The sequence below is a fragment of the Quercus lobata genome, chromosome 5, assembly GCF_001633185.2.
Source record: "Quercus lobata isolate SW786 chromosome 5, ValleyOak3.0 Primary Assembly, whole genome shotgun sequence".
NCBI lineage: Eukaryota > Viridiplantae > Streptophyta > Magnoliopsida > Fagales > Fagaceae > Quercus > Quercus lobata.
The window spans coordinates 49,735,008-49,807,096 of NC_044908.1; the positions used below are offsets into that span (position 1 = coordinate 49,735,008).

At 33.2% G+C, this 72,089-nt stretch overlaps 5 protein-coding genes across 6 annotated transcripts; 4 read left to right on the top strand and 1 right to left on the bottom strand.

Annotated features, from left to right (window-relative positions):
- Positions 1-10,761: 10,761 nt before the first annotated feature.
- Positions 10,762-11,851, top strand: LOC115992672. Of its 2 annotated transcripts, none has more exons than XM_031116899.1 (3): positions 10,762-10,890; positions 11,057-11,194; positions 11,300-11,851. In XM_031116899.1, exons 1-3 carry the CDS (start codon positions 10,810-10,812, stop codon positions 11,564-11,566), a joined length of 486 nt encoding a protein of 161 aa, XP_030972759.1. In that variant the 5' UTR covers positions 10,762-10,809; the 3' UTR covers positions 11,567-11,851. The 2 variants fall into 2 exon arrangements, with proteins under 2 accessions (XP_030972759.1, XP_030972758.1); XM_031116898.1 differs by having other exon boundaries at positions 10,763-10,890; positions 11,057-11,203; positions 11,300-11,846.
- Positions 11,852-22,046: 10,195 nt separating this feature from the next.
- LOC115991895 (probable WRKY transcription factor 65) lies at positions 22,047-23,722 on the top strand. Its single transcript, XM_031115874.1, has 3 exons — positions 22,047-22,477; positions 22,679-22,828; positions 22,954-23,722. Exons 1-3 carry the CDS (start codon positions 22,317-22,319, stop codon positions 23,450-23,452), a joined length of 810 nt encoding a protein of 269 aa, XP_030971734.1. The 5' UTR covers positions 22,047-22,316; the 3' UTR covers positions 23,453-23,722.
- Positions 23,723-26,154: 2,432 nt separating this feature from the next.
- LOC115989764 (ras-related protein RABA1d) lies at positions 26,155-35,798 on the bottom strand. Its single transcript, XM_031113620.1, has 2 exons — positions 35,443-35,798; positions 26,155-26,942 (listed from the first exon to the last, which is right to left on the bottom strand). The coding sequence occupies exons 1-2, from the start codon at positions 35,661-35,663 to the stop codon at positions 26,507-26,509; spliced, it is 657 nt and encodes a 218-aa protein (XP_030969480.1). The 5' UTR covers positions 35,664-35,798; the 3' UTR covers positions 26,155-26,506.
- A 5,970-nt stretch (positions 35,799-41,768) lies between these two features.
- On the top strand, positions 41,769-47,432 carry LOC115991521 (protein transport protein Sec61 subunit alpha-like). Its single transcript, XM_031115271.1, has 7 exons — positions 41,769-41,877; positions 43,668-44,039; positions 45,328-45,555; positions 45,642-45,996; positions 46,097-46,224; positions 46,373-46,508; positions 46,929-47,432. The coding sequence occupies exons 2-7, from the start codon at positions 43,696-43,698 to the stop codon at positions 47,166-47,168; spliced, it is 1,431 nt and encodes a 476-aa protein (XP_030971131.1). The 5' UTR covers positions 41,769-41,877; positions 43,668-43,695; the 3' UTR covers positions 47,169-47,432.
- Positions 47,433-67,193: 19,761 nt separating this feature from the next.
- On the top strand, positions 67,194-69,053 carry LOC115993133 (protein GRAVITROPIC IN THE LIGHT 1). Its single transcript, XM_031117419.1, has one exon. The coding sequence runs from the start codon at positions 67,426-67,428 to the stop codon at positions 68,872-68,874; it is 1,449 nt and encodes a 482-aa protein (XP_030973279.1). The 5' UTR covers positions 67,194-67,425; the 3' UTR covers positions 68,875-69,053.
- The last annotated feature ends 3,036 nt before the right edge of the window (positions 69,054-72,089 follow it).

Here is a 72,089-nt window from a genome sequence, read left to right on the forward strand (position 1 = left end):
CTTGGTTTCCCCATAGGCTTGAGTCCGAGGACCATGCAAGGCCTTGGTTCTGTCCAAAACTTATAAGATTTCTTTTATGTACTTGGTTTCCCCATAGGCTTGAGTTCGAGGACCATGCAAGGCATTGGTTCTATCCAAAACTTATAAGATTTCTTTTATGTACTTGGTTTCCCCATAGGCTTGAGTCCGAGGACCATGCAAGGCCTTGGTTCTGTCCAAAACTTGTAATTTTTCTTTTACATTTATTTATGTTTCAAACGTAAGCCCCTAGACGAGGGCGGGGAGAGCTGGTTTGAGGCCAAAAGCCCCTAGAGCTGCCCGCACCATTGGCACTGCAAGGCGTAGCCCCTAGCAGAAGTTTATGTCGGAGCAACAGCTGCATGTCGCCAGAGATGGAGGAAACCCCGCGAATTTCTGCTTGCTAGAGAGTTGACTTCACCGCCACCTGGGCCAACGTGCAACCCTTCCCACAGACGGCGCCAATTGTAGAGACACGATTTTTAACGACCCGTGAATGACATTGGGCTCGTATATAAAGGGCCCGAACAATATGATTTGTAGAGAGTGGGTTTGGAAAGGCCGGATTTTGGTCGTTGGGCAACGGTTTAGTCAGGATTTTTATGGAAGCCCATACGAAGGTGGGTTTGGCCTGTAGGGCTAAGCCTTACACGGATGTGGTATGAAGATCTATCTCCTCGGACTTAGTCCGAGGAGCGTCTCATCCTCGCCATCCTCCCCCCTTTTCTCTAGTTCCTGGGAAGACCCCCCTTGTCAATGCAACGAACTTCCCTTTTATACTAGTATTTCCTTCCCATTCTTCACCTACGTGTCCGTTTCTCCTTGTTCGGGCTAGTTACTCGTCTTGTCAATCCTCACATCAGAGTGGTTGGGAAAAGCTGGACAGCATGGTATGAGTATGGGTTTGTCAGGCGATAGGCTCCACATTAAGGCGTTGGCAGCCTTCTCCCTTATGCTGCTCTTGTACTGAATTTTTCCTTTTCTTCAGGCTTTTTTGTGAGATATTGGGCGTAAAGTCGTCCTCGACCACATCCTTGGACCTTCAAGGAGCTTTCATTGTGCGTTCTTAACAGTAGGGCTCCTCGGCCTGGGCTTTGGGCTTTTAATACAAAGTGGGCTGGGACCTCAAATTTCGGGCCCCACATTGTGAATATAACACTTCTCAAAAAAATAAAAAAGAGAGCAATACAACCAAAAAAAAGTTCACAAAATTTTTCACAATAGTTAAGTTGGCAAATTTTTACTAGTTCTCACTTAGGTCCACCACTAACATCATTCTTTTACTTACCACTATTAATCTACAACATCAATAGGTATGAAAAGTTTTGTCAAATTTTTCATATCTATAGACTTTCTTAAAAATTTAAAAAAAAAATTATGTGATTCATGTTAATTAGTAATAATTTTGCATATAAAACAAAATAATAGAGTTTAAATAATATTTAATTTTTTAAGTCATATATATATATATATATATATAAAAGGCCTCAATGTTAGTTTTCGCCTTAGGTTCTCATATGCATTAAACCGCCCATGCCTATATGAAGAGTAATGAATTTTGTGGATGAATGGTTTAGATTTCAAATCATCTAATTATATGCAATTTATGTAATACACACACAAAATAAAAGAAAAATAACAATATGACAAAGTAAATAATAATAATAATAAATTAAATTAAACCTAATATATATCCCAACTAACATATTTTCCCCTCTAACCCTATATATACCTCAAAGGATACATATACCTTGTAATTGTTTCTTGCTAGCATAAAATCGTAGAACCCATCACCCTTCCAGCCGTATTGTTGCAGAGAATTGTTGAAAAACAACAAAGTTCCATTCAAAATATTTAGTAACATTCAAAATATCATAATTGGTTTCTATTTTTGCAATATGTTGTGTGATTGTTTAACTACAAACTGCATCATTAAGCATTTAATTAATCGAGTCGGTTTTAAAAGTGGTAAATTGGCAACAACCGAGATCTAAGTCTGTCCCAGCAAGATTAATTAATAAGTTATTCTTTCAATTTAAAGTTTACTGATTTCTTTTCCTTGGAAAAGAAGATTCTTGATATATGTATCCTCCCAAAAAAAAAAGGATTAACTTGATCCGACTTGAAAATAAAATTGCCTGTGCCATTTAAATATATATATTTTTCGTTATCAAGCTCAAACTCCAATAAATCCATTCCTACGGCATGGTCTTTTTAAAAGAGAAAATCTTTTTCTATATACCTCAGAGAGATTCTCTTCAGGTGCGAGTTTACTCATGTGAATACGGATTCCATGGACGAGCAAATGTTAAACAAAAAATCTTTAACAATCAGCCAAAACTTTAGATAGAAAGTTGAGCCACCACTAAGGCCCTCACCATTCGAGAGAGAGAGAGATGTCACGCACAAGTAGACAAAGAAAGCAGAATGAAGGACAATCCAGAAAAGTAACCCCTATATATGGCTCTCAAAAGACAGTCTAGCTATATATATACACAACAAAGAAAGCTGGTAAGAGTAATTTAAGGCATGCATGCAACTATTAAAATCCAAAATGTCTTTGCCTTTTTATGCTAGTGCTTGCCTGTGACGAATGATAAAGTATTGGAACTTGTCTGGTAATAACGCGTGCCACATTATTGGCATTTTCTAGATTTATATGGAATAGAATAACATGAAACGGATATGGTTGTATCCCTCACTTTTGTTTAGAAGTTTAAGATAAGGAAAAAGATTGAAAAGAAACTATTTTTCCATATCTTTGTCTCTTTTTTTTCTTTTCTTTTTTTTTTCTTTTTGTTCAAGTGAAAAAAGATGTTTCATGTTTGTTTTGGCGAAATAATTCCGTAATTTTTAGTGTTTGATATAATTTTCATAGTTAAAAAAATTAAGATCGAATTGAACAGAAAATGATTTTCATTTTTAACATACAAAAATATTTTTCTAAATATTGCATACTCTTGAACAGACTAACACAAATAAATTCCCCATTACAATCCTTTTTCCAATAAAAAAAATTCTCTCGCCTTCTCTCTTATGAGTTCTTCCAAAAATGCACATAGGAGAAATTTATGTCTTATGAGTTCTCTTTTCTTTTTTTTTTAATCTTGATAAAAAGGAATCCATATTTCACCTTAAATGAATTCATATTCCTTTAGCTTCATAATGAAATCCTAATTATGAACTAAAGCCCCGTGATATTGGATTCTATTATATTGTGTTTTCGGTTTTTAATATGTTTGTTTCAATTTGATATTTTTGTTTTTTCCGAGTTTTATGTAACTTATTCTATTATTGTGTTTTCAGTTTTTAATATGTTTGTTTCAATTTGATATTTTTGTTTTTTCCGAGTTTTATGTAACTTTATTTGGGGTTCAATTTAAAAAGACTCCTTTTCGTATGGGTCATTATCAAACACACCAATAGGTAAAAATATATTTATTCTCACTCATAACCGCTTTCATTAAAATAAATGTTGAAATCACTAGAAAACCCGTGAAATTTTAAGAGAGCAGATCACTTTGCAGCACAAGTAGTGGACTAAGCTGCGACCCTTTTTCTTTTGGTTTCGAATCTAATTTTGGACGAGCAGTCAAAGTTACATCGTAAATAGTAGTTGCCATGAAAATGTATTTATGCTTGCTCGTTACAACTTGCATTAAAATAAGCGTTGAAATCACAATAACCATAGAATTTACAATTAGATCTATTTTGAACTCGTCCTCAAAAAAAAAAAAAAAAAAAAAAAAAAAAAAAAAAGATCTATTTTGAACTGCTTTGATTGTAGTATAGGAGGGGTCCATCCACCAAATATAAGTTTTAGAACTCTATAATATTTAAAATAATGCAATTAATATTACTATTACACTTCCATCACTTTTTTTTTCTGATGGAAAATGATCACGTGAACATATGTGTTAGACGAAAATCTATTACTTTACACTTGTTTTGATTCATTTGAAGGCCACAGTCATTTTCAGTCCAATAAAAGTGAAGGGAAATGATCAATTGCATTATTTTAAACACCACAAGGTTTAAAAATACAATTTTGTAACAGAAGGATTTGTTTAATACTAACTCATACCAAGAGGTCTTTCTCAAAATAAAAAATAAAAAATAAAAAATAATAATAATAAAATAAAATAAAATAAAAACCTCATACCAAGATGTCTCTGTCGTTAATTAATGTTGAATTCAGTGAACAAACTATCTGCTTTTTATAAGTTCTAGTTAGATCAACTAATAAACTCTCATTTTGTTGAATAATTAGGTTAAAACTATCTCTAGGAAAAAAAAACTACATGCTTCCTCTTTGGTGTGTGTGTATATATATATATATATATATATATTCATTTTCTTTATTTTGGGTGAACTTAGCTTTTAAGATGAATATCTATAGAATTATCCCAAGGAAAGTGAACAAGGAATGAAAGAAAATGAGCTCTTATGGTATCAAAAGTCTATCCTGAATTTGGGTGGAAAAGGATTATCTGATATCTTCAATTGAGCTGTCCACAACAATAAGAATAGCCCCACTTTCCCTGAATTCGGACGCGTACATCGAGAATAATCATCAATGGATAGATTGTATTATTATTTTATCATTCCCTGGTACTGTTCTGCTTGTTGCATATTCCCTGATGCGGATCTCTCTTTTGCCTAAATATCAGCGTTTTTGGTAGGGTACAGAGAATGGAATGGAACAAAACAACGCGGATAGCAATGCTACGATATATAAATTTTATGTCACAATTTGCTATATGGTGAGTTGTGAGTAGCGGAAATGTGTTCCCACATGATCCACTATCACACATTCACCAATTACAACTCACCACATAACGAGTTGTGGTACAAAATTATGTATTTTTATGTGTTCATAGCATTACTCATTAGCATAACACAACATGTCAATTTTGCGCAGAGAGGGAGAGAGAGAGAGAAGAAAGTCATGTACTACACATTTTTCTTTTGATCATCGAATGTGAAGGCTAAAATTAAAGCAAACGGGTCGGGTTAATCAATATCGATCAGAACGTGTTGCAAACTCTATGATTCTTATTCGGTCTTTTAAGGGTATGTTCAATTTAATATAACTCATATTTTTTACACATCAAAAATAATTAAAAATATATATAAAAGGAACTTTATCATACATTCTTTGTCTTCCTTTCAATACAAATAAGGGAATGAATAGATAAAAACTCTTAAAAATAAATTTAAATAATATATACATTCTTAAATTTACATGGTACAAGGTTCATTAATCTTGTGGGTAAAGTGTCTTGTTGTCAAATAAGAATTTGGAGATTAGACTTATACCAAAAACTAATTGGTGTCTTAGCCTGATAATAAAAAACAATTATCATGGAGTAGACCCCATAGGTCTGCAAATCCAATTATATCTATAAATAGAATTTTTTTTTTTTTTTTAAAAGGTTCATTAATCTTATCATTGCCACACACACAAAAAGATGGCATGGATCATATCAAGTTATCAACCTCATAGGTGCATCTATAGCTAGCATATAAAATATGAAATAAATGTTAAATTGCCTACAATGATAAATAAATATATAGAAATTTAAGAACAAAAAATAACATGTAAATAATTAATTATGAATTGCACCTAAATGTTAGAACGTCGTAGATCGAACCTGGGAAATGTTCATACTTGAGAATTGTATTTCGTCAATAATATAGAATTTTAATATAACTTTAGTATACAATGAAAATTTGTCAATTAAGAATAATTTTTTTTGTAAATATGACTATTTTATAAATGGATTAAATATTACCTTCATATTCATATAAACAACTTCAAGTGCAAATCAAAACTTCCACATTCTCTAGAAAATGACAAGCTCGATAATAAGTAAGAATTTTACCTCCAACGCTTAAAGTTGATTAAGAAGCAAAACCATAGTTATACGAATGTTCAAGAGATTGGTTGTCATTAAAGAGAGCTTAGAAAATCGCTTGTAATTCTCTTTTCACTAGGAGAGAACATCAAATTTTGTATGTTGTTTTCGGCCAAGTCTAGGCTCTAATACATGTCCAACTGAGTTTTCTTTCTCTCTTTTTTGTGGCTTTATGTGAACTTTCATAATAGCCTATCTCCTAAGACAATTACACAAAAACAAAAGGCCAAAAAATAATAATAATAACAGTGAGTCAAATATGGGATGACCCCTTTTGTTCATGAGTCCAGAAATCCCCATCCATACCCATATTTTTCCTACTGAATTGAGACAAGTTAACGAGTTTAGGTCCAATTTTAATAGGTCTACATTAAAATTGATGTGGATTAAGCCTTAATATTTTTAACAATCTTCTCTTCTATATATGATAACTAAGTAATAATATTGTTGGTAAGGACACTCAAACTAGAAAAGTCTCAAATATTCCCTTTAGAGATAGAGAAGTTTAATAAACCAAAAAATAATTCCAAAGTTAGTGCATCTGTAGTGAAGTTTCAACTAAGTCCTAATAGATGCATGTTACATGGAAAAAAAATTATACCAAGAAGTCAAAATCAAAGTCTTCATCAAGGAAGGATATTAATCATGTTAGGTTCTAAAGATTTAGGATTAAATGTTTAGATTCCTATTTTGTCTATGTTGGCAAACCAAGAACAAAAACATGTCTAGTTTAAGTGTTAGACATTGCTCAAGATTATACAAATCAAGTTTCAAGAACATTCAAACTACAAAAAGGAGAGTTCAAATTCAATGAAGCTCGACCAATCGAAAATTAGATTCGACCGATCGAAAATCACAGTAAATCAAATTCTACAGAATTTAAATCAAGCCAAAACCTGGGAAAACATTTAGGGTTTCAGTCCAACACTCCTAAGTATAAAAGGAAAACATTTACTATGTTTTGAAGACTCTTGGAAGACTTGAGAGTTACTCATGTGAGATCTGAGAAGTTTTGTAACCTTCTAACTCTACAAGTGTCTACCAGAACAAGATCTATAATCAAGTGTTGATGGAATCTAGTTGCTACTACAAGATCAACAACTGGTGATCTAAACCTTTGAATGTGATCTTAAAATCATAGCGTGGGAGCTTGTGTGCTGCAACTCTAAGAAAGAAGAGTCCGTGGAGTCAAAGCTTGTACGTGATTGTGTCAGTAAGTTCTACTAGTGGTAGCAATAGATTTAGGGTTAAATATTTTGTAAACTTCAATTCTTTCTAGTAGATTTGTTTATCTTGAGGATAGTTATGTCAAATCATTCCCAAGTTTTTATCTTGAGATGGTTGGTTTCATTAGTTTTCCTAGGTGATCATAAATGTGTGTTATTTTCTTTTCCGTTGTGCATGATATGATATTTTGATATTTAACCTAGATCTCATAATTAATCTAAGTAAACACTTGGCTAATTCATTAAGTTAAACAATCTGTTTTAAGGGGTCTAAACAAACAAACAAATCATTAAGTTAAAAATTATGTTTTAAACCTATAAAAAAAATTATGTTTTAAAAAAAGTTTGATAATCAAAAGTCAGAGTTAGAGTAAGCCAGACATAGCAAGTGTTGTAACAAATAGCCAAATAGTAAGGCTAAATGATGGTGTTGATGTTCTTATTATTACAAAAGGTACGTATTTGAGATTAAAAAAAATTAAAAAATCATAGATAGTAGATTTTAAAAATTCCTCATTTGTGTTGAAATAGAGATTAGTTTAACAAATATAAAACTTGATATGAAGATTATGTTATGTTTTTTTATGAAAAAAAATGGCAAGAAGTGATCTGTGTTGGCATCTTCCATCTAAGCGTTAACATAGTAACACCCTACCTGCTGGGCGCTTATATTATGTTAGCTAATAATGTTGAGTGTAAAGATATAAAAATAGTACTAACTTGGATGTTTTGATAGATTTTTTAAAACATTTGGTAACTCATGAGGCAGGCAAAATAACTTGGAAGGAATTTATTTTTCAGACTGGCTAAATTCTTTGAAACTTGTAACAATTTTACAAAACAATGAGGTCGTTTTATAACCTCTTGGTAACCACTACTTTCTTAGCGTTCATTTAAATATCAACTTTACATCTAACTTAATTTCCAAACTTTCACACGGTGTGTAATTTTATACTATACTTACACTATACACATGAACTTTCTTAGATTTGTTTATGAAAATATCTCTTAATTAAGATACGTTTTCCACTGAACATATGTGAGGAGTACAGTTTTTGCGGGTAATAAGTGAGTTAAAAAGACAAAACTTTAATCCCTGTTAAGAGTACCTTTTGCTCTGTAGTGAGATTTTGGGTGAATGAATGATAATTTGAAGTTCATGATCCTTTCCATTGATCATGGATTTGATACGTAGATCAAAGACAAAATTACATTAAATTTTATATTTTGTAATGAATCCTATTTTATTTTATTGTTTTATGTTTACAATAAACAAATCTAGAGTGACTAGTAATGAATGGAAGTTTTCAAAATCATATCTAGAAAGAGAAGAAAGAAAGATAACGAATAAAACAATAGGTTTTAGTGTCAGCTGAGCATGTGACTCTGGGGGCCAGTAGCAAGCAGTAGCCAGCGGGGTTTGGTACAGGAGACAAAGGGAAACCAAACAAAAGGCCCGTGAAAGACTGCGAATGCCGTCTTGACTGCCTCACTTCACTGTTGTATATCTGACTGACAGTGATACCATGCCTCACTGATTCGTTTCCTACATCCCTTCCTATGTAAATTTTTTAAAGACTTGCGAATATATATATATATATATATATATATATATGTGAGACAAGTATATCATCCCCCCTTTTCATCTCAATTATATGCTCTTGTCTTTTGGCATGGCTTGTTTATCCCCACCTCCCTCGCTCGTACAATGTACAACCCTCCTTTCGACTCAATGAGAGACACCCTTGTCTATTCATGTCCTACTTTTGTTTCATTACCAATGTTCATCTTTGTAAAGAACCTACTACATTAAATCGTATTTTTTACTTTCAAGTAAAGTTAAGTATTGAACCGAGTGGCTTAGTCGGTAAGATATTGGGTCAACAAGTCTCAGAACTTGGGTTCAAGTCTCAACAATTAGCTGTGTGTTGGTTTTTCTTATATCTCATCTCCGTCCCAAATGGTCGACCTAAAAAATAAATGAGTTTCTCACACAGACTGGAAGTATGGGGTCAAACTCGGCAGCAGGTAGGGTACTACCATGGTCACATCCAAATAGAAAAGCCACACTGGTCGCCCTCCTCTACCCTTTTTTTTCTTTTAAAAAAATAAATAAAAAATAAAAAATAAAAAAAAGGTGTTTAGTGATCATAGCATCAAAATATTCACCATGATCATGAATCCAAATTAAGGAGAGATAGTCTTGAAGGAACGTTTATAATCCCCAAGTTTCATCGGAGCTCTAGATTTTAGAAAAATGTAAAAAACACTACAAATTTTATTATATAACCTCTACTAACTGATGTGATAATGAATATAAATAATAAGTTTCAAAATATTATAAATAAATGTCAGAATTATTTTTTATGATTAATGATACATCAGTTTTTAAAAGTAGTATAGTAAAATAGTAGTAACCCCACCGATCCTAATGCTTTAGCCATTATGAAAAAACGCATGTTGCAAAATATATAAGACGCCTACTCTTTTCGGCACGAGAGGACTTACCCAAGATCCTTATTGTTAATTTATCAATAATGTCACTCATTACATGCAAGATTCCTTTGAAATGCATTGATGCAAGAAAATCCACAGCATCCAGAGCAATTGCTAAATTTGAAAATTTCCCTCTACGTTCAATTTTCACCTCAATTGTGGTTGATGAAAATAGCTCCTATTTTCATGTAACATTCCCGTGGACTGCAGCTCTGCAGTGATGTTTTCTATCACTACATGAAAAAGAGTGATTATTGTACTTTTAATTGTACAGTTTTTACCAAGAATACTGAGCGAAACCATTCAATTTTAATAAGAGAAAATGTACACAAGAAGCATTAATTTTAAAATGAGCAAGGGGATCCCCAACTCTGAAAGGGTTAGGACTAGAGTTATTTTGGTTGCTTAGCTTTCAGGCAACTTTATAGAAATATTCATTTTTAAAAAATTAGCAAGAGTCATGGAATTGCTATTTAAAATTCTTACACTTTTTTTTTTCAAATTCCAAATATCTTATTAAGGGATTAAAAATCTATTGAGTTTTATTCCAATCATATTTGCTACATATCCTACTTAATTATCACCATTGTAATAGTAGATAATTAAGGGATATCTTAGAAATTATTTATCATGATAGCAGGCATTTTACCTAGGGCAACAGCGCTTCACTTTTCTTTTCTTTTTTATGTCATTTAAAAAAAAAAAAGTAATGCTACAAACATAAATTATTTTTATAAAAATATTGATGTAATCAACTTTTTATTGATTTTCATTTAAACTCACTATTAATATTACTTTTTTATTTACCAATGATTACTCACCATATTAGCTTTTATAAATTGTAAAATAATTTATATCTCTAACATTATTTAAAAAAAAAAATATATATATATATATATATAAATGAATAAGGAATGAAGTCGGTATATATGTTTACAAAAAAAGAGAAGTCGGTATTGACGGTACATATGATACATGTGGTTTTCCCAGTTTCCAATTTCAGAAAAGACAAATGGATAGTAGCTTGGCAATCTGAGATCCCAAGACAAATATACTTCATCAATACCCTCTCTTTTAACACTATAAAAGCCAGGACACAATAAAAGCCAGGACACAACAATCAATCTTTGCTTTAAACATTCGAGAGAGATATGGCTTCCATGCTGCAAAAGAGGATAGCTATGCGCAGAAAGATTCATATCCTTCGAGCCCAAACCAAGTGCTCCAAATCTGTAATGTGAAACTAGAGATTACGTTCTCTGCTTTTACTTTATTACTAGCAAAAAGGGATAGCATAGCACAGAACGATTCACATCTTTTAAAACTGTAACTCTTTTCTTTCACAAACTTTTCGAGCACACATGCTATTACTAACCATTTTCTCGTTTGTGTACTAAGGTTAAAAGGAGCTTCATCAACACGGCTACTCTTTTATACATTTACAAACTAATACTCAAGTTGGAGGCTATCAAAAGAGAGTACTTGAACCTAATGGCTACTAAAAAAGAATACCTAAAGCTAATGAAGAATATGCAGGTGCCTGAGGTCTCTCTCTCTCTCTCTCTCTCTCTCTCTCTGTGTGACACATAATTTGCTCAAAACAAGATTATTATATCAAACTATTGTGCGTGTAATGAACAGGATGTAGAAGTGCAGAAGCTGATGGAGGGATTTCTAGTAAAGGTGAACTGTGAGAAAGGAGAAGACAGGCTAGTTATAATCTTGGAGGCCTTTGATGAGATGGGTCTTAATGTTCAGCAAGCTAGAGTTTCAAGCAACAAACGTTTTGAAATGGAAGCCATTGTTGTGGCACAAGACCAGGCTCTGGATGTAAAAGAAGTAACTGAAGCTCTCTTAGGAGCATTGAAAAGAAAGTTGGAGATGCGACACTACACTCAAGAAGCTTGAAAGATCCTGTAGCTAATGAGTCAAAAGTAATCTAATAGTTGAACATGGTATTTTATCTAACAAGTTCCCAGCTCTAACTTTCTGTTTTGTGATGTTCTTCGGAGACATTGTCACATTCGTTTTAGATGTAGCAGAAATGGGTTTGGAATCGTTACAAGTAAATAAAATGAAATGTTTGTACGTGAGAATGTTGCCTAGCTAACTCGTATCTTTTATATCTGGAAAAGTCTGCCGAACACAGAAAGCTTTACCGATTTTTACATACCCTCTTTGTGTTTTTGTGCTGTGGTAAATCCAGTTGAGTGCTATCTTGAATACAATGGAAAAACTTGTTGAACATCAGTGTTTACGGACACATAGGGTGTGCAACAAACACTACCCTAAATACAACGTGAAAATATCAGTAAAAATTTTGATGTCTCTAACAAAGTGGTTTAAGTTTTCACAAACTTCCTTATAGGAAAATTTTATTTCCACTAGTTAAATTTACAACACTACAATTTATTTACCAAAAAAATACAGTTGATTTTGATTTAACATTAATAATATAATATTTGAATATGATATTATAGGCATGCCCTTTTTTCTTTTCTTTTTTTGGCTGAGTACTAATCGTGCCGATCAGAGAATAAGGAAAAGGATAAACACATAAGTTAATCAATTTATATATATATATATATATATATACACACACACTTAAAGCGTACCCAAAAAAAAAATTATACATAATAACTCTATCAAATTTAATTATATTGATTTGAAGAGTTTCAAGCTATAATCATATTATACCAAATGTGCCGGACCTCTCATGGATGGCCTCCTCCCCATTGATATTGTGACATTGGACTGACTCTTCAAAATCACTTACATCGATCGCCATAATAAAGATAAAGAAGAGGGCCATTACGTTAATAATATTGCCCCATGCAATCCAACAAATTGACGGACTTTCTGTAGTCAGTCCATAATACCCGTCTCCCGCTTTCAAAAACCAAAAAAATAAAACAAAACAATAAACAAAAATGTAAAGAGTTTCTCAACATGCTATATTTGTGGATGTCATATTCTTTGATTGAACCTTTTTGTGCACCACCATAGGTTAATTGAAAAATAACTGATGTTATTAGATTTGGGTTTGTTTCTGGGAGTCAAGCTCGAAACTCAATATGGGTCCAAAGAAAATTAATGACTTTTAAGGAATTTTTAGAAATTTAAAAAATAAAGCAAAGACTAAAATCTAAGATAAAGTATGAACAATAAAGTAAGAGCAAAATAATATAGACCTACATTGAAATGAAAACAGAATAATATATGCCCAACGGTAAGTTAAAACAGTATAATGCATGTTCAGCGATGAGATAAAATGGAATAATTATGTCCACTAGTGTAATAAAAGTGAAAAAAAAAAAAAAAAAGTTGCAGCGCAGTTAGCATAATTTTGTAGAAGATTAATAAAGTGATGAAGTATTAATGAAGCAATACACGTAGCAATAAAATACTACATAAAGAAACTTGCATCCAACAGTAAAATAATAGTAAATTAGTCGGCATTCATCGGTTAAGCATTTAAGGTAGAAGAATAATAACTCATCATGAATTCAAAGGTAGAACAGTTCCAAGTCTAGCATAAGATATCAATAAAATAATACAAATCCATCAATAACGAAAGCTATGGATAAAGCAGTAGAGAATCAATAAAGTAAAATAGTTTCTTCCAAGATGATTTTAAATTAATGGAAAAGCTTATATTTAGTATCCAGTTGCACTAGACACGTTACGATATGGACACATATTCAATTTAATTTAGACACATGTCCATATCCTAATGTGTCTAGTAAAATTGGACATTGCACATAAGCCGTATCAGTAACTTAAAGAACTAGTTGAGTGTGATTGGAAGGAGAAAGTGTGACCACTTGTGCAAGAGGATTAATTGACCAATTCTCGTTTGATGATCATTAGCTTGGAAAGAAATAGATTTCCTTACTAAGATCTATTTTTCTTCCTTGAAAAGGGTTTTTGATGAAGTGGAGTGTTTAAATTATTTCTTTGTGATGTGTTTAGGCTATAGGCAGCATATAGTGGCATCTATTTTTCTAAGTATAGTTGGTGATGATGATAAGAGTTGGTTCTTAGTGCTTAATTTGTTCTATTGCTTCTCGTGATCAACTTAATTAAATAGAACTAATTTTTTTTTGAAAGTGAAAGCAAGAAAGTAGGAAGGAAAGTCTAGAGTTTATGAGGGGTCTTTCTTCTCCTTGGGTAGTGGGTTTTGATATAGCCGACTTGGTCTATGCAAAAAAAGGCATGTGAGAAAGTTTAAACCATTTAGTCTAAGTTCCCAAAATGTGTATTTTATGGCAATTGAAAAGGCAAATGTGTATACTCTCAATTTTGAATAAAATGTTGATTAAACTAGAAAGAAAGATTGAAGATCTATATTTCTAAGATCTAGTTGAGTGATTGAGGTATATCGGCTAATGAAACCCTATTGTGCACTAATTGTTTCAAAGCCCAGAAAGCTGCTAGCTAGTTGCATGCCAAGTCTCATGCACAATCAATTTTTAGGACTACTAGAGCTTCTTTTCCCCCTAAAGCACAAATTCTCAAGTTTTTCCCATAGAAACTCATGGGCTAGGACTATGAATCAAAGAGTGGAGTGAGGAATTTTGTTTATTTGTTATGGGTTTCTTCAAAAATATACTACCATGGAGATGCTATTGTCTTTGATTGAAATTAAATTGCTCTTCCTTTAGTACAACCTTAATTACTTTCTCTTTCAGAAATATGTCATGGGTGATGAGAAGTCTTCTTCTTCCTTGAGTTTCAGTCATGATTTTCTGAGCTTTGGCCAAATATCAAAAGTTTTGGTCTTCGTTTGCTAAAAAAGTAAAGAGACATTGATGTGGCAAAGGGGAAAGTCGCACGTAGCTAGTTAGGTAATTAAATACGAGATTATGACAATGTTGGTCACTAGGTGTTCACTACACGTATATTTGGTGTCAATAACATTACATCAATGGCTGACTTAGTGAGTTAGCCGTGGAGTTGGAGTGAAAATGAGAGTTAGACATGCATGAACACGATGGTTTACGTTAAAAAAACCCCATAAAAAAAGGTGAAAAAACCACAATTGAAGCAAAGAAATCCTCTACTCCCAGATATTCTATATTTACTATTTAATTACAATCTTTTGGGAACTAAGAGTCCGTTTGGATAAAACTTATTTTACTGAAACTGAAAACTGAAAACTGAAAACACTGTAGCAAAATAATTTTTAAATATGTGAATAGTACCGTGAAACTCATTTTTAATGAAAAAGTTACTGAAAAGTGAAATTTGTGGATCCCATGCACTATTCACAGGACTCACAAGACTGATAAAAGGGCTGAGAAGTCAACACTACGACTACTAATCATGAACAATATCATAAACAGTAACAGTTGTCCCCCCTAAACGCGTCCAAACACATACTAAATGCTCACTTGCTTTGCTTCTCTCTCACTACCCACTTCCGGGCCCCTTTCTAGTGTCTTACCTCCGTACCCTTGGTAAAGGCTAGTCCTTTTATAGGCCAAGGGAGGTGTTGGTCCTAGCAAGGGTGCTAAATGCCTATTGGTTGCTTCTATATATATTACAAAAATTAGGTACAACATCCTGTATGTGTGTGTAGAAGAAGGGAGGATTATTTTTTCTCACCAAAATGGTGAATTATAACTAACCAGTACTTTTCAAAACACCGACATCAAGTTCCCTATTCTATACTCTATACATCAAAATACTATTTATTTTTATGGACAAAACTTAGTTACAATACTTTAGGTGTTATTCCTTAGGTTCTTCACTTAAGATTGAGCCATATGGCTACAAAACAAAAAAATACACTTTCATCCCATGAGGAAAAAATCACATGACAAAATCTTAAAAGGGGAGTCTAAGAAACAACACTTAAGTACTATATTTAAGTCTTGCCCTATTTTTATTATTTCTCTCACTTTTCAAAACAACAATTTCTCTTTATTCCAATTACCACTTACTAAGACACAAATAAATAAAAATTTGGGGGAATGAACATTGCTTCCCCAAATATAGGGAAGCACTATAATATTAATTGTCTTATTTTAAGGTATGGGATGGGAGCCCAATGTGGGGCTTTATTGGCAGTTCCTCCCTAAATTAGGGAGCAGGGCCAGCCCAAGATAGTTTGAGGCCTAAGGTAAAAATTTTAAAGGGGCATTTTTACATCTAAATATCACTTAAATAATATTTAGTTCATTTTTTATTATAATTTTTAATTTCAAATCTATTATAAATTCTTACTTATTAATATGACTAATTCACCCAAAGTGAGTTAATAATACTTACTATATAGGTTTTACAAATTGGCATATCACCAATAAAATAAAATAAGTTTTCGAACATTCATTTATTATATTGTTTAAGTGTCACAAATCATATTCCTGTCACACCAATTTATAAGTTTTTTTTTCTTAAAATTTGTATTAGCTTTAGCATGCTTCATTCACTTAATGGTGATTGGGTTGTATTTCTAGTCATTCTTTTCTTTTTTTTAGAAAATGTTAAACTTATTACAAATTTTTCTATAAAAAACTTACAAACTAATGTGGCAATGAGGTGACACTTCAACAAATTAAAAGAATAAATTAATATTGAATTACTTCTTGTGATTGGTGACATATCAATTTATAGAACTTATGTTATAAAACTTGTAATATAGTAACATAACTCTAATATTTTTCATCTAACTCACATTTTTTCTTTAATTATAAAATAAAAAAAATAAAAAAAACCCTTACCGCCTTATTTGGGGGCCTTAGGCCATGGACTAAATGGCCTAGGCCCCTGGCTCTCTTAGAGAGTCCAATGTGATTGCTCTTCACCAAGCAAACTATACCCACTATCAAAACTCCACACTCCCTCTAAACGGTCACTTTTAGGACTCGTTTTAAGGTCTTTGTTTAGGTTGTAACCTATTTTGCCAGGTGTATCAAAGGAACTACATTGGGGCACCTCATCCACTAGGCTTTATCTTCTTAATTAGCCCATTTCCCACATCCATTGGGCTCATGGGCCAAGAATGTTAAATAAATGCTTGGATTTTACTATGTTTTTTTGTGTCTATTTTGCATGTTTGCTGAGAAATAAATTGCATGGGTATTTATCACTAATTATTCCACTATGGAATTCCCGTCCAAATTAGTCTCATTAGTCTTGTTAAATTCATGTATTTGATTTGTTTATATATATCTGTATTTAAATTCTAGCACATGTCACTTTTAAATTTCTTATACATTATATTCCAGTGGTGTCGAGCATGCTTTAATCTCATAGTTTTAATTCGGTTCCCAAAAATAAATGGTTTCAACCTAATGGATCTCATATCTACTCATCAGTACTTATTATACCTAATATACAAAAAAGAATGAGAAAAAACAAAGATTTACTCATATAGTTTTAATTTGGTTCCCAAAAATAAAATTTTAAAATAACCATTAAACTCATTAACTAATGGATCTCTTATCTACTCTTCTATTTTGTCTATTTATTTTAGTAAGAATTACATTAGACATCGATATTATCTGACCGTCCACCACTAGTTTAACGCAGAGATGTCATATGTGATCATGATGTGACCCACCCGATGACGAAATGCTTGATTGTCTTTCTTTTCTTTCTTCTTTTATATATATAAATATATATTTATATATATTTTTGGAGTAAAATTTGAGGAGTTTTCTATGAGGAACAGAAACAGTACCATGTCAAGTTTTCATCGGCGTCATCATCATTCATTGTAAATCATTGGTTTTTTTCTTAAACTTCAAAAGAACCCCATATGTCACTTTCAACAAACGGTGGAAATAAGATAAATTCCATTTTTATTAGTTCTTTTTAACCAAACAATCACTGCCCAAAATCTGCTCCATATTCGTCCGACCCCTATCATTTACTAGCAAGTCGTTTATTATTTTAGCAGATAGATCCCAAAACATAATTACAAAAACATAATTATAATAAACCTATCATTACGTTTAATTAACTCTTTTTTTATTATTAATATTATTATAAGTGCCTTCATGGACATCCGGAGATGAATTGAATGGATTTGAAAGACGGAGAGTCTAGAAATCAAATGTTCATTAGCTATTAAGAAATTGTGAATTTAATAATTTATCTAACATGCATGTCTCATGAGTAAAGAATGAAAAAATCTGACCAAAAGAGTAAGACATTACTTCTTTATATAAATAGCAGGAGAAATTGAGAAGATGACTGATATAAAACACCAGAAAATATGTCATTTTGTTTTAATAAAAAGATTTATGTGAAAAAGGTTTTCCATATTTTCTTGTATTTTTAAGTATATAAAAAAATTATTCAAGTGAAAACTATCTCTTAACTTTCTATATTTAACATAGCAATAAAGCGTTTTTTCCACTAAATTTTTTTAAAACAACTCTATCTCATGCGAAACTAAATTAGAAAAATGACTCTATTTCATGCAAAACTAAATAAAGAAAATCAAAAAAAAAAATAGTATTTTAACTTATTTTTCAAGTCACTACTAAATATATAAAAAATGAGATAGTTTTTTTATAAAATAGTTTTTGAAATTCAATTCATTTTTCAAAAAATGTTAATGCAGAACAAACAAAGCGTAACCTACCAATTTGACCCCTTCCCACATCATAAATATTTGGTAATTATTTGGTAGTAACTAGTGAGTTTTTCTATTTCTGGAACATAGGTTAAAAGCTCAAAATTTCAACGGAAAAGTTGGAACGCTGGTTCCAGTTCGACCCCTCTAACCATTAATGTGATTGAGATTGTTTTTCACTATTCTAAATTAAAATTGGGATCAAGGATGTCCAAAAAATCAAAGATAATGAGAAGGGGGGACAAAATTCAAACCAATGGGACTAAATTTTGAGTATTGACAGCTACCTTCGTATTGCTCAACTTCTGACCCCATTCCATTTTAAATAATAATAATAATAATAATAATAATATTTATTTTTTAAAAATAAAAAATAAAAAGAAAAACCTTCTAACCCCATATAACACGGATCGGGACAACATGTGAATAACATTCCATTGGTTAATGGTGAGCGTTGGGATCATAAAGCTCTTAAATGTTGATGCATACTAACGTACCATTAGATAGTGTTTGATTTTGATATTTCAATTTTTATTTTAGGATAACTGCTATATTAAGATTTAAAGTTATTGTGGTTGCTCTATAATATTGTTTATTGTAGTATGTACTAAGATAACAATAGATTTCTTTTTTTATGAAGGTTATATTTGAATCCAAGTTCCTTACTTGATGAGATTTCACACCAATTGAATCAACTGAAATTCATTCATAATTTATGAAGTATATTTATTAAGATTAGGATTAAGTTATATCTGATATAATTTTTTGTGATCTTACTCTAGTTCATAATTTTTTATTGAAATATTGTAAAATTTTCACTGTTGGATTGTTTTATTATTATTATTCCTAACATGCACACCAAATTTTATTTTATCCAAATATTCTTTATTATTTGATCCATAAACTCATGTTATAATTTTAAAGTTCAAAACTATTGAAAATTAAATCTTTTATGATGAGATGGTTATTCTCTTATTTTATGTTCAAATTTTACAGGGTATAGAAAGATAATGTAATATAACGTTATGCATTTTAAAAAAAGAAAAATTAAAAGTATTAAGCATGTCGTATTGCAAAAGTATATATGATTTTTTTTTTTTTTTTTGAGAATGTGCAAAAGTATATGTTGGGAGTTCCAAGAGATATTAAAATGTATTCAGAAGAAATATATTTATATATATTAAATGTGAAAGGGGAAACCATCAAGAAGTTTCTGTTCCTTGAAAACGTAGTTGTGACTTTGTGAGAGTCTGAGAGAATTGACGAAACAAACACTAAAAAGAACAAAAATAAAAGATGTAAACAAAGAAGGATAGCGCACCAAAGATGCCGCGGGGTAAGGAAGTCAGAGATGGAAACAATAAAATAATTTAACATTAGAAGTTATTCAAAAATACTCAGAATAAAATATTTTCCTTGTAGGAAAAAAAAAATATTATGGTGACATTGCTTCACGCATTCGCCAAACTCTAGAGGCTTATTTGGTTGATAATTTTTAGGGTGAGCAAATTGTCCAATTGGCTCTTTCCATCCTTCTCCTACTAGAGAAGGACACAAAGAAATAACTGACCTAGTCAATGTTTCAAGTATTTCACTATCAATGGTTAGTATCACTCCAATTATTAAATTATGAAGTGTGGAATGGATTGAGATCAGGTGCACTTGATTCAATAGCTCTCAATGGTTGAGATGGAGATTTGAAAAAAAAAAAAAAAAACAATTTTTAATCTCAATTATTGAGTAAATAATATAATTAAAAGTTAAAAAATGAAAGTTATAAAAAATAAATATTTGTGGAATAAGGATGAGGGTAATTGCACTGGTGCATTAATACCTTAGGCAATTACACCCGATCCAAATCCTTGTGGAACCACACGCTGATTCTCAGTAATTTAATATCAACCCCTAGGGTTTACCTAATCATTTAGTTTCTTAGATACTAATGTTATCATAAATATACTAAGTCTAAATTACTGTTAGCGCAAATTTTTTTTTTTTAGTGATTATTTTCCTATCAATAAGGATAAGCAAAAAAGTGAAAGTTATAGGGAAAAAACTTAAATAGGCCATCCCTTATATGAGAACCCAGAACATTGCTCTAAGACTATGTAAAAATTGCCCTATATAAAAGCCTTGATTTCCTTAGACAGCATAGTAGACTAATTTTTAGGTGAACTTAGTGAAAGTTATATAAAGGGAAAATATTTAGATAGGTCATCCCTTATATAAGAGCTTAGAGCATTGTCCCAAGACTATGTAAAAATTGCCCTATATAAAGGCATAGATTTTCTTAGGTGGCATAGTGGACCGATATCAAGGTGAACTTAGCCACTTTTAAGGATACCTTTATCTATTTTTCATCCATTTATATATGCATCCCTCTCCTTCTTTAATTAATCAGTGAAACAAAAAGAGTAGCATATATCACCTAGTACAAACTTCATGTGCTAGTGTGACATATTGTTGGAAAAGTAACCGGCAGAGTAATAATATTGAACTGAAAAGAAAAAGGGCTAAAGTTGGTCATAGGTTTTAGGCAGTTTCGTGAGCGATATATACAATACAGCACTTTCGACCCGTAAAAACATATGAAGAATAGTAACTATCTTGGTGATTAAGTCACATAGTTGATAATTTAAATAACTCTAAACACTATTTGACTTTTCTTAATAATTAAGAATATGAATTTTAAAGATAAGATGAGTTGGGATGGCAATTGGCAAGTTCCATTGAATTATGGAAAGGAATAAGGCTGGAGTTGATGATATCATCAACTATAGAAAATTGCCATAAAACAAATAATTTAGTAGATTAATAACATTGTGATGTACCTTAATTAATTAATTGAAAGGACCATGTGATTGTGAACGAGATTAAAGTGGACTCAGCCCTTCATTGAAGTGAAGGGATAACATTTTAGTTTGGTTTGGCCTCCGAGGAACATATTGTTTTCCAACGCTCTTAATTGTAGCTTAATGGTTTGATTGGATGAAGAAAGAGAGAGAAAGCAAAAGGTTAGTTTTGCATAGAATTTCAAACAATTAAGACAAGTGAGATTTGAACCCAAATTAATACCAGTGATCCACAAAACTCTTAGAAAAAAGCATTTTGAAACTTAATTTTAGTTGAATTAAATGAATATAGGACATACCTTAACTCCAGTATTTGTGTATACTAGAGCCGACACGATATGGACACGTATTTCATTTTTGCCACATGTCTACATCGAGGTCCAACTCAATAATTCTCCAAACTAAACTTCATTATTATCGAATCATTTAAAGATAAAATGGCCCAAACTTCATAGAAATCCAAGATTCTCTTAATCAAACGATTCCTAAGGATTAAAGCCCCACTTAATCAAGTAGGATACATTAAAGCCATATTGTTTTTTCTTGACTTTCTCTTGCTCTATGTTAGGCCAATTGGATTTTGGGTCTATTTGGGACTACACAATATATTAAACAACTTTTCTCATCTTTTGAATCCTTCTCCCCTTCCAACAACTTCTCTTATATCCATAAGAAAGTGAGAGGAAAAAGCCCTCTTTATTTAAAATAAAAAGAAAACCATATAAATATACTTTTCTCCTAATAATTGTATGGGACAAATAAAATATACACATTCACACATATTATTTGTGCTTGCCTAAAGGAGTGCCCAAAGAAAAAAAAATCTGGGAGCATCAAAAATTCAAAATCAATGGGCTTCTAGGATAATAGAAAAATCAATAGTGTAGGACGTTGCTTTCAAACTGCAGATAGAAATATAAGTTTTGGGGGATTATATGTCACATTTGTTTGCACTTTCTATATTAAACTAATAGATTAATACCAAAGCCAACCATGACGGTTCATTTTTAAAGGACCACCCCTTCTCTCTTCACCTTCCCCAGTTTTCTTTTCTCCCCATCTCTCTCTCTCTCTCTCTCTCTCTCTCTCCGGCAGCCACTTTCTATGTCTTAAATTAAAACAACATCCTCAGCTTCAACGGTAAAATAACAAAAACCATATAGATAGATATAGATATAGTTTTTTTATCTAGCAAGCAAAGCGTCTCAAGGTTTTAGCCATGGAGGGTAGGTTCATCAACAACCCATTTATGAGTAGTGAGCAAGATGAGAATGACAGCATCCCAGAAAACGCTGCTGAATCCCCTCCTTCTACTTACTTTCACGACATGATGAAGATCACTACTTCCTCTTCTTCTTCTTCTTCGTCCCCAAGAAAAAGGTCAGTCTCTCTTATTCATTGTTAATTGTTGCTTTCTATAAACCTTCAATTCTCGTTCACTACTACAAATATATGTGTTCAAAGTTGAGCTTATCCAACCAAATAGGCATATACTAGAGCATATACTAAAGTTTCTTAGGTAGAAATGGGATCTTGTATTCTTAAGTCTAATTAAGAACAACGTAATGGGATTTGTTACAGTAAGCGGGCAATTCAGAAAAGAGTGGTGTCAGTGCCAATCAAAGACGTTGAAGGGTCCCGCCAGAAAAGTGAGAGCAATACTCCACCGTCTGATTCTTGGGCTTGGAGGAAGTACGGTCAGAAACCCATCAAAGGTTCCCCATATCCTAGGTAACTAAACACATTCCCCTTCAATTACACCAATGTTTCACGATTTTCAAGGTGGGACAGTGAAATTAGAGATTAATCAAACAGTGTATTATTGCGTGTGAATAATGAGCGTTTTGATTTTGCAGGGGTTACTATAGGTGCAGTAGTTCAAAGGGCTGCCCAGCTAGAAAACAAGTAGAGAAGAGTCGGATGGACCCCACTATGCTACTAGTCACATACTCTTCCGAACACAACCACCCTTGGCCAGCTTCTAGAAACCATCATAACAATCATAGCAATAGCAACAACCACCCAACGGTAGTCAAGACCGAAAAGCGCGAAACTGTGACGAGTCAGCCCGACCCGGAACCCGTACACGAAGAAAGATTCGCGGATCTAGGCAACGGCGACGCGTCGTCGTTAATCACGACGAGCGACGAGTTCAGGTGGTTCAGCGACATGGAAACGACGTCGTCTACAATACTCGAGAGCCCGATTTTCGCGGAGAGGAGCGCGGGAGACTCTGACGTGGCGATGTTTTTCCCGATGGGAGAGGAGGACGAGTCGCTATACGCTGACCTCGGCGAGTTGCCGGAGTGCTCCGTTGTTTTCCGCGGCGTGGGACCTAGAGTCGAGATTTTTTGACACGTGTCCTCTTCGGCGGTTCGGATAGTTTGTCACCTGTATGTGCATATCGTGCGCATCCAGATAACATTTTTTTTTTCTCTTTCCCTTTTTTTTTTTTTTTTCTTGTTTTAAAAAAATTAAAAAAAAAAATTGCCTTGGTTTCAGCGTAGTAAATGAATAAAGTCTAGTTTTGGTTCTGTCCTGATCTTGATGTATTTTAGCAATTAGCATCATTGCCGTCTGTTTCCAAACAAGTGGCTGAATAGATAATGGATATTTCATATTTTAGTAAGACCCACCAATTTGAATAGGACAATACGAAGTTATTGCATTTTGAAAGTTTAGGGAATTATTAAGGTCAAAATGCAACCAAAAAAAATAATAATTCCTTGGAGTTTTAGTCCGTTGCAAACTGATCCCTTGTATTATTGATTGATGATGTTTTTAGAATTGTCTAAATTATCTCTTTCATCTCCATTTTATTAAATATAATTGACATTATTGGTCATATATATTTTATGCACAAATTATTTTAAAATATATTAGTTAGAGAGAAGAGTCTTTTTGCATTTTTAGCCAATTATTAACCCAAAAAAAGACACTAAAGCTATGCTATTTAGGTTTTCCTTCACTAGATAAAATTTGATGCAATTGTTGCCAAATGCCAAGCTTCCGTTTTTGAATCAAAATTTAAAATTTTAGTAAAAGACAAGAGAACAAGTAACCTCATGATAACTATAAGAAATGTGGATTTGTATAGTTTTAATTTATAGGACCGCTTTTTGTTTTCTTTGACCATGATTGCTAAGGTTAAAAATCAATAGAATAGTACCAAAACACACACAAATAAAATTGAATATCAAAACTGATGCTTTTTGTTGTTTTTTGAATGATGAATACTATTTTGTGACGATTGTTGAATAGTTTTGATTGGCAAGAGTTCATATCTATAAAGCCTGTACCCTCTACAACTGTATACAGCCCACCAAGACAACTTGGGTATTCGGGAACCAGAGAAGATTTTGGTAGTTTGATTAGTTGTAAAAATTGAATTTGTGTAGCTGTCCAAACCTTAAAGTCTTAACATGTAAAAAGTTGACTTTTAGGTGCTATAATAGTAGGATATATAGCTGGATTGAATATTCCTTTGAGTTGCACCAACGACTGGGTTGTTTATCTATATACAGCCCTAAATTATGCCATAAGTCACACTCGCACATGTTAGATGAAACCTGTTTAGCAGGGTTAACTTGTTTGACCAGCAAAGAGAAACTCAACGAGAGAAAGAGAGAGATCCAAATTATATATATATATATATATAGAGAGAGAGAGAGAGAGAGAGAGAGAGAGAGAGAGAGAGAGAGAGAGAGAGAGAGAGAGAGAGAGATTGGATTCAAGTTACACAAGTTAAGTAATATTACACCATTCAATATTTTTTAATTAGATTTGAATTCTAATAGATCCACAGTTGGATTACATTATCTTTGTATATTTTCTATAATTACAAAATTTAAAGATAATCAAAGATTAATAGTCATGTCATCAAACAATTATTTAAATTCAAATTTTTATTGTTTAAAATAATACATAAAAAATGAATTTATAGATCGAATGGTAAAATATATATAATTGGCATGAAAATTGGCATGCATGTAAAGGACATATAGAACATATAAATCAACAATTGAATTTTCAAAATATGAATTCAATAATAAGTTATTAGGTGGTATAACATTACTTCGAGTTACACCAAGTGTAACTTAAATCCATATATATATATATATATGGGCGCAACTTTTGTCCAGTGCCTCCAGTGCATTGGATCCGCTACAATCATGACACGTGTCCAATTTCAAACACGTGTCATGATCGCAGGGGGTCCAATGTCACAAGACATTGAACAGAAGCCGTACCCTATATATATAAGAGAGAGAGAGATAGAGAGAGATCCAAATTAAGTATATATTTTTATTGTACGGGAGTGGTTGAGGAGGATAAGGGATTCATCACCTAATTGTATATTATAGTTCGATAACCCCAAAATTTATATAATCACAACCCTTGTCTTGTTCCATAATGACAACAAGAAGTCAGCCAAAGCAAGTTTTAATTAATGGAACCCTTTAAACCATATGTGATAGTTTAGTTTACATTTGCATAAATATCATATGGGGTTTTGCTGGACTTGATGGCAAAGTGTCATATGACAGAGTTGAGATAACGTCACCCAAGATTTTCTTGCTCTTTCTTATGATCTTCTTCCTTATCCATTTTGGCACAGAAATACATTAATTAACACATAATGACAGCTTAACCATTTGGGTTTACCGTTAATCAAAGCAAATAGTCGTCTGCCGCGTATAACACGGTTTAGTTTAATGGTTTTGTCTATATCCATAGACATTGGGTTCATAACTTAAAATTGCATGAGTTTAAAGAAAACATTAACAACAATTTAGCTTGAAATCTGTGAAGAGATTTTCATTTCACACTGTGTTTACACTTTAGATTTGATCGCACTCAAACAAAGCATAGTTTAATCGGATGTATTTGAAAGAAAGCAGCCAAATCCAATGAATCAGATGTAAAACAATCCCAAGGACATAAACAAACGTCTAGTAAATTTAATAACATGGTAACCTCCACAGTTGAGAGAAGGATGAAAAAGACACTAGCATTGAGTGAGCAAGTTAATTGAGTTGAAGCCATTTCCTATTCACTTCACAGGAACTGACCACGTGCATGGCTTGCCAGATAGAGAAATTTTGATTATGGGTCTTAACTCTTTAACTCTGAGCAAGAATGTCAACATACAAACATTGGGTGCAAATTTTGGGCAAATTGAGCACCTTTGAAAGCAATAAATCCCGATTCCTAAACAAGTTCTTAGCTAAAAATTTCAGACTTCACCAAAAAAAAGGAAAAAAAAAAAAAAAAAAATCGGAAGTAAAAACGAAACACATCTGGCCTATCTCCTACTGTAGGCATCTGAAAAAATTTTACACAAATTATAGTGTACATAAAAACAGATGCAGCAAAACAAACCAGCTGCATCCCACGCAGATTAAAACCCTAGGTGGAACAGCATCCAGCTCTCTTCACAGCAGAAACATCTTTACTGACATCTATTTTCTCTCCTTTGGAAGGAACAGCTGATGCAGCTGCATCATCTCCAGTCTCCATGGCCTTCTTGCTGACTATATGGTAGATCTGAGTAAGAACTTCTGCAAAAGCATTGTCCACATTAGTTGCTTCCAGAGCAGAAGTTTCCATGAAGAAAAGGGACTCCCTCTCGGCGAAGGATTTCCCATCCTCAGTTGAGACTGCCACAAGGTGACGAAGATCTGATTTGTTACCAATGAGCATGACCACAATGTTTGGATCTGTGTGATCCCTCAACTCCCTTAACCACCTTTCAACATTTTCAAATGTGGAATGCCGAGTGACATCATACACAAGCAGTGCACCAACGGCCCCACGGTAGTAAGCACTAGTTATGGCCCGGTACCTACAAACTCAACAAACAAGGTCAAATTATGAAAAAGTCTTGGGCAGACAAAAAGGCAATATCCAATAGGTGTAAAAACCTCAAAGCTTAGGAATATAACTTAATTGCATTAAAACAAAGAAATATCCAAAGAACGACGCTTAAAACACAAAGAGAATCATCATATATCTATTTAACTGGTAAATTAATTCACCATCCAACTTTCATTTTAATTTTTAAAGCATTCACTATCATCCTGATAGCAGTGCAGGAATTTAAATTTGCCAACACACTATCTAGAGTTGTGTAGTGAATTCAGACATAAAAACATCTAATTCCATAAAGAAAATAAATTGATTGGATCTATTTCATAATGCTACCATCCAAAACACAAGTCTAGGGACAACATTTTTCACAACTTTTTTCATACAATACATGGCCTGTTGTGATGCATGATAAAAGTGGTATCAGTGGTGGACCCAAGTAATAGTAATATTGCTTCCATCACAATAGGACATGTCAGCAGTTGTGGAAAAATGTTGTGTCCTTAGCATTATTCTATCCAAAATAATATCCCTTTGATACATGCGAGAAGCTTTCTTAACTGCCTCACTGTCACAAATATACATGGTACCTAGCCAGCAATATGTCAAACTGACCAGGGGCCTTTTTTTCCCTTTCGTCTTGCAATGCAGAACAGAAACCTAGTGTATTGCAGTGCAGAACACAACAGACACTGAACAGTTTTTGTTGTTTGTTTCGCTAAACATCAAATTCTTTGATTCAATTCTTTATTTTTGAGGTTTGTGTTCATCGGTTTTTTTTGTAGCACTTTTTGTTGAGGTAGTATTTGGAGCTAAGGAAATGTTAGCATACTATACTGTCTTTGTTAGTGCTAATTAGGTTTTAATTTGAGGTTTTCACATGTGAAATATATTTTTCTATCACTTCTTCCATTGTCCTGCTAGTATGCTGAAATATGCAAAAATTATGGGACTCTACTACATCACTCTGCCACAAATAAGGCAGAAACAATACAGAAGTCAATAGTACCATCCTTTGTGGCACTACGCATACAGGCTCAAATCCAAAAGCCCAACCCAGCGAGCTAACATTACCTCTATCAAGCACACAACCACTGATTTTCTATCAAATTTCATTCTCCGCAATGTAATAGTATACTACCTTTTCTTTTTTTGCTAGCTGTCAAAATTAACTTCTCCCTCCTCTCAGAGGACTGTGGGGGCAAAACAATTGAAATGAGACTCCGATCTGCCCACAGACACTTTCTTGGAACAAATTGACAGACACTTGATGTAATAACTAATAAATATATGGACAGATATAGCAAGCATGCAATATATATGAACATTTCAACCAAGAAATTTGCATGCATCCCAACAGGTACCAGCAAAAGTTAATGCTCTATTATATCTCATTCTTTCTCATGTAGGATTTATATGCAGGTGATACTCTTACCTATGTTATCAACATCTAATAGGCCTGATACCAACAAGCTACAACAAAGTAATCCAGAAAACACATTAGAGATTGTCCATCTAATATAAGACCTAGGTAGTTCTTATTGGTAATTTGCACACACCCAATGGGTTTTGAATCCACCAAGTAACCCTCCACCACTTCTTGTAGGAGGAAGAAGTGCCATTTGAACTAGAGATCATTGGCCATAGAAGGTATTTAAAGTACTGAAAACATTTGTTCAAATTTTTCCCAAATATAGATTTTTCTTCCTAGACTCCTAGTTTATCTATTACTTGAATTTTCAATAGTGTCTAAAGGAAGCATAACAAGGAGGAGAGAAAGAAGGATTGACACTTATTGAACTAAACTACAGAAGGCTTATGCCTAAAGACCAAGCTTGTCATACTTATCAAAAAAAAAACCCAAGCTTGTCATAAATGCATACTAATACATGAACCACGAGGGCAATGGAGTTCTCAAGATTGAACATTTTTCTCCGGGTCTATGAAAGCAAGAGTATAGAAGCATGGGTTAGGATCTACTTCCCACTTAAAGGTCCCTCCCAATGATTTTAAGGTAGCATGAGATGTAGCTAAAAACCTATACGTGTTTATATCAAACTGAGATCGCAACCTAATCACCAAGTGGAAAGTGCAAGTTTTCAGCAGAAAGTTGAAATCAAGAATTGAAGATTACCCCGCCGAGGACCTCATTTTGGACAGAGCATTCATGAAAGATACATAGCATAGATTCAGGTAGATACAAGTTATCGTAATTCATCAGAACCAAACAATCTTGGACCCCAATGATTTTGACTACATCAAAGAGAAACATAGGATGATGGTAAATTCTAATTCTACTAGTAAGGAAACTTTTTTTTTTCAAATAAGTTTGTTTTGGTCCCAAGGGGAAGGGGGGAGAGAGATTCGAACTAGTAACCTCCACTTCATGAGGCGCGGTCCCCAACTGATTGTACTACCTCTTGAAGTTGGCCACAAGAAGGAAAAGACAAGATTCGAACCAGTTACCTCCACTTCATAAAGGTGTGGTCCCCAAATGATTGCGCTACCTAGAGGTGTGCGTGGGTCGGGTTGGATCAAGTTGAGGGGATTTTTCAACCCAACCCGCCATAGTGGGTTAAAAAAAATTCAACCCAACCCAACCCATCACAGGGGTCCAACCCAACCCACATGAATCGGGTTGGGTCGGGTTGAACCCATGGGTTGGACAGTTTTTTATTTATTTTATTACTATTATTATTAAATTGAGCATAAAAAAATATATCCCACCTACCACCTGAGTTAATAAACAAAATATACATGAACTAATATCCCAACTTAGTTATAAACAAATAGGAGTGGAGTGGGAGAGTAGGAGAGAGAGAAATAGGATTGTTAGGGTTTATGAGGTAATTGAGTTTTATATAGGAAGAGCCGAATAGGAAAAAAAATTATTAAATATAATATATTTTTAAATATATATAATTTAAAATTTAAATATATAGGTGGGTCGGGTTGGGTTAGGCGAGTTTGTGATTGTTATGACCCAAACCCAAACCGACCCACTATTAAAAAAAAATTCATAAACCAACCCAACCCACCAACCCCTAAAAACCGACCCAACCCGGCGGGTTGGGTTGAGTCGGGTTGGGTCGATTTTGGTGGGTTGGCTACACACCACCGCTACCCCTTGAAGTTTACCAGTTAGGATACTTATTCTATCCTGTTAATTTTTACCCAAAAAAAATTGCAACATATTTGGTATGAAAATTGTTGTTTCTACCAATCAATTCTATTTGGAATAGAATGACAGAGAACAGGCCAGTTCCACACAATCTAGTTCAAATAACCAACACTGTATTGTTTTTTTTTTTTTTTAAATAAGTAATAACCAACACTATATTGTTTAAAAATAAATAAAATAAAAACACCTTAAACCTGATTTTGAAGACCAGAACAGTTATACAGTTCATTTGATTATACATCATAGTAGAATAAACATATCAAAGAGCCCAATTAAACAACCTGTGCTGACTGGATTTCCAAACAGCCCCTCATTAAATAATTGTGTGTTTATTCAAGAGCAAGCATGACAATAAAACTATACGCACATGCATAGTACATAAAATGCTTTGCCTACTGATACTTTTAGTGTACAAAGAACATACAATGAAAGGCCAGTAATGACAATGGCATTAAAGATGTGGATGTAGTAGGTAGTGGTGGTAATATTTATGCTGCATTCAAGATCGCTATAATGTTATGCTACAGTAATATTTTTAATTGATTTCTGTTACATTTTAAGCCACAAGAATTTACTGAAAACTCTCAAGTACTGATCTATAGAAGTTGATATCAATAATGACAAGGATCATAAGACCAATAATTATCAAAATTGCTGCCAACAGTGGTATGCAGGAAGTGAGGTATTTTTTTTTTTTTTTACCCGTAAGAGTGTCCTGTTGAAATAACTCGTGGGAACATCCATATCTCAGTCTTGAACAACTAGAAATGATGTACTTTTCAAGATCACAGACACCACCATATTTAAACAAAGATATATGCATATACAGAAACATGTATAACATATAATTCTAAAAGGAGGGAGCCTTGAATCTATAGTTCAGACTTTCTTTCCAACAGTGCCCATATCCGAAATTAGACCTTCAAAATTTCAAATGTGTTACAACAATGATGACATAATACCAATTCTAATAATTCTAACCAACATATGCAAGTTCACTCAAGAAATCAACAAAACCTAACTTATGCTAGTGTTACTAACCCTCAATCACCACCATTCCTTAAATGTACAACCACTACACCCCAAGTGAAGTAACCATTTCCATCACAATCTTTCTGTAAATAAAACCAAATAAGTATTACATGCACAATGCCACTGCATATACGCTGCTATAACCCCACCCTCAAATGTCACCACAACCACATCAAAATCACCTTCACTACTGCCATGTGTAACATATGGACTGCATGTCACTTCCCACAACTTAGTAATGGAATTATGCATGCTCAGAATCATAGTACATTGCAATGACAAGAAACAATACATTAGAACATAGTAGCAGTGACATAGCACTAAATCAGACAGTTTATAAAAACAAAAATCCAAATAAATTTAGGAACCTCTTCTAAGGTTCATACTTAGTTCAATTTCGTATACATATCATTGGTGAGATTTACAATATATAAAAACTAATAACAACAACAACAAAGCCTTAGCTCCAAATTTTTGGGGTCAGCTATAGATCCTTAACAAATTAGTTAAGGTCAGCCACATACATTCTTTTCTCTCATTCTATTCTATCTAAAATCATACTCTCTATTACCTAATTGACAATATATATAAAAAACTAGCATGATGTCTATATGACACAATGAGGTGACCACCAGGGACAGACCTACGTGTGGGCCGCGGGGGGGGGGGGGGTGTGGGTGTTGTGTGCCCAAGATTTTGAAAAAACTAAAGATTAGTATATACATCTACACAAGTTTAGAATTTTGTCCCTGAAATTTATATTTTGGCCCCCCTCCCTCAAAATAATTTTCAAATTGACCCATGAAATCAAAACATAAAATTTATCTGCTATTCTTGCATTCCATTTGCCCAAGAAAAACAAAAACCTTAAGACAATTCATTGGACAATTCACAAAACCGGATAACAAAAGAACCTTTAGAAGGTTTGGTCCCATGGATCTCTCTTCCTTCCTTGATCCGATCTTTTCTCCTCTCTCTCTCTCTGCATTGTGGCGTGTCACTTGCGAGGCTGGGCTGCTGCTTTGCCTTTCTAACTTTAAGTGATAAAGGTGGAAAGTGGAAACTTTTATTCCAAAACTATTAGTGAAAGTGATTACAAGTAGCCACAATATCATGGGGCTACTGACAGTCCAATAACAGGGGAACACCATACAATTATAGCTTCTTCTTTTTTTTATAAAGAGTACACCTATTGTTATTTGTTAGAACTTAGAACAAGGAGAAACGTTAACATGTACTGTAGTTATTAATATAGATTAATGGAAAACGTTGCTATAATTAGTATTAAAAAAAAGGGAAATGTTAACCTTTAGTTATTAATATATCATTATAAAGATATTAGGTATAGAATAATGTAAAAATATTAAATAAATTGATTTTTAAACAAAAATTGTAATGTGAAAAGATTAAAGAATCAGTCCAACTCAAATCAAACCAAAGAACCTAGAAGTTTAGAACCACTCATTTTTTTCAATTCTCTTTGCAATCGTATTACTATGATAAATTCCTATGATTTTTTATTTTTAATAATTCGATAATTACAACAAGAAGAGGGGGGATTTGAATCCTGCACGTCTTTGTTGGGCACACTAAGAAGTATCAATTGAGCTACAAAACTATTGATTATAAATCCCTATAATTAATATGACTTTTATTTTATTCAACTACAATGTTTGATTTTTTTTATAAGAAAAAATACAAATAATTCGAGAACCAATACTGATGATGCACCTTTGCCAACCTCTAGTATTGACATACCAATTTCTAAAAATTTTCAAATAAAGAATTGTGGCCCCCCTTAAGTTCAAATCTTGGTTCCGTCCCTAGTGACCACCCAGGGAACCCATATATCTAGACATCCTGAAGATAGTCCACTTAATTACAAGAGTGTGCCACTCACAAAAACAATCTTTATTGGGACAAGAACAGGTAGAAAAGACAACTAGTGTTTTTGTTTCATTCTTTCGTTTGATTGTTAGTAGTTTACTAAGCTTGATGGTATGCAAGCTCCTAAGAAGACTCAACCCCAGGTCTGGCATATCCACTAAACTTTACCAACAGACTAGGTGGCATCTTCGAAGGCAGATCAATAGGAAGGAACAACATTTTTTATGGAAATTTTTGACATAGTTAAGGATACATACTGGTGACAAACCATATTATAGATGGGGCCTACATCGTATTTGAAGCAACAAGAATTTCAGGAAGCTTATACCTTTTCGCTTATAGGTCTTCATACAGGAATTTAAAACACTCAAATATATAATTAAATCAAACAAATTAAAAAAGACCAGATATAAATAATAATAATCTTTTTCTCCTGTAAAAAAATAATAATAACAAGGGATATTTATCTACCAAATCCCAATGCTGCAACTAAAAAACTGCATAATAATTGACTGCCAATTCACAACACAACCATGCCAGAATATAGAAAAACAGGTATCTACGCTATTAGCATGCAAACTTTGCTCCATGCTGGAAACAAAGTGTATAACAAAACTTGAATTAACATGGAAACTCTAAATACACAACACAAGCAACCAAGCAAAGGGTAGTACATTTGAACCTTCCTTTTTTAGTGGTAAGTTACACAGATGCCTGGTGGGACTTAAACCCACAACCTCACCCTCCACCTTGCTCTAACAAGGGGAATTAGTGCCATTTGAGCTAGACCTCATTGGCATAGTACTCTTAAACATTAAATGCTATTAAGAAGAATGCTCTCAAATAAGTAAAAAATAGCACAGCTTGATGCCACATTATTAGCTTATTATGTTAATAAGAATGACGATATAATACAATTAATCTATTCAAGTACATTTCTAATTCTTGGAGGGGGTTATTACATGGGAGATGCAACTTCCAAAGAACAATAGGAATAAAAATTTATACCATCCCAACCAAAACAAGAGATTATCATAATAAATGTTTAATGCATGTTGTCAAGAAGACCGTATATAATTGGAGTAAGATGCAGTAGAGTATAGACAAGGAATGAGTTCAACTAATGGACATGAGGCTAGACAAGGAATGAGTTCAACTAATGGACATGAGGCAACTGGATTACACACACAGTAACAGGCATGTGCATGTGTGTACTCTTATGATAGATAACATCAAGAGAACATAAATGGTCCAATTGTTATGCCCACTCACAGAGATGAGCAAGTGGACCGCAAAATTAGGGCAATAATGATTGCTTCAGGAGTACCAAGTCATTGACACATTTGATAAAATGATACAATTGGTGAAGACTTTTAAGATACTATAAGCCTAGCCATGGTTAGCAAATTAGGATCAGGTACGCAAAGGGAGAAGAAAACAAAGAAACTGACAATAAATTAGGGACAACATCAATAAAGACAATATGAGTAAAGACAACAGATATGGTTTATTTTTATATAAAGAAGTCCAATGGTTACACTATTAAAATTGTTTAGCATCAGGCAAATTGAACATAACAAACCGCCAAGAAAACAAAAGGAAACAGAATAAAAACAACCCAAAAACAAAAAAAAAGATTGCAAAAGAAGATAAAAAGATATTATAATCATTTAAAGTTTTTATTCCATGACAATTTAAATAAATTATTGACTACAAATCATATCTAACATATGACCAGCCTGCACAATGGAAAATACAAAAGCTTCAGCAAATGCAATCCAGCTTTTACATTAATTAAACCACATCTAATTCAAACTTCAAAGCGAAATCACACCACTCCAATTACAAGCCAGAACATTTTGCCTCATTTCTCAATCATTCTCGTGTTTCAGATGCATATTGCATAATTCAGACGTAAATTCAGATAACAAGCAGCAGAATATCAAGATCTACTATTCCAAACCAAAAATCTAACTTTGATCTGCCATGCAGCCCGATTGCTAGGAAAGAAAACTTTTTTTTTATTTCTGTTATTGTTAAGTAAAATTAAATAGGATATACGTTTAGACTCAGATCTAGTAAAAACAGACCCGTCTTAGTATCCAATTAAACCACCATATCTATGCTAGAACTCAAATAAACTAAACCCATTACTCAACCAAGCTTGATATAGTAGTTTTCAGATTGGAATGATAATTCACGTCCTAAGAATCAAAACAACAAAAACCAGGAGACATTAAACTAGAATTTCTTTTCTTTTCCCACGTTTTCTCAGCAACCAAACACCCAAAAACTCACAATAACTTTGAAAAAGGAGAAATGCCCAGATCATAAAAACAAGAATTACAGACCCAAAAACACAAAAAAGAAGGCGCACCTTTCTTGGCCAGCGGTATCCCAAATCTGGGCCTTGATGACCTTGCTATCGACATTCAAGCTCCGAGTGGCGAACTCGACCCCGATGGTGGACTTGGACTCGAGGCTGAACTCGTTGCGAGTGAACCTGGACAGCAAGTTGGACTTGCCCACACCTGAGTCACCGATCAGCACCACCTTGAACAGGTAGTCATAGTCATCTTCAGCTCTGTAACCAGCCATTTTTTTCCAAAACAAAAAATACCAAAACTTTCGCTCCCAAAATAAGCAGAGGGAGTTTTCAGTTTGGTTTAGAGAGAGAGAGAGAATTGTGTGTGTGTTTTTACTTTTTTTGAGATCTCTCTCACTCTACTCTCTCTCTCTCTCTCTCTAAATTTTAGTACTTTTGTTTGCCTTCTTTTCTTTTTTTTTTTCTTTTGGGGACCTTTTTGGGTTTGTGAGTTGGAAATGTTCCAGAGACCAGAGGCAGAGAGTCTGGTTGGGCTGGAGTCCAAAGCAAGACACAGAGGGATGTGTCTGTTTTTGAATGCTGAGCTTTGTTTGTTTGGTTGGGTTCGATAAGGAATAAATGGAATGGCATTGATGTCACTTCAGTTCCCAAACTCGACTAGTCTAGTCTAAGTTCACTTCATTCTTCACTGATTCAAATCAGGTTTTTTAGTACTTCGCTTGTTGTGAGGATATTCTTGTCCAACAAATTCTAGTAGCGCAAAATAAAAATGCACAAATTTTGCCAAAATATTCAACGTGACTTACTCTAATTAGTAAAGAAATAGTTGTAGGTCTATATAAAAGCGATAGGTAACTAATCAAAATTTGTGAAAGTTGTGGAAAAATGTAATTAATTTGCACCTTTTGGATGCTCTTTGGGAGTTGAAGGAAGGTTGATCATGGGGAAGTTATGTTGGACAATGTTGTACTCTTAAACAAACACTAAATTTAGAGAGGTCTGTTAATAGAAATGTATGGTCATTGGCCCTTAATATACATATTTTATGTTGTCATAGTGACATTCACCAACATGCCTAAGGATAGGGGCTCAGAATAGTTATATTAAAAAAAGAAAGTAAAAACAAAGGAAATTAGACATTTGATCCTGGCTGCATGGATGATGCAATGCATGGATAATTATGTCGCCTGCCTCATTGTGTTGCATGACTACACGAGTTGACTTAGAGGCAACATGTCAATAGTTTTGCAAAGTAGATGGACCAGTGGCCATAGTTTGGCAGGTTGGCAAGCCATACATGTGTTGTGGACAACAAGTGCAGTGCGATGAGACATTGCCTTGTGTGTGCTTGGCCATGGGCAAAATGTTAAGTAGCGAACAAGCTAAATAAGGACAAGGTAGGCGAGGCTGCTTGATCGTCTTGGCATGTTGGTGTAGTGTAAGAAGTGTGGAATTGGTTATGGTTTGCATGGTCGAGTGGGACTAGTTGCATATGGGTGGTGATGTGTTGTGTGGATTGGTCGGCCATACTTGAAACTAGCATTGGTACGGGGCAAGCCCTCCAAAATTCCAAATGGTAATGCATGGTCCAAAGTTTGCATGATGTTGGACAATGTGTTTGGATTAACATCATTAAACTACAAGATTCTTGGCAAGTCAAGTCACTTGTTAAAACCCTTGTTATTAAGCATTCAAATTAGTTCATACGTAATTCATGTATATTTTAACGTAAGAACTTACTTTTTTCTATTTTTCATAATCACTTTTCAAAAACACCAACATTAAATTATCTATTCTACACATTTTTTTTGGTTAGAAACTATCTATTCTACACTTTGATTAATTTAAATAATTATTTTTATTCTTTTTAATACTTTATGGGAATATAAAAAGTTGAAGAAAAAAAAATCAATTATTTTTTTCCTTGTTAAAAATTTCTAGAAATATTTCTTAAATCAATGCCCTTAGGTATCTGTTAACTTTTCTCTTATTATTATCATTTCATCTTTTTTTTTTTTTTTTGGTTATCTTTCTCATATCTCATCTCTCAACCCACTCATCCTCTCAAACATCTCTCTCTCTCTCTCTCTCTCTCTCTCTCTCTCTCTCTCTCTCAATTTGACCTACCATCAAACCCACCATTGTCCTCTACCCTCTTTTTCAATCTGACCTAGCTAGCCAAGATCCAACATCTTTCTTTTGATCTAATAGGCGACGACTCTAAGGACGTCTGAGACGTTGTAGCCTTGTAGGTCTCTCATCTCAAACATTCCACCACCAATGGGCTGTTGTGTTACGAACTAGGTTTGAGTTTGGGTTATGGGTTTTGATTTTGGGTTTCCTGTTGGGGTTGATTTTATATGGGTATTTGGTTGATTTATTGTTTGGAGGTTAGTTTTGTGGTGAAAAAGTAAAATTTGGGGAGGTTTTCTCTTGTTAATTTTGGATTTGGAGATTAGTGTGGGGGGTGGGGGGGTTTCTGATTAATTTCATCTAGGTTGATGTTAATTTTGGATTTTTTACTTTGATTCTAAGTTTTTTCTTTCTTTCTTAATCTATAAGGGGTTGTTGCTAATTTTAGTTTTAGAGTTTTTCTATTTTGGTGATGCTACCTTGAAGGGTAGTTGAGGTTGAGTTAGGCTGAGAATTTGTGGTTGGGCTGGGGTGGCAGTTTTGTACGAAGAAGAAAAGGAGGCCTAGTACAAAAAGAGAGAAAATATATATATTAAAAAAAAAAAAAAACTATTTTCATGCGAACAGTGACCATGTATATTTCTAGGATTATTGTAACAACAATGGGAGTTTACACAATTTTAACTTAACTGATGTGGGTGATTTTTGGGGCCAAATTTGCAAAATTTACCCATTTTTCTATTTTACATTAATTGATTCAAATGCTCCGAGTACTTGTTTATCAAAAAGGAAAATCATATAAGTAATTTGAATTGTGATACTATAGAATTTTAACATATGACGTCCACTCTATGATAATTGCTCTTTGTTACCAAGCCAAGACACTAGTTGGATTTTTTTTTAGGTGAAATTTAAACCTCAGTTTGTTATTTGATGATAAGAGACTTTACCAATTAAGCTCATTGGAACCCACAATTAACATGAATTTATTTGTCCAAAAATTTACTCCATTTGGGGAAGCCACATAAATAGTATGACTTTGCTAGTCCAATATTTTAGTCCATTTTGTTAGGGCTCGGCTCTCCTTCCAGTGGCAGCTTTAGGTATTTTTTATAGGGTTGTCATTAAAAGACTTAAATTATAAAAAAAATTAATATAAAAAAAAATCTTGATTATATTGAAAGAAAAAAAAACACACACACATGCCCAAATATATGAAGCTTTAAAATTTCCTTCTATTGAAATGAAAATTCATCTCAACTTTAATTTTTTGTTGTTACAATATTTTTGTTGTGATCATATCATTACTCTATTGAAAAGAATTTTTCTTAATACTTTAATTTTTATTATGTTTATAGCATTACTCTATTAACAATTTAACTAAACTCAAATTTTGTTGTTGTTTCAACATCATTAATTTGGTTGTTACTCAACATATTGGTCTTTGTAACTGTGTTTACATTTATTAGTCCTTGTAATTGTTCAATTGCCTTTACTCTTTTATTTATTGACTTGCCATAACATTTTTGAAGTGCTAGCTACATGACTTTGTCTTTAAAACTCTCGCTCTCTTTATAATTGGCAAATTTTTCTTTAACTTTTAAGTTGTAAATTTGTTGTTGGACTTTAAAAAAAAAAAAAAAAATTAAGGTCACCAAAATATTAATTTATGCTGTTAGGCTAGCATCTTTTGTTCTTTTCTTTTATTTTCTAGATTCCAGATAAATAGAATTTGTTGTTGGGTCTTTTCTTTTTGTTTATGAGGGCCAATTATATTATTAAAGGATGCCAAGTTTTAATTTTGTTTAGAGTGTTCATTTTTTATTTATGATTGACAAAAGAAAAATATTTCAAAAATAATATATATATATATATATATTTATTTATTTATTTATATTTCAAAGTCTAATCTTGGTGCTTTCACTGCTTAGTTTGAGAGAGAGAGAGAGAGAGTCAAATTTAGAACTAAAAAAAACTGCATTTGTGTCATGATTTTTTTTTTCTATCCTTTTATTTATGAGAAGTGTTATATTCACAACAAATCCTAAGAGAGAGAGTCAAATTTAGAACTAAAAAAAAAACTACATTTGTGTCATGATTTTTTTTTTTTTCTATCCTTTTATTTATGAGAAATGCTATATTCACAACAAATCCTAAGGGTCCATTTGGTTGGGAGGACAAAAAATGGGAAGAGGGAAAAATGGTAGGATAGAAAAAATTTTAGTTTTTCTTATTTGTGTTTGGTTGGGAGGGTGGAAAAGTGTAGGGATGGAAAACTTTTTTGTTTGGTTAAAATGAAAAATATGATGATTGAAAATAGAGTTTGTATAAATTTACCATAATGTTCCTATTAAATAAAACAAAAAGTACCACACTATATACTTTTATAAAAATTGTGTATAAATAGGTACTTCATTAAAATGAAAAATAAAAAAGCTTAAGAAACTAATCCAAAAATTTTTTCTAAAAAAAAAAATCAACAAAATTGAGGAGAAAAGAAACAAAAATAATAATATAATAATAATAATAATAATAAAATAAAAGAAGAAGAAGGCAACGTCTAGAAAAATGGCCACAAAAAAAGAGTCAAAAGGTCCAAAAGTTCGAAACGTGTCTACTTGGGTATATATGTCCAAAAGCACTAAGGAGTTTGCTTCTTGTTTTCTCTCTTATAATCTCCTCAATTTGGGGAGATTGATTTTTGGTAAGCTTAGGAAGAAAACACCTGGCCCCACTAGTTTTCTCTCCCCTTTCTCCTCCCAACCAAACAGCCACTCCAATCATTTTCTCCCCACTTTTTTCACATTTATTTTTCATCCACCCACTTTTCACTCCAACTAAACATACATTCAGTGGTAGATTTAAATTAGAACTAAAAATAACTGCATTTGTGTCATGATTTTTTTTTTTTCTATCCTTTTATTTATGAGAAATGCTATATTCACAACAAATCTTAAGGGTTCGTTTGGTTGGGAGGACAGAAAATGGGAAGAGGGAAAAGTGGTAGGATAGAAAAAAATTTTAGTTTCCCTTATTTGTGTTTGGTTGGGAGGGTAGAAAAGTGTAGGAATGGAAAAATTTTTTGTTTGGTTAAAATGAAAAATATGATAATTGAAAATAGAGTTTGTATAAATTTACCATAATGTTTCTATTAAATAAAACAAAAAGTAACACACTATATACTTTTATAAAAATTGTGTATAAATAGGTACTTCATTAAAATGAAAAATAAAAAATAAAAAAGCTTAAGAACTAATCCAAAATGTTTTTCTAAAAAAAAAAACCAACAAAATTGAGGAGATAAGAAACACAAAAAAAGAAGAAGAAGAAGAAGAAGAAGGCAACATCTAGAAAAATGGCCACAAAAAAAAGTCAAAAGGTCCAAAAGTTCGGAACATGTCTACTTGGGTATATATGTCCAAAAGCAATAAGAAGTTTGCTCATTGTTTTCTCTCTTATAATCTCCTCAATTTGGGGAGATTGATTTTTAGTGGGCTCAGGAAAAAAACACCTGGCCCCACTAGTTTTCTCTCCCCTTTCTCCTCCCAACCAAACAGCCACTCCAACCATTTTCTCCCCACTTTTCTCACATTTATTTTCCATCCACCCACTTTTCACTCCAACTAAACATACTTTCAATGGTAGATTTAAATTAGAACTAATAACAACTTATCAACTATAATTTATTATAGTGGATTCTAGCTAGTTCAACTGGTAAAATCTTTGATGGTTGTATAAAAGATTTATGGTTCAATCTCCGTCTACACTAAAAACTGATTGATGTCTTGATCTGATGATAAAGAACTATCATTAGCAACAGACACTATAGATTGAAACTTTCTAAAACAAACTTATAATTTATTATAAAAACATTATGAATTAGCGCTTCTCTTTATTTACTATGCTTTCTTCTTGTATTAAAATAGGACCCATCCTATCCAAAATAAAATAAAATAAAATAAAAAGAATAGGACCCATTTTGTTATATTTGCACCCAAACTACAGCCCAATGATCCCAAAAGCTGAGAAAGTTGGGCCCAACCCACTCACTACCTGACTAAACCCATAACATCCCATCACACACGCGTTGATTAACCATTAGCCAAGCCTGGTAAAAATGTGGTCACCTCACCTAGCCGCAAGCTTGGCCGGCCCAACCCAGCCAAGTGTACTTTTATTGACTTTTTCTCGTTAGCTAGGCCGGCCCAACCCAGCCTAGCGTAATTTTATTGACGTTTTCTCGTTTTCACACACACCTCCGTCTCCTATTTCTATACAACAAACACGCATTACGCTTCTCTATCTATCTATCTCTCTCTCTCTGGTTTCAGATCTGGAGCTCTCTCTTTAGCCGTAAGCGCTCTCTCTCTTTCTCTCTCTCTCCCTCTCAATTTCCACATTTTGATCTATATATTATACTCGATTTCACAATGCATGATTTACTTTCTTTCTCCTTCTCCTTCGATCATTGATCTGCCAGAATTTACGATTTTCCAATTCCTCGATTAATTTGTTTTCCATGGAAAAATATTTCGCGTAATTATAATTTTACTGTTTTATTGTATTTGATCTATAAAATTTTATAATTAAAAAAAAAATATCCTGAATTTTGAATTTATATCGTGTTTTATTTTTATTTATTTATTTATTTTCCAGATCCAATGCATTAGCAATTATTATGCATGGTTCGGTTTTGTTAAGAATCGCTTTAGGTTATAGATCCTGTGATTTTTTTTTTTTGTTAAATTATTTCTTTGATATTAACGTTAAAACGGTGCGTTTTTGCCTGCAATACGAATTTGTAGGTTTTTGCTACCTGATTCAGTGCAATTCTTGCACTGAATTCACAATTGACTCTGTTTGATTTGGTGTAAAATGTTTCGATGCAAATTTTTTGGTTCCTGTTAGATCAGTTTTAAATTTAAATATATATATATATATATATATTTATCTATTTTATTTTCCTTGCGTTGTGAGCTATATAACTTTAATTAGTAATGTATGAATTGTATAGCATTGTCTGAAATTAATGTGATCTCATTTGTGGCTGATGTGGGATAGCAACATTTTGCATTTTGAATATGTAGCCATATTAGTTGGTTTGATTGGTTTTGAATTTACTTCATTTGTTTGTACCGACGATGTGTTGACTTAAATGGGATCTCAAAGTTCCACGAGGTTTTATGGTTTAGGACCGGATAAAATGCTAGGTGATTGATTGCAAACATGACAATCAGGAATTGAATTAACTAAATTAGGGTCATCGTCCATGAGTGCTTTGTTGATAATCCTAAGAGATGTAACAGAATTGGTGTCACTGTTTGAGATTGTTTGGGACAATTGAGTTCCAATTATTATGCTGTGTGTTCTTGGGCAAGAGCATAAACTGCTTAGCCTGTCAAGGGTGAATGCTCATGGATTCCCCGGCAACTGATTTTGACGAGTGGGGTCAGTTTCTTATAGCTAGAGGCAATTTCAAAGGGCTCTTCTTTAGAAAGATTCCCTACATTATCTCTCTCACACACACACACACAAAAAAAAAAAAAAAAAAAAAAAAAAAAAAAAAAAAAAAAACCAACAACAACAACAATTGTTATGCCCATATTCCCATTCCGGTAGCCTGTAAATGACATTGTAGTATTTCTTTATTTTCCCTTTGTTGTGTGTGCCAGCGCCTCATCTCTCATTAGTCTAATTGTGCTTATTATCTCTCCTAGCGGAAACCGACCCAATATGAGTGTAGGATAAATCTGCATCTATAAAACCATTTGGCATTAATTATTGAGCATAATCTCATTGTTTTGATGCTTATAGGGTGTGTGATGGTCAATTTATATGATGAGCCACTATTATGCAATGCACATGGATTACAAGATATAGACTGGAATGTTATAGGCATTCTTATATAGATGATTTCATGGTGGTGATCAATAAGCATTGTGCATGCTTTAGTAAGATTTTTTTTATGGTCCTTCCCCATTTAATTTAATAAACTTTATTCAACAGTTTCACAGCATACTCTATGAAATCCTTTTATAGTTACTAATAAACTTGAATCTTATCTTTTTAATTGTTCTTAAAGAATTTACTTGGCACATATATTGTTGATCGATTGATGATAAAAGTTTAAACTTTGGAAGCAGGTGTTCGGTTTAGTTTTCGCCGTTAAAAATGGGAGGAGGATTTAGAGTGTTGCATCTGGTCAGACCGTTTCTCTCATTTTTGCCAGAAGTTCAGAGTGCTGACAGGAAAATTCCCTTCAGAGAGAAGGTCATTTACACTGTCATTTCACTTTTCATCTTTCTCGTTTGCAGTCAGCTTCCTCTTTATGGCATACACTCAACAACGGGTGCTGATCCATTCTATTGGATGCGTGTTATTCTTGCATCAAACCGTGGGACTGTGATGGAGCTTGGAATTACACCTATTGTGACTTCTGGGCTAGTGATGCAACTCTTGGCTGGGTCCAAGATCATTGAAGTGGACAACAGTGTCCGCGAGGATCGTGCCCTCTTGTAAGTTTTGAGAAACTTTTGTGAGATAATAACACGAAAACCCCCAAAGTTTGACCTTGCTGTTTAAACCTTAAATTTTCAATTGCACCAATTCCTAGCTTATGCTATTAATTTTTTTCAATTTGGACCATTAGCATGTCTCATTAAACTAAAAATAAAAGAAATTCATGTAATCTGTGTTTACAACCTATTTAGACTTCAAGTTTGCTTCATAGAATATTTGATAGTATTCTACGACCAAAATAGGTATCAAAACAACTTTAAAAACCTTAATAAAGAGACACATTTTAATGAAGAAACCATTTTCTTGTGAGTGGTTTTGTGGCACTAAAATACTTTCGCCTTTCGGTGTTTATGTTTCAGATTTTTTAGTGTCCTGATAAGTTTCAAGGCTAGTTCACTTGAGTTTCCATTACTTTTAGTTAATAGTGACTCACTGAGGAGACAAAGTGAAACAATTTAGAGTTGTAATTAATTTTCAGTATTTACTTAGAATCCAGCCCTAAACTATGAGGGACCCCCCCTCTCCCCCTCTTCCCATTTTCTCTCTTTCTCTCTCATTGTAAGCAGTTTTTTCTGCACGAAGTTGTAGCAGTCGATGAAAACTTTGCTCTAAGAGCTTTATGTTTCCCTATTTTTTGAGGATTACTATATTAAGTTTAAATTGGAACCCTTTACTAATCCACTATAATTAGTTTCAGTGTACCTGAAACAGTTGTAAAAATTTAGTTGCTTGATTGTCAATTTAAAGCCTGAGGGGGCCAATTAAAACTTGGGTTAACTTACAAGAGGTCGATAATGTTTCTTTATGCCAATTACGACTTCAACATGTTAGTATCCACCATTAATGGGCAAGTCTTAAAGTCTAATGATGTGCCCTAGCAAACAAAAATTATTGCAGATTAGGGCTGTTTCTGTCCAGTCTTTGTTTAATTTTTGGATTTACCGGAAGATCAGTGACATCAGTCAAAATGCTTGTGGTCTTGTGTTTCCTTGATTCTTTTGGGACCTATGTCTTCTTAGTTAAAGAAATAATGGATCTTTGCTCCTCCTCAAGGAAAATGAGATTTGTATTCAGATTTAGATGCTGTCTCCACCAAGAAATTAATGTTGCAAATTTCAACTCTTGGTGGATTCTGTATTTGAAATGTAAATGTACGTACATAAAATTATAAGCTGCACATCCTTGCCTTGTTACTTTTTAAAAATCAACTATCCTTCAATTGTGATTTTGATCTGTGGCTTCTAGTGTAATGAATCCAGCTTTCTTTGGCATGTGTTTTTGCAGAAATGGGGCACAAAAGTTGTTAGGCATCCTGATTGCTGTTGGTGAAGCAGTTGCCTATGTCCTATCTGGGATGTATGGCAGTGTTGGTCAACTCGGTGTGGGCAATGCTATTCTTATAATTATTCAACTTTGCTTTGCTGGAATTATTGTGATATGCCTAGATGAACTTCTCCAGAAGGGATACGGTCTGGGGTCTGGGATCTCTCTCTTCATAGCAACCAACATCTGGTAGGCTACAAATGTGATTTTCATCATGGTGTTTAGAATGGTATGATCTATGGTGTTTTAATCCTCAATTTTCGGTTGATGTACAGTGAAAACATTATTTGGAAAGCCTTTAGCCCCACAACCATTAACAGTGGCCGGGGGGCTGAATTTGAAGGTGCTGTTATTGCTTTGTTCCATCTACTGATCACTAGGAGTGACAAAGTTCGTGCTCTTCGAGAAGCTTTTTACCGGCAAAACCTGCCAAATGTTACTAATTTGCTTGCTACGGTCTTGATCTTCCTTATTGTCATCTACTTCCAAGGTTTCCGTGTAGTTCTGCCAGTCAGATCAAAGAACGCTCGTGGACAACAGGGCTCATATCCAATTAAGCTTTTTTACACCTCCAACATGCCTATCATCCTCCAATCTGCCCTTGTGTCAAATCTCTATTTCATCTCCCAGGTACTAAAGCTAATTATGCAGTGGTGAATATCAAACACCGTGCTTTACATTGTAATTGAAATGACACCATTTTTTTTTTAATAAAAAAAAATCTATCCAGTTGCTATACAGGAAGTACAGTGGAAATTTCATCGTAAATCTGTTGGGAAAGTGGAAGGAATCTGAATATTCAGGTGGCCAGTATATTCCAGTTGGTGGTCTTGCTTACTATGTCACTGCACCAGCAAGGTGATGCAGTATTTTCCTTTTATCATATATTATCGTATTATCATATTAAAGTGCAAAAGCGTGTGCCACCAGGAGTAGCTAGTCATTGTGTTTTTGTCGATTGCTCTGATGCCTTGTTTTTTCCTCTGTTGATGTTATCATTATGCAGTTTGGCAGATATGGCAGCCAATCCATTCCATGCTCTATTCTATTTGGTGTTTATGCTTTCAGCTTGTGCCCTATTCTCTAAAACCTGGATTGAAGTATCTGGGTCTTCTGCCCGAGATGTTGCTAAACAGCTCAAGGTATTCCAAGATGAAACTTACGTCACTTAAAAAAACACAAATATTTATTTTTACTTTTTCCCATTTGAAGAGCAATCTCTTTGATCAATAATATAGATTGCTAGTGCCATTGACCAGTAATGACACCTCATGTAATATTAATTAAGTAGGCATGAGATGCCACTAGTTTTGTGATCATATGAAGACACCTATGCTCTGTTTTTGCAGTAACTTTATAAAATGTTTGTATATCTGCAGAGTTCCTTGTTTGATTTTCCGTGCTTATAGATGATATGCCTTTTGCACTGCTGCTGCTTTATGATCATGAGCATTACATTGTAGACAAGATATGTAGGATTAAGATATGGTGCTCCAAAAATGTTATAATTATGAATTATTATGCATTTGGATGATGTTAAACACTCAATGCTGGTTCTGCAGGAACAGCAAATGGTGATGCCTGGACATCGTGATTCAAACTTACAGAAGGAGCTGAATCGCTACATACCTACTGCAGCCGCATTTGGTGGAATATGCATTGGTGCACTTACAGTGCTGGCAGATTTCATGGGGGCAATTGGCTCAGGAACTGGAATATTACTTGCGGTTACAATCATCTATCAGTACTTTGAGACATTTGAGAAGGAGAGAGCCAGTGAACTTGGCTTCTTTGGCTTTTAAGTGTAGTCGTCTGTTTTAGGGAAATCTTAGGTGGTGCTAATAAGCATCCTGACAGTTTTGGTGGAGTTTTAGATGCAACTAGGTTCCACCCTTGTTGACACACACCATGGATAGAGATTGAAATCAATATGTAGTTTGGTAATGGTTAGTGACTTGCTTTTCTATTTGTATGGTAATCATGTTAGCACGCTGAGGCACAGACAAAACAACTACCCGTGAAAACAGAGATTTAAAATTTTCCTTTATTGGTGTTACCTTTCTCTATGTTGCATGCATTTGTTTGTATCTTGTTCTATGATATGCTTGGTTGCATGCCACTTGACCCATGATTTGGGTGTTATGATTGGAGACAGATACGGCTATTGAATAAAGTTGCCTTCAAATATGCTCTAGTGCTCGGGGTATTTATTATTTTCCTTTTTTCTGCAGTTAGAAAAGAAGGGGGTTTAAACTAAACTCCCAATAACGATAAAGGATTTTACTAATGTGTGTCCTAAGCACACATTAACCGGACCCTACAATAGATTTACCTCTGGGTAAGTTGAGCCGAACGGTACCTTCACGTCTTAAATGCATGGGGGGAAATGTGGCGGCCTCAGTTTGTACCCCTGAGGTGGGATATTTATGTAAGTGATATCTCTAATTCTAACCTGTTCAAAAACTATATATATATATATATACACACACACAATGACAATAGGCCCTCGCCAAAACCCTACAATGGGTAGGGGCCTTGTAGGAAGAGAATCAAAACAGCGACCTTACTATGAGAAGGGCCCATTTACCCTGAGAATACAGCGCTATATGCTTTCCTATTAACCTAACAATGTGAAACATGAAAGGAATCCTTTTATTAAATTTTAGTCTGGATGAGACACTAGCAGCCTCTTGTCTTATAAAGTTTCCGAATGATATGGACTGGTTTGTTTATAAATATAGTTAGCAATGATGGTGCATACGTGCAGCTGATGACTTCTAGCCTCAGTCTGATGACTCTGATTCCATTATTTGGAACTTTAGTAGCTTTTATCCTTCTCTTTTGCGTATTAGCTGAAAAGATTGACTCAGAGATCCCATGCGTACTGTCCTAAAATCTAAAGAATTAGACTAGATAGGACTCAATTCGTCAAATTTGATTTTAGCCGAAAAAGCAGCTTGACGAATACACATGTTTCTTATATACCTTGCCACATTCAAGGGCAAGGTATGAGTTTGTTTGGAGGCCTTTAAGTCTATAAAAGCAAAGTAAAATAGTGAAGACTTAAAAGCAAAGTAAAATTGTGAAGACTTTAAAGCAAAGTAAAATAGTGGGGAAAAAAAAAAGCCCAAGGGCAAATAATGATATTAGAAAATAAAATTAGTCTATTTAGAAACAACTTATCTAACTTTTTGCTGAAAGTATGCTATTGTATACTTGTATCTTAAAAAAAATTGAAAAAGTGAAAAAATGCGGAAAAAGTGAGGTTTTAAAAAACTGTACATAAAAGGTAAAACTTAAGGGTCATGCTAACGAATGCCCTAAGGGCACTTGTTAACAATTCATTTTAGGAAAGTTTTGACATCACTTTTATGGGAAATGAAAAAAACTGTCAAAACATTAATTGTTTTTTTTTTTTTCTTTTCCCATAAAAACTTTCTTTAACTAGACTCTTAACCAATGCCCTAAGGGCACTTGTTAGCACTAATGCAAAACTCACCCTTAGTCTTCTCCGGCAATGAAAGTATTGAAACATCTTATCTTACATAATTAAGAACCATGCTTGTTCAGTTTCTCCATGCAACACATGGACATTAAACACAATTCATCTTCTCTTTTTTGGAGGGGTCGAGGTGGCGATCATGACTTTTTAATCTCTTTTTAATGCAAGGCAAGTTCTACATGGAACTTATAGTCAATTGGTCGATTAGGCCTAACAGCCTATAGTCCCGGGATAGAGCTATAATGGTTACATTTTTAATGTATGTTCGGTTTACAATGACCCTCAGTAAAGCATATGTAGCCTAAAGAGTCTAGGGTTAAGTGCACATGGATTTCACAATACAATTTGGGGTAATTAATACATAATTAACTCATAAATTAACCTAGTAGTCTAATACCTTTAACTAATCCTTCCACGATTAAAAAAAAAAAAAAAGGAAATAATCCAAGCCTACTGCCTATAACGTAGAAGGGTTCTTTTATTTGGGTGCTGCTCGATAAATTTGGATGGCTTTTTCAACTTGCTCGCCTCCATTTCAAAACAAAACAGAAGGGACTGCACTGCACTAACAGTAAGTAGATTTGAAACTTTTAGCAAACATTCTTGGCACTTTCTATGGTTGTTTCAACTACTGCCTAACATATTTTGTTTTTTTCTTTAGCTGTAGTGCTGTACAACATTGCCATTCTCCAACTTATTAATATTTAGGATGAAAAATAGGCGGACTCATACGTGTTTTTCTCGTGCTACGTACTTGGTTAAGAGAATTAGATCGAGGAGTTAGGTTTGAGTTGTAGATTGCTGACTCATTGGTCGGTTATATTATCCATGAACACGTGTGATTCTTTCAATATCAATATAGTACATGAATTTCAGCTCATTTTTCAATTTTGTTTGGCCACTCGAGGGACAACACAGCCACCCAATGGGGCCTACAGACTCCTCTCCATCATAGACGTTGGATTCCAAACCCTTTAGATAGATTAGACCTTTGTGCATTGGCAAGCCAGAAAAGCTGGAGGTACCAGCAAAGTTTAGTACTAGATGGTCCTCTTGGTCCTCAATTGCAAAACTGAGAGGCCTTCCTTTAGAGCAATATAGCTGTGCTTGTGTCCCATTTTATGGCTGTTGGTGTTGGACCGTTTGGAAGGCCCTAGCCCTACAGTATAAAGTCCCACTTAAGTCTTGGATACTGTCCTTTTTATCTTCTTTTTTGAATATGGTTAATGAGAATGCGAGTTCCATAGCTCCACGTTGAGAATTTTGGCAGGGCTCAGTGTGATTAGATGGTACATTTATGTCATACACTCAAAAGGAAGAAAGTGAAAGGGTTACAGCTCACCCAGAGTATGATTCTTTTTTTAAAATCCTAAAAGGTTCTCTGTTTATTCCTCCTCCCAAAAGATAAAAATTTTCAAAATTTTCTTTAGGATCCATGTATATTCCATTCCACTAAAAGGTTCGATGCTTATGGTGGAAAGTGAAATAGAAACCATGAGTAGAAAGAGAGAGAGAGAGGAAGAACACAGAGAAATGTGCGTTTCGACTTGATGGTATGCGTTCAGTCGTTCACAGAAGCAGCTCTTAGAGACTACATTGTTATTATTATCATTGTGTTACAAAGAATCTAAGATGCATAGATGCTACAAAATTTTGAATTAGGTGTAAATGGACTTTACACTAAACTAGGCCGATTGGGCTATTACTCATGATAATAATAATAGACATAAAATTAATATGAATGTGACCTTTAACAGAGGATAATTACAAAATTTTCTTATAATTTTTTTTTTTGGATACTTGATTATTTTTTCTGAGCATGTTTAATATTTTATCCCATGCATACTGACTAATTTTAAAGAAACATAGCTATGATTAGCAATTTCGAACTCATAGCCTTCCTAAATTTTATTTTTAAGAACTCCTAAGAATTAGGACCCGTTTGTTATTGTTAGTTAAACAACAGTTTTCAATATTTAAACATCATTACACATATTTTCACACAATTTTTTACCTACACATATTTTCAAAAAATATAAACAACGTTAGTAAAAATTTCTTACCTGGCCTTAAGGTATGTTTGGTTAGGGTAAAAACTAGAGGATGAAAAATAGAGAAATGAAAATAAGGTGAAATATGTCATTTTTCACTGTTTAGTTGAGAGAGGTAAGGGGAGAGAAAAGTGATGGGGTCCACAAGTTTTCTCTCATCTCCCTTGAAAATACAATTTCTCCAAATTTGAAAGAAAATTAGAGTGAAAAGTGAAAAAAATATTTGGACAAAATTACTCTTACCTTTGATTAATGTTTCTAACTTTTTTTTTTATAATACTTTTCCTTTGTAACGTTGGCTTGCTCTTTCTTTTTTTTTTTTTCTTTTGAATTTTCCTTTGTAACGTTTTTGTTTTTGTTTTTCTTTCTTCGGTTTTGTCAGGTGGTGGGCTTCTTTTTTCCAATGTTATTAATTTTTTGATGATCACTTTTTCGAATGTTATTTATGGGCAGAAGACAAGAGCGTGAATAGAAATAAACAAATGCATCTCTATAGTCTCAGTTATCGAGATGCCATTCATTGATTGCCAATAAAATATGGAAGGAGGGGGACTATGTCATATCAAATAATCAATGTGCGTAATGATGGTAATTCAAACTTCAAAGACCGATAAAGCCAGTTTCTCATGTCTTATTTTTGAACAATGCTCTATGCGCGCAATTTCAAAGATAGTGCTACACTACGTTACAAACTCACATGACATCATTTTACATTCATAATTTAATCAAAGAACAAAAGCGAAGTACTGAAGTGTGAAAATCTAGAACAATAATCAACCCTAGCTTATTTAAATTTCGGTTGTGATTGTTTCGGGTGAAAAATTTTTACGAAAATTTTTTACATCTAACAAGGTGTTTGGATAGACTGAAAAATACTATTTTCAGTTTATTTGTAAAATTTTGACCTCTTTAGTGTAAAATCATTTACACTTCTATTTTATCTTCAATAGAATAATCCTCCTATTTTTCGGCCTCTACTAGAGAGAGAGAGAGAGAGAGCGAGAGACATATATTCATATTTCTCTGTAATAATTTTTGTGCAAGCCAAACACTTAAAACCATTTTTCAGAGTATTTTCTAGAATGTAACAAAATAATTGAAAATATTTTTCTTTGTAAAAAATATTTTACACTCGAAAAACATTTTGCATCGAGCAAAACATAGCCTTTATTGCCAACTTGTGGGATTCTTTGTATGTGAAGTACTGAACTGTTTTCTCATATTTTGGTTATTGTTCTTTTGTGCTTAATTCTTCTCAAACACAACTCTTGGGGCCATCCCCGGCAACAAGTATTTTTTAAATAATTTAAAACATCAAATATTTTTTACCAGCAATTTATATATGGTTTTCAAATTTTAATTTATTTATTTTTATTGAGGTACAGTTGTGTTTTATATTTTATATTTATAAAATAAACTAATAAAAATCAATTCAGCCAAATAAAATTGGTGGCCCATTATTTTTTTATTTTCCTATTGCACACAATGAAAGAATAAATAATTTTAAATGTGACACCACAAGTTGTTTTACACGAATTATTTGGGTTGTTTTTTTAGTTGTGTAAAATTGTGTAATATGTGAAGTCACATGCAAGAACCATTTCTCTCTCCTCTCTCCACCAATAAAAAGAAGGAAAAATAATTTTGTGGGTGTTTGGGTGTTTACTGGGACATACTTACATTTTAATAAGTTAACTGCTAAACTCAGATATTTTTTGGAATAGTTGAGTCTGAAATTCATGTCAATGGATCATCCATTAAATTTTACTCTAAGCTTGTCTTTATGTACTTAAGTAATATAATAAATTATCTCTTAAAAAAAAGTAATCTATATATATATATATATATAAAACCGAAACCTCTGCTGGCACCACAATTTTCCACGTCAGCACAATATTTAAAAAATAAAAAATAAAAATAAAAACAAAAACATTATAATACCTCAAAACCCTAGCAACCTTACCCCTCTCTTAAGTTAAGAAATATAAAGCCATAGTTTCTGCAAACTCTCTCTCTCCAAACGTAAATATCAAATTCAACCCCTTTAATTTCTCTTTATATTTTTTAGGTTTCTATAGAGTTATAGTGAGTTATGCTGATTTTGTTTTTTGTGTATGTGTGTATAGATGGTCATAATACTTCGGTATTCCAAGAGAAGTTTGTATTTTCGTTAATTGAAGGCCTTAAAGAGATAAGTGCTGCAGTTTGGAAAAGCAATACAAAAGACGATTTCATTGGCAGCGGAAAGTAATTATTTTGTCTCATATTTTTGTTTTTTGAATTGATTTTGTGTGCTTTTTAGACCCTTTTGGATCAATTTTGTTAATTGGGTGTTTTTTTTTTTTTGATAGGGTCCAATTGGGGAAGGTTTTTTCAAAGGGTTACGACGACCGCACTTGGTGTCTGTATACTAATAGTGGGGGGTAAGTACTAAAAATTACTAACCCTTTTAAGTGTATTAGTTAGAATTATTTTCAAATGATTGTACCAATAAAAGTGAATGTGTATAAATTTTGTTTAATTATCCCGTGCATCGCACGAGTTAGCGACTAGTATAATAAATGAGGAAAGAAGAAAAATAATGGGAATAATATATAGTATTCTTTCTTGAAAATAATTAGACCATAAAACAGAAAAATAAAATTGAACAAATACGTGAGCCTATGTTAATAAGGCCAAATAAATATATTTAACATGATTACATGAATATGTTTGACAATGTCCAAATTAGCATGTATTAATTTAGGAGTAGGTTCAAGCCAAGAAATTTTTTTAGCAATATCATACAATTCCTTGGGGCCAGAATGTATGCCCCTCCTTGCCAAATAAAATTTAGTAAAATTAATGGACATGGAAAATAGGGTCTTGAATTTAATTTGAGAACACTAAGGTACTATATTTAAGTTTTATACTTTTTCAAAATTCTTACAATATATATATATAGTTGAGAGGTACTAAAGTGATTTTGAATTTATTTAATCTTGGCCAGATTAGTTTAATTTGGTTGAATTTAAATTTTATTTATTTTATGGTTGCTTATAGTGATTTTATTGTATTTAATTTCTATGAATATTATTTCTTGTAAATGTAATCTTATTTTATTATATACTTATATTTAATTTTATGAATGTTATGGGCTAATGAATGTTCAAAAGAATATGAGAAACTCGGGTGGGGAAGGGGAGGGGAAATGTTCTTAAGATGCTTAATTGGTCGTTAGCTTTTTAGTATTTTAAATTTTAAGTGCTAAAAAGAATTATCTTAATAAAAAATTTCTAACAATATTCTTGTGCTAGTGCATGCGTGCATGCGAATGTATGTATGGAAGTTTGGATTGAAGTTTTTATTTTTGAAACTAATACATGAAGACATGCATGTATGTATTTATGTCTATACATTAAGTTTTGCTTGAATTACAAATCAGTATAGTAGTTTTACCTCGGCCCTCAAACCGAAATTCTTGGTTCCGCCATTGCTTATGAAACTTAGGGTCCGTTTGAATACAACTTATTTTTACTGAAACTGAAAATTAAAAACTGAAAACACTGTAATAAAATAATTTTTAAATGTGTGAATAGTACCTTGAGACCCATTTTAAATATTTTTAAATGCGTGAACAGTACATGAATAGTGTGTGAACAGTGATAAACAGTAAAATTTGTCTCTAAAAGCTGAATACGTGAAGGAAAAAAAAAAAAAGTGAGTAAAACGCAAACGCTAAACGTGGACAAACGCGGATCCAAACGGCGCTTTAAGGTTGGTTGTTGCAATGTCTCTTCATGCTCTCAATAGGGACAGCATTATGTGCTAGCCAGGGGATTCAAATGAACCCACTAACCTGGAATTTATATATATATATATATATATAAATTCTTTTACCAAAATTATTTTGACTCCCCTAAAATAAATATTTGAACACCTTGACCTTAAATTTTGTTTAAATCTAGCTAAAATAAACTTGAATATGATTATTTTAATGCTATTTTCACAATAATTTCACAATAGAGGGTAAGTGATAAGTTGTAACTAGTTTTTATTTTGACCCACAATTGACATCACTTTTTTACCTTTCTTTTTTGCTAATTTATCACTTTTTTTTTTACCTACCTTTAACAACTTGCCACATATATTTTGTTATGAAATTTTTGTGCAAGTGTTGTGTCAATTGCACTACTCTTAAAATATTTAATTTTATAATAAAGAAAAAATGTTTCAAATTTTTGCTCATTTGTTAAAAATAAATAAATAAACCTTCTATTTAGGACTCTGGCTTACTTTTCCGTTGACAACAAAATGAAGTTGTTTTTCCTTACACTATTTTTTTTCATCAGCAAAAAATTACTCTACCTTTCCAACCAACTGATCTATATTTATATCTGTGATTTCTTTCTTCGTTCTCTCTATCTCTCTTTCGTCAATCTATGTTTTCTTAGCTTTTATCTTTGTTTGATTAAGTAGTTTTCTTAGCTTTTATCTCTGATTGCTCCAATTCTAAGAGAGGGACCATGTGTATGGTTAAAAAATCTTACACTTCAAAAGCAAAAATTTATATTAGTTTTTTTTTCTTAGTTCACATTTACTCCTAGTCCCACTCCTAGGTTTGTTATTATTCTTCTTTATCATATATTTTAATTTAATTAATATTACTGTGGGGCCCAACAATTCGTGGACCAGGCCCATTTGCCCTTAGAGAGTCCGAGGGCCCAATCCGAGGAGAACTGTGGCCCAAGCTCCATGACGCAGAGCACGGACCAATTTTGGGAGGCAGCCGAGGACAGTCTAGTCCTCGGCAAGCCCATAATCCGCCCAGAATAAAGGGATAAATTCGTAAGGAAATCCAAAATACCTTGGGGCGATTACCCTAAATACCCTTCTAGATAAGGCCCAATGCCTGACAGAACCGTACTCTGCAGCTTTATCAAGTCATCCCCAACAATTCCGGGATTAGACTGATGGGACCAATGTCAGTATTTGTAAAGACTGACCCTACACGTGGACGAAGGACATCGAATGCACGCTAGTATAAAAGGAGAAGTAAGTGAATCTAGAAAGGGGGGGGGAGAAAAAAAAGGACTTCATGAATAAGATCGCTGGAACGATCCATGCACAGAACAGAGAAGGTCCTCCGTTGGACAGCCGGAAAGGATCACAAGGGTCCTCGGATCAAGTCCGAGGAGCCCATTCTCAGAAGTGGCAGCATGGCGGGGCTTTAAACGTTTAGGCCCAGTCCATTTTCCACAGGGACCTTTCTGAAATCCAGACCGGACCATCGCCCCGTGACCAAGCCCAAGCTTTTCAAGCCTACTCTCTACAAATCGTATTGTGAGGGATCTCTCCCGCGTGAACCCAAAAATGTCACTGGGCCGCGCAGGAATCGTGTCCTTACAATTACATATAAATATAATAAGTTATTATGCATTCAATAATTGTTGTCTTACTAATCTTTAAACTATTAATAAATTTTTTAGACTATTACACGATATAGTTGTATTGTGTACTAAATTGTATTTATTATAGATTATTGTATATAATATGGAAGTTGTATATACAAGAAAAAAAAATTAATCATTTTATTTTTTAATTGCTCTCATGACAAATTCCTAACTCCGCCACAACTGACCCCTTAGAAAAAATTTTGGAGCTGCCACAGGCTCTCAAAACAACTCATATCTTTCATAAGACAAATGTGCATGGCCTTGGTCCATGTGTTTGAGTTTCGTATGGTGTTTTTAATAAGAGATATTGTAAAAGGTCCATGTAATATAAAGCATTAGAAAGTGTCATTTATGCCAAGCACACTGTAACTCAACCGGTAACTTATGGTATTTCCAATCTAGATGTATAGAGTTCAAATTTCTCCACTCCAAAAAAATATATGGATATTGGGAGTGAAAAACAAGAAATAATGATAAATAGCATTATGTGTTCAGTAGAAGTCATGAACTTGTATTGGTCGATCAAGGCAATATAATGTTAATAGGAAAGCATAATAATTTTGCAAGTAATGATATTTTCAAATTTGCTTGCCACAGGCAAAATTATTCCCTACGGCAAATAATTTCTACATACCTAATCCATAATTTTAAACTGGCTTCAATTCATTCAGGTGGACGTTTAATTTATGCCACTGTAATGACTAATGAAAGTGTTTTAATGTCTTCATTATCTCCTCAAGGAAGCTTATTGCACGCTCTTCTTTGCTATATGAAGCTTATTGCATTTTTTATTATTATTATTTATCATGAAGATTGTTGCATGTTATGAGTACCTGTTTCAAATCATTACATACAAGACGTAAAGATACAAGGTGATGCATCATTTTTTTGGCTCCATATAATGCGATGCATGCAAAGCCGTTTGTCTTAGCAAATGATTTTTAATTTCTTGTCTTTCTTCATCCTGAGAAAGAATATTTTGTGGTCATATATAATTCTTAATCTAGAGTAATTTTTAGCGGAAGACAGAAGGGCTTATATACCATTATAATGTCCCTATGACTGTTGAATATTAATTATATATATAATACAAACATCAAAATCTATAATGGAGTTCAACAAACTGTCTATGTAATGTTGGGTCCTCGAGATTACATCTTTAAGTTATTGCATGCCAAAAAAGAAAGTAAGCACAGGTTTAGTTTATAGATATTGGAATAAGTTTCTTGGTGTATAATATATGTTAATCTATGATGTATATTCAAAAAACAAGCAACATTGTCCGCCATGCAAGATTGAGCTACAAATCCTAATCAATTTTGCTGTCGTTTAGGTTGGAAACTTGGAGTATATGTGATTGTGGTCCCAAAAAATTCAGTAAGTAGCGGAGACAGGGCCCTTAATGAAGCTTCTTCATACACTCATTTAAATACATTGCCATTATTTTGATAGTGCACATTATCTTATACTAATACATTGTCATAATTTTGTATGTCGGACGTGACAAAGAGCCCCTTAGCCAGAAACAGTGAAAGTAACTAATATAGATTAAAAAATAATCCTATTAATTCAAGGGTCCAGTTAACGGGGTGTCCTTAATCGTGGCATTTGATATAATGAGTCATTTTAAAAAGTTTTAATACCACTTTTAAGGAAAATATAAAATGCCGTCACAAAAGTTACTTATTTTTTTTCCCATAAAAAGTTTTTAAAAATATTTTCTAAAAAAATGTGCACATTTAGGATATTCGTTAACTTTTCCCTTAATTTAATATCACACCATGTCTGTCATATTTGGGTGATTCTAAGAAAAAAGTTGGATAGAGAGATTGCCCTACATTCTTGTGCATGTGAATGTGAAAGGGCAACATCTATATGCCTTATCCCCACAACAATAGACCATAATTTTAACATGCCAAAACCATGGACATTCGTTAACTTTTCCCTTAATTCAATATCACACCATGTCTGTCATATCTGGGTGATTCTAAGAAAAAAAGTTAGATAGAGAGATTGCCCTACATTCTTGGGCATGTGAATGTGAAAGTGCAACGTCTATATGCCTTATCTCCACAATAATAGACCATAATTTTCACATGGCAAAACCATGCATGCATGAATTTTAGTAGGTTGATGAAATTACAACTACCATTCAAGAACCTGTTTGTTAGGGACTGGAAAACAAATTTTTATGCAGACCAACTAGCATGGAGGGAATTGGAGGATAGAGATAGAGGAAATCATAGAAAATCTTTGTGACGTCTCCGGCTGTTGTGTTTCATATAAGTTTGGATCCACGTTACTTTTGCGTTTTGCGTTTTGCTTTTTTTTTTTTTTTCTTTTTTTTTTTTTCTTTTCTACACGCGTTTCAGACTTTCAGGGGACAAGCGAACAGTAGAGTACTGTTTGGCCCTGTTTTTTTGACTTTTCTGTCAATCAGTGGGTCCATGCACTGTTCATGGACCTACAAATTTCATTTTTTATCAATTTTTTCATTAAAAATGGGTCCCACAGCATTATTCACACATTTAAAAATTATTTTGCTACAGTGTTTTCAGTTTTAAGTTTTCAATTTCAGCAAAATAAGTTCTATCCAAACAGACCTAATAATCTCTATGTTGCACATAAACTTGGGTTTGTAAGATATTATTAATATGTGAAGAATAAAAGCTTTCCTTTTATGAGGGGAAATCAGAATCAACTACCATTTATGTGGAAAAGTAGCTAGACAACTACCATTTACTATGCTCGCATGCAATTTCTTTGCTAGGTTTATAGATATATGGAAAATACTAAAAATATTACCAATTTTATTACATAAAATTTACAAACAGATATAATATTAATTGTGATTGGTTGGTTTCAGCAAGTTTTTCTCTAATGAATATTTGAATTGTTTTGTCGTGATTGGTAACACATCAGTTTCAATTTTCTCACTAATATATATATTACCATTGAAATATTTTTCAATAAATAATAGAATCTCAAAAATTTCAGGCTTGGCATCAACACAATATGCTACAATTTTTAGGAACTAACCAAAATAATTTCATCCTTAAAGGTATTTTATTGATTTGCTTATAGGTCACACCTTCTGATTTCAATAATTAATCTGCTTTTAAGACTGGTGTGACCTGGGTTTTAAATTAACATTGATTATAAACTTTTCTGTGTCCCTTATTGTCTGCTAATGATGCTCTAGAGGATTTATTTATTATTATTATTGACTGGCAGGGATTAATCAATACATAATAGTGAAACATTTACACCACTTATTTTTGGTCCATACTTGGCCCCCTTATTTTTTAAAATTGGGTGATATTCAATCAGGGTTTGTGGGGCATGGTCAAGGTTAACTACTAGCTACTAGAATGGACCTCATAATTAAAAGGATTATTTGTTTCAAAAGTTGTAACCTTATTGGTCCCGCTTGCGATTGCAGGGGAAACGCATGCAATGTTGATTGAATGACAACCTTCTAATGAGTCTTTTTTTCTTGATAATTTAATGAAGTCTAATTCTTACGTTTCGAATTATAGGGGCTGTTTGGCATTGTTGTTTAGACAATAATTTTCAATGTTTAAACAACAATAGCACATTTGACACGTATTTTTATAACACTCAAACACGTATTTCCACAACATTGAAAACTGAACAATAATACTTAAATACTGCTACCAAATGGGCTCATAATGCTTCATGAACGTCTTAACTAATTTTTAAGCATATATACTATTGAGTAAGTGTAGGGCTGTAATCAACCTGAGTGGTGTATTGAAAGTTTAGGTTTGTTCATATAATTTTATTTCGAAAACAAGCTGAAGTCGAGCTTATCACTAAACAAGATAACTTATTCAAGCTTGATTCATTTTCTTATTGAACAATCTCGAGTTTGTTCATTAACTACTAGATTAATTTATTTTTCTTTTTACCATGACTAAAATATTTTACCCCTTCACAAATCTTTGATTTTTACTACGAATAGACGGTTTATATCATCAATAAACTTCAAATAATAATATGATATCATATAATCCTATTTAAAATCTTATACAATATTTGCAATTTGAAGTCTATATAAGTATATTTTTAGACACACACACACATATATAGTCAAATCGAGTCTCATGTTCACGAACTTGTACACGAATATATTATTATATTTGAGCTTGGCTTGTTTAATAGTCAAGCTTAAACCTAAGCTTAAGTTTGATTTGTTTATTAAACAAACAAACATAAGAGCAAGCTTTTCCATGAGTCAAGTTCAAGCTAGTCATAAACAACTTAATTCATTTATAACCCTACTATTGAGTTTTTATTAACAAGAATCAAAAGGATTTGCTTCAATTAAAAAGCATTGCCATTTCAGAATCAAGTGACTCTAAAATTTCAATCTTTTTTTATTAATCTTTTTCCATTGTTTGGCAGGATAAAATATGTTCTTGATTCCATTTCAAAATAGATTTGAAAATTTCTTTCTTTCAAATAAAAGTTATCTTGTTGATGCACAAATCTAATTATCTTGTAGGGCATACCTTTATGGCATGTGTCCAACCAAACAATAAATTACAATAACTCTATAAACATAAAATTTTTCACTATTGTTGATGTAGTAATTAAGTTTTTATTAATTAATTAAAAAAATGACTTTAATTCTGAACTCAAATGAAAATCAATAAATATTTGTTAACTCAATTGTTATAAGAATTATTGTCTATACTCTGCATTGTAGTATTACTTAAAAAAATATTTATTCTTTCGCACCATATTTTTTTTCTATAAATAGGGGGAGAAATTCTTGTAACTTTTAAAATTTAAAAGAAGTAAAATTACTATCAAGTTTACTAAAAAGTTTTACAAAGTAACCTAATAATAGTTAGTACAACTACAACATCAACAATATAATAAATAAATTCTAATAAACAATGTTAATCCTATTATTTATATCCTTTTGTGCTGTTAACTTTTTTATCAATTTATTTTTAAAAATAAAATAAAATATATCAATTAAGACGGATGTTGTACGTGCATGCTTTTAGTTACAAAACGGAGTTGTTAAGAAAAATGTGGACGCTCTGCCTAATGAGTCTTTAATTGGTTTGAATTCTATATCGTTCCAAACAAAAATAGTTCTATTGTTGAATAATTTCTGTCTATTTCTACTCCATATTTCAATTCACATGCGGGAAAGTTTGTGTTCCTTTATTTTACCAACCCCACCCAAAAAATAAAGTGCGGGTGACACTGAGTAGTGCTAAATGCTGCAAAAGGAAAAAACAAATGTCAGAAAAAAATAATAATTTGTTTAATTAGTAAATTCAAGTATCAAATATATATCCCTAGTTTTTTTTTTCCTAGGCTCTCTATTATTTTTGCTTGGGGTATAATTAACTAGATAATTGTGGTGTCCTACGATCTGTGTTTTCAGTCACCATCTTCTTTCGGCTATGTACATATGCAACCCCTTAATTTCCTGAGATTTCTCTCCCACGTCCCATCTCATCTTCTATTCTTGAGATTCGTTACAGTGCAATGAAGAGATGCTTGTATAAAACAGCCAAAACTGAGGGAATATATAAATAATTTGACACACACTTTCATATTTAAGAAATATATATATACAATTAATGGTTACTCCATTATTAGATGCTAGTGATCATATCGTGCAGTCAAAGAAAACGAAGGACGACGAGTGTACTCTTCTTGTTTCAGAAATTTCCTAGCAGGGGAAAAATAACAATGATAAACCTTTTTTCAATGAATATTCAGTCCTAACTTCTTGGAAGCTTCTCTTCAAAAGTTTTTTTTTTTTTTTTTTTTTTTTTTTAAGTAAAAGAAAAATTCCAGCTAATCGATGCCTTTGAAACCATATAAATTGTTGGTAATGAGTTAAGAGATTTATGATTAGTATATAAAATAAAATGCTTAATCAATATTTTAAAGGCCAAAAAAAGAAAAAAGAAAAAAAAAAAAGTCTATGTATAGTTCTCCTCAGGTACCCAGGTGAGTGTCCAGGCCCCCGGGTCCAAAAATTTTTTTTTTTGGGTAGTTTAATTTTCAGTAAAAAATAAAAAATTTAGACTTGGCCCCCCTTACTTTGTAACTTGGGTCCCTTCCAAAATCATGAATCATCAACCTAGCCCATGTAAATCTTAAAAAAAAAAGTAAAAAAACAATAGTGTCATGTGTATTAAGAAATAATAGTGTTTTGTATCTTTTGTTTTTGTTGGTAGATGATTGCATCTTAATATATTAAGAAACAATTATTTTTGTGTATTTGTTTTGGTTGAAAGTTTTTTAATACTATATAAATGTGTATTTGAATTTTTTTTTTTTTTTTTTGGCTTATCTCCGGCCTCCTAACTTGAAATCCTGAGTCCGTCCCTGATTTTGCTCAAAGAAATTATTCATAATTATAACTTATAATCACTTTAATATAACTAATTAAGGTCATCTAATATGTCAAGATCTAATCCTAGGATTGGTCACCTTCAATTTGCAAACGATTTCCTCATTTGTGGGAGAACAAACCCATTAGAAACAAGACAAATAGAGGAGTGCATTCAAAAGTTGTAATTAACACCATTTAATATGACAACAATGTTAATGTGGCTCTTTTGTTAGAGTCTGTCACATTTTGTTATATGTATATATATATATATATATATATATATATATATCCCCACTAATTGATGATAATTACATTTAGGGTTGTAAGCGAATTGAGTTTTGTCGAGTAATGAATGTTTGAAAAGCTCGTAAAAATTTAATTAAAAAAAAAATTAAAACTTGATCTCAACTTGGCTTTGTTTGATTCATTAACCAAATCGAACTCAAGCTCAATATCAAGATCAAACTCGTGCTCAATATCAAGTTTCTAAGTTTGAGATCCAACATAAATACATTATCAAGCTCATATCAAGTTTATTTTCAAGTCTATTTGGTTTGAACGAGTGATCTCAACTCCCAAATAATTAAAGTCTTAATAAGATATGAGTTTATTTGTTTAGCTCATATCAAGCTTATTACCAAGCCTATAAATGAGTTTAAGATCAATTTGTTTTGTATCAAAACATAATGTTCACGAACCTATTCATAAACAAATTTTTTAACTTGAACTTGGCTTGTTTATTAAATAATCTTTAAACCAAAGCTCAAGTTTGACTCGTTTATAAATATATATATATATATATATATATAAAATAAAAAAATAAAAAACATAAACAAACTTTTTATGGAATCAAGTTTAAGTTGTTTATTTACAACCCTGACTACATTAAAAGCTCTTATTGGCAATTCCCAACCTAACACATACCCAATAGTTATTTACAGGTGATTATACTTGACATGTTCATTGGAAACGAGTGAGGGCATCATAGACACAACAAGATCGGTTCAAGTGATTGGTTGACCCTAACCTGAATCCAACCAAACTTGTGATTACCCTTAATAAGATTAATAACAGATTGGAGCCAATCGTCTAATAACTCCTTTATTTTCTTGAATTACGTTGTTTCAACTGTTTAGGTTACTGGCATAGCCAAACCCGTGGTCATTTTTTTATTTTTCTTTTGCCTGTAGAGCCAAACCAGTGGTTAAATCTAGTTGGGAAAATTGATTGCAATCTAGCCAAATAGTTTTTATTTTTTTTTATTTTTTTTGTAAATCTATGAACAGAAATATGCAAGGCATAGAATTATAGTACTTGGAGCCTAAAGTCACGGGAAGCCATGATGTTAGAGCCCACAGCCAAATTCCAAACTGTAGTATGAAGAAGGAAGAATGGTTTTAAGATTTTATTGTGGCCCACCCACAATGAAATTCACTGACCGTTTTTCTTTTAAGATTCATGCTATCTGATTTTTGGGGATACATAGATTATAGCTGTCTTGACTCTTTTAGATGCCCCTATTCACCCAACAAGTATATTATTTTATTATATAGTTATTAATACTGTATTACTTAGGTTTCTTGGACATAAAAATACATTTTTTGATGGGTCGATATATTTTTCACACATCATTGAGAAATGAGAACAATAAAATTCAACATCATTGAAAATTTTTATATTTTATAATATCAACACAAAATTTTTTGAAAACCTACATTTTTCTAGGTTATTATTCTCACTAGTTAGTAACTCATGCAATGCAATTAAAATGTCAACAAAATAATATGACCTTTTATCATTATTTTATTTTCTTTTATTAGATATAAAATTTTATGATAATAATTGTAGGGAGTGGGTTTGAGCGCTCTTTCTATTGGGCCAAAGGTCTCAAGCCCAATTGGCCCAATACAATGAATTTTTAGAGAATGAGTTTAAGAACTAGGTTTTAGTCTGAACCACAATCACTAGACATGGTTAGGGGCGGACTGACCAATAAGGAAATGGGTTAAAGTATGGAATGCTGTCCCCGGGCGTTTCGTTCGAGGAATTTAGTATTCTTCTTTTTCTACTTTCAGTACTAGGTTACAGTGGTTTTCAAGACCATACAGACTGTTACAGTTTTCTCCTTTTTCTCTCTTCTTGCTCTTTTTCCGCGATCCCCCATTCTTGGAGGGTTTCTCACATTATATACTTCTTTCCAATCGATCTTGACCCTCCACATGTTGATTGTGCAAGTCATTACTCGAGTGCTCGTCCCATCAACCACCTTCCCAAATCCTCTGTGAGTTGCGGCAACCAAAGCCGCACTGTTCAGGGGTCCTTTCCTCATTAATGCAACCAGAATGTTAGTTGAGCGCATTCAATGTGGAGGTGACAACTTTTCCTTCAACTGCTCCTACACCATACCCCCGTGTGTGTCCTATTGTACTCGTCCTTTCTTCGGGGAGCGCTCTGGGAGGTTGCCTTTGATGGTGTGCCGTTCTTTCCTTCTGGATTCTGGAATGCCGAGGACAAGATCGTCCTCGGTAACATCTCTAGGCCATTTGGACTTTCATTGTACATCCTCGGACATTTTCCTCTCCCCGCCACGGACCTTGGGCCTAGTACAAAGTGGACCGGGGTCGCTAAGTTCTTTGGCCTCACAATAATAATTATTAATATGTATTTATTATGATTGAGTTTATATATATATATTTAACTGAGTTTCAATCATGTAAAGATTCTATATAAATTAAACATTTTTTCTTTAAAAAAAAAAAAAAACATTTCCATAAAACCTCCTATATCTCAAAAGTAGATGCTTCATTTTTGTGTATCAATGTATTTTAATTAAGTATTTCTGTAAAATATTCTAATATTTACACCAACAATTAGAATATTACCATGTATAAATGATTTTATATACAATCGCAATCCTAATAAATATTTAGGATTAAATTAGCATAATTTTCATATCATATATTTTGAAAAAAGTAAAATAGAAAAATATATTTTGTTAAATTTTACTTATATTGACGTATTATGAATTAAGTTTTTATCATGAAATTTTACTTGTATTGTACGTACTATAAATTAAGTTTTTTATCATGAAATTTTACTTGGATTGTACGTATTATATATGTAAAAAAAAAAAAAAAAAAAGATTTTCAAAAGGTACAAATGTGGGTATTTAAAATTTGAAAGAATTTATGCAGCAACTTTAAAATTATTTGGTACTCGCAAGTAGATTGCTGCACCGACATGTCCCACCAGATTGATTTAGATTCCTAGTTATTGCATCTGGGTCGTTAATCATGTAATCCAACAGTCAAACACTGATGCCTCTGGCATGCCATATGGCCGTATAGTAGCCAGAAAGGTAGGCCTCACGATTAGATGATAGCTATCAATCACCCTGCGGAGTAGGTCCCACATCTCATTATCTCTCTGTATAACAATATCAATAGAAATAACATTATTTATATCCAAAATGTTAAAATTACGATTCTTCGTTTGAACTATCAGGGACGACGGTAAATTTATTCATTTAATTAAAAAAAAAAATTTATGGACACTTGAGCTATTATTGACTAATGGTGTACTACGTTAAAATTTAAATAAAAAGTGGAGTAGTGACAAGAGGGGAAAAAAATATAGGATCACACCCACATCACAATTATAGTATGCTAAAGCAGTAGTGAAAAAAAAATATTCATATATAATTGATAAAAAATCAATTATAATTTACCATATAAATTAATTATAAAAAATAAAATGTGATTGTATCATTGATTATTTTACAATATTTGTAAACAACAATTTTTTTTTAAGAAAGAATTTTAATTTATAATATTTATTTTTTATGATAATTCTTTACTATTAAATTAAGACACCAATCAATCATTCTGATAAGTTATTTTTGAACTATTATTGTTATTTGGCCGCTGTAAATTCAATTAATTAGTTGTACAATAAAGTGAATAAATATTAAGGGTCCGTTTGGTATATGTGTTTAAAAACTGAAAATTATTATTTAAAAATATTTATAAAAATACGTGTGGGTAAAAAAGTGCATTAAAATGCATAAAATATTGTTTAAAAATTAAAAATAGTTGTTTAAAAACACAAACCAAACACCCCCTAAATTTTGCCATGGTTTTTTCAACCTTCGTGTACTTTCTACCAGTACTTTTCTTCAGTAACTTCAACTATTCACACTTTTTAATATTTTTTGTTATTTTTGCTAATTATTGTTATTTGGCCACTGTAAATTCAATTGATTAGTTGTACAATAAAGTGAATAAACATTAAATTTTGCCATGGTTTTTTCAACCTTCGTGTGCTTCCTACCAGTACTTTTCTTCAGTAACTTCAATTATTCACACTTTTTAATCTTTTTTGTTTTTTTTGCTAATTATTTTTTTATCGTTCCTTCCCGCGCTTTAAATCTCACTTTACACACCTCCATCTCCGGCTTCAATTCTGATAGTCAAAGTTTTGTGCCTCCTTTTTCAACTCAAAATCTCTATCTTTCAAGCACTTTACCTCCCAAAAGGGCCAAAACCCTTTTCGTCAGACTTCAATTTCCTTGGTATTGAAGCTCTCTAATATTCTTTCCCTACAAGCTACAATTCCTCCAAAAATTTTCATGCCCCAAACCACACTTCCAATTACTCTCTTCCATTTCTTTTAATTAAAAACATGGATACAATGAAACCCAAATCAGCCTTCAACAACAAGAGCAAACTAGCTAGGACTTTCCAAAAGGTCATTAACCTCAGAACAGCCACAAAAATTGCCTCAAACAATGGCATTTGCTTACTCACTTCACAACCCAAAGTCAAGGAAGATTATTTCACAGATTGTAATAATAAGAAGAAGTCCCAGCAATTCGACAAGCACAATGAAGAAACCAAAGCTAAACAGAGAGCAGTGTTTGAAGCTTTGGTGGCTAAGCTTTTCGCTGGCATTACTTCGATCAAAGCTGCTTATGGTGAACTACAAATGGCTCAGAGTCCGTACAACAGTGAAGGCATTCAGGTCGCGGACCAGGCTGTGGTGGATGAGCTGAAAGCGATTTCTGAGCTCAAGAGAAGCTTTTTCAAGAAAGAACTTGATCTTTCACCGCAAGTCACTCTCATGCTCGCTGAGATTCAAGAGCAACAGAGCTTGATGAGAACTTACCAAATCACCATCAAGAAGCTCCAGAATGAGGCAGACCACAAAGACTCTGACATTTCTTCGCTTCAAAACCAGCTCGACGACTCGGTTTCATTCAACAAGTCCTTAGAGAAGAGGCTAAACGCAACTGGGCCTCTGTCAATGTTCGATAATCTTAAGCTTAACAAGCTCAATGTCACGCATTTTGTTCAGTTCCTCCACCACACACTAAGATCCACTCGTAGTTTCGTGAAGTTAATGATTCGAGAAATGGAATCAGCGAACTGGGATCTCGACGAAGCAGTGAAATTCATCGAGCCAGACGCTGTTTTCACAAACCCAAATCACCGATCCTTCGTTTTCGAATCCTTCGTTTGCAAAACCATGCTCGAAGGTTTCAACTTCCCTCACTTTTCACCGAGCGACACTCACAATCATCATCATCATCAACAACAAAAGCAACAAGAACAACAGGACAAACATCGCAGCCGCCTCTGTTTCGACAAGTTTAAGAAGCTCACAAACGTTAATCCGAGGCGCTACCTCTTCGAGAACCCAAACTCTTCCTTCGGGAAGTTCTGTCGGGCCAAGTACCTAAACCTCGTACACGCGAAAATGGAATGCTCTCTGTTCGGTAACTTGAATCAGCGAAAGGTCATAACCTCTGGGGGTGTCCCCGATTCATCTTTCTTCGTAGCGTATGCTGAGATGGCGAAGCGCGTGTGGCTTTTGCACTGCTTGGCTTTCTCGTTTGATGAAGAGGTAACAATCTTTCAGGTAAGGAAAAATTGTAGATTCTCTGAGGTCTACATGGAATGTGTGGCTGAAGATTCTATGTTCTTGTCCGGTGAAATTGATAGCGGTGGTGATGGTAGTTGCAGTAACAATGGCGAGCTTCGAGTGTGTTTCACAGTTGTGCCAGGTTTTAAGCTCGGAAAAACTGTTATACAAAGTCAGGTTTATATGTTTCCGGCTATTACTAGCAACTAGCTAGTAGTCTTAGTATTTCCGGCGAGCGAGTTGCTAAAGAGTTTTGTATAATGTCAAAGTTATTACGGTGGTCACGCGTTTAATCACACGCTGCAATGTCAGATTGGGGGTAAAAATCTAAAAATGTTTAGTCTTTGCTAGTTCTTTATAATGGCCAATTATGGGTCATATTAGATGCATAATATCATATAGTAATGTGTATATTGTATTTTTTTTTTCAAGGGCCCATGTAACAAAAATTGAACAAAGTGGGTTGCTTGCTTTTGGACTTTTGGTGTGCATAAAATCTTTAGATAGTGTTTCATTTTTTGTGCAAGATAATTGTTGTTTTTGATTCGAAGTTAAAAAAACAGAGATAAATGTATGTATAAGAGATATGTGCAGTAAATGAATGTGCAAATAAACAACATTTTCTTTATGTTTGCATGTAATGTAAAGGATACTCTCAAAATACAAGATGTGATGGGTGACGCGTGGGTTTTTTTTTTTTGGGAACTTTTAAGCATATGACATGTTTGGTTAATAGTGGCTGATTGAGTGGGAACAGTCATGGCAATGGCAATGGCGTGTGGTCCCAGACGAGAAAGTGGTTCAGAGGGCATATGATCTAGATTTGGATCATAGTGAGAGAGCTGAGGCTTGAGAGAGGGGTGATCAGGTTGAGGGGACACGAACTTTTGTTATGTTTTGTGAAAGTAAATTTCGTTGTTTACATTGCAGTACAGAACATTTGCATAAAAGTGTTCAATGTTATACACATTTGTTTAATTCACAATGTAAATTTTACGTTGATAGTCCAATGTAAAGATATAATTGTCTAGAAAGAAGCACTAAGCTTCCTTTTGGATACCAATGAAAAATAAAAATTATTTTATTATTTAATTTATTTTTGTTACTATTTATGAGTCACATTATACTTTTTGGTATTATTTATGAGTCTTACTGTAGTATTTCAGTTCATTTTTACTTTTATCTAGAGTATTTTCAGTTTCAGCAAAATAAAAGGTCTCTAAACATATGTTAAGGGCCGGCTGATTTGGTTAGAGAGTTCAAATGTCATGTGTAAACACCAACACCGAAAACTATGGCCCCAAAAATATCAATGTTTTGTGTGGATCTACGATTCTGTATTTGTTTATATTGATTGTGAAAGAGAAGATAGCAAGAGCAAGTTGCATTGATTATAAATGCATTATAGTTATACATAATAATTGCAAGTACTGCTAAGTGCCAACTGCTCTGCATCTAGCTTTCTTAGTATTTGTATAATTTGACTCATTATGTTGCAGATTTAAATATATCGACTTGTCTCTATTAGCAAACTGAGAAGGGCAGTTTCGATTCTCATTCTAGCCGTGTAGTAGAAATCCGTGGGCAATTAATTGAACTGGTTATGGTCACACAATGTCATATTTGGCTCAGTGATGCTTGGACTTCTAGTGGAACCATGAGTCAGTGTTCACGAGCACACGTCTGTACTGTGTGTGCCCCACCAAGCGAATTACTGAAATTTCTCTACCATGTACTTCTTTTTTTAACTGCAACCCTATACTTCTTACCCTCTTTGGAGTTGGGACAAGCCAATGTTTTAACATAATAACTAAAATAATGGTCTAGTTTTAATACTAGGAATTATAGATTAAGGAATATTAAAAAGTTCAATTATCAGCTATGATTTACATTTGTTTTAAAAAACTATCCAAGGTGGATGCATGTGTTTTTACTATTTTATATATATATATATATATTTGTTTTAGACTTTTAGTATTTAAAAAGATAAAATATTAAATAATCAAATGTCAAGTACTCCTACATCTTAACAAATCATTTGATTGAGAGTTTAATTTCATCTTAAACAACCTTTTAAAAGCATTATTTTTTTGAAGTACAACTTTACTTTTGATAGGAATGATCCCTTCACACAATTACGACAAAGACTCCAGCAGCGCCACATAGTTGTCATTCAACACAGACCCCCTTAATTCGATGTTCACATCACCGGTTTCATGATGGATCCTCTAGCCCATACTCACCACTCGTCCAACTTAAGTGTTTAGTTGTCAGTGATTCTCAAAAAAAGAAAAAAATAAAAATAAAGTGTTTAGTTGTCAGAAGTTCCATCCCCCAACATTGAAGGCCCTTCCTATTGAGGACATTCACAATAAAAAATATTGTTCTATTCTATTTTACCATCTCAAAAAATTACTTTATCAATTATATTATATCATTTTACAACACACCTAACCTCTCAATTTTTATTTTCTTATTCTACTCATTAAAACAATATATCTACATAATAAAATATATTTTCCAAAATATATTCTCATCACCTCTTTCTCTCTCTACCTCTCCTCTTTCTCTCTTTTCTCAATCATTCCTGGTCTCTTTTCCTCTTCATTTATGTGTCTAAAATACACCATAAAAAAATATTTTTAAAAACCCAGCCACCACCACTGCCACTCACATCCGAGCAAACCTACCCACTTAGACCAGCAAACCCACCAACAACAACAACAAACACAAAAAACTGCCACCACAAGAACCACCAAGAAAAAAAAACACACACACACACACACACAAATTGCCAAATACCACTGGAAACCCACCACAAAAATCACCAAACCCACCACTCAGACACCAAACCCATCACCAATCTAAGCAAACCCACAACTTAAACCACTAGACCACCCACCGACCACAACCACAAGAAAGAGCCACCACAGAGAAAAAAAAACATAAAAAAGCCTTCAAAAACCACCAACAACAACCACATCCACAGGAAACAATGACCACATAATCACCAAGAGGAAAAAAAAACACACAAAGAAATTGTCTATCTCGCAAACAACCACAACACTGAAACCCACCACCGCCAATCTTGCCGATCTAGAAACCCACCATATTGATCTCCACCTCGCCATTCCACCACGCTGATCAGCACCACCGACCCAGACCTATGCCACCACACAACCCATGCTGCCACCACCACCACATCAACGAAACTTTTATGCCATGCCTACCTCTGCTGCTACCACCACCACATGGGGTTTTGGGTTTCAGAAAATGTAGTTTCTGGTTTGAGGAGTAGAGAGGGCAGGATAAGAAGAAGGGAGAGAGAAGAGATGGAAGATGGAGAGAATTAGAGAAATGAAAGAAATAGTGATAAACTATAAATTTATATGGTACTATAGAGGGAATAAAATATATTAAAAATT

What these genes read in the sequence shown, in the direction of transcription:
- LOC115992672 (XM_031116898.1), top strand. Translation starts at nt 10,810, where the DNA reads ATGGCTTCCATGCTGCAAAAGAGGATAGCTATGCGCAGAAAGATTCAT. An exon ending in AAACCAAGTGCTCCAAATCT is followed by an intron (nt 10,891 to 11,056) that starts GTAATGTGAAAC and finishes TTGTGTACTAAG; the next exon opens with GTTAAAAGGAGCTTCATCAA. An exon ending in AGAATATGCAGGTGCCTGAG is followed by an intron (nt 11,204 to 11,299) that starts GTCTCTCTCTCT and finishes TGTAATGAACAG; the next exon opens with GATGTAGAAGTGCAGAAGCT.
- LOC115991895 (XM_031115874.1), top strand. Translation starts at nt 22,317, where the DNA reads ATGGAGGGTAGGTTCATCAACAACCCATTTATGAGTAGTGAGCAAGAT. An exon ending in TCTTCGTCCCCAAGAAAAAG is followed by an intron (nt 22,478 to 22,678) that starts GTCAGTCTCTCT and finishes GATTTGTTACAG; the next exon opens with TAAGCGGGCAATTCAGAAAA. An exon ending in AAAGGTTCCCCATATCCTAG is followed by an intron (nt 22,829 to 22,953) that starts GTAACTAAACAC and finishes TTGATTTTGCAG; the next exon opens with GGGTTACTATAGGTGCAGTA.
- LOC115989764 (XM_031113620.1), bottom strand. Translation starts at nt 35,663, where the DNA reads ATGGCTGGTTACAGAGCTGAAGATGACTATGACTACCTGTTCAAGGTG. An exon ending in GATACCGCTGGCCAAGAAAG is followed by an intron (nt 26,943 to 35,442) that starts GTGCGCCTTCTT and finishes TTGAGTTTGTAG; the next exon opens with GTACCGGGCCATAACTAGTG.
- LOC115991521 (XM_031115271.1), top strand. Translation starts at nt 43,696, where the DNA reads ATGGGAGGAGGATTTAGAGTGTTGCATCTGGTCAGACCGTTTCTCTCA. An exon ending in TTCATAGCAACCAACATCTG is followed by an intron (nt 45,556 to 45,641) that starts GTAGGCTACAAA and finishes GTTGATGTACAG; the next exon opens with TGAAAACATTATTTGGAAAG. An exon ending in TATGTCACTGCACCAGCAAG is followed by an intron (nt 46,225 to 46,372) that starts GTGATGCAGTAT and finishes ATCATTATGCAG; the next exon opens with TTTGGCAGATATGGCAGCCA.
- LOC115993133 (XM_031117419.1), top strand. Translation starts at nt 67,426, where the DNA reads ATGGATACAATGAAACCCAAATCAGCCTTCAACAACAAGAGCAAACTA.